The sequence below is a fragment of the Capsicum annuum genome, chromosome 5 (assembly GCF_002878395.1).
Source record: "Capsicum annuum cultivar UCD-10X-F1 chromosome 5, UCD10Xv1.1, whole genome shotgun sequence".
NCBI classification, from domain to species: Eukaryota; Viridiplantae; Streptophyta; class Magnoliopsida; order Solanales; family Solanaceae; genus Capsicum; species Capsicum annuum.
In genome coordinates, this window is record NC_061115.1 from 96616149 (window position 1) to 96688237 (window position 72089).

The window sequence follows — 72089 nt, forward strand, 5'->3', positions numbered from 1 at the left end:
AAAGTAGGGTCTGGGGAGGGTAGAATATACGCAATCCATACCGCTACATCCAAAGAAGTAGAGAGGTTGTTTCCGATAAACTCCTGGCTCAAGATAGAGAATAGTAAGCAAAAGGGTAATGCACAATTAAGCATGGTGAGTGGCATAACATAAAAGGAATAAGATATACTAAAAATAAAATAAAAATCAGAGCAATATGAAGTAAGATAAATAAGCGCAATATGAAATAAGAGATAAGAAATATGGCATCCAGAAAGTATGATCCCCACCTATGGACACGGTCCTGGGATTACTAACCCAGCAATACATGAGCCTTGTACTACTAGCTATAACCCAAGCACGCGACCTAGCCTTTTACCTGTATCCGCGACTTCCACACCTTCCTATCTAGGGTCATGTCCTCAGTAAGCTATAGCTGCTCCATATCATGTCTAATCACTTCCTTCCAGTATTTCTTTGGCCTACCTCTCCTCCTCTGAAATCCATCCAACTCTAGCCTCTCATACCTATGAACTAGGGCATCTGTGCCCCTCCTCATCACATGCCCAAACCATCTTAGCCTTCCTTCCCACATCTTGTCCTCCACCGAAGCCACTCCCACCTTCTTCCGGACTATCTCATTCTAAACTCTATCCCTACTAGTAAGTCCACACATCTAGCGCAACATTCTCATTTCCGCCACTTTTAATTTTTGAATGTGGGAGTTCTTGACTGACCAACACTCTGCTCCATATAACATAGCTGGACAGACTGCCACTTTATAGAATTCGCCTTTAAGCTTAAGTGGCACCTTCTCATCACACAACACACCCGAGGCGAGCCTCCACTTCATCCAACCTACTCCAATACGGTTAGATATATCCTCATTAATCTCGTCATTCCCTTGAATCATAGACCCAAGATACTTAAACTATCCCTCTTACAAACATCCTGGGAATCCATCCTCACCACCACATCGTCCTCCTGCCTCAAGGCGCCAAACTTCCATTCCATATACTTCGTCTTGGACCTACTCAACCTGAATCGCTCAGACTCAATGATTTTTCTCCAAAACTCTAATTTTTCATTCACACCCCCTTGCATCTCGTCAATTAACACTACATCATCTGCAAAACACATACACCATGGCACCTCCCTTTGAATACATTGCGTCAACATATCTATCACCAACGCAAATAGGAACGGGCTAAGAGTTGAACCCTGATGCAACCTTGTCTCGACTAAAAAATATTCTGAGTGCCCTCTCGCCATTGTCTCTCGAGTCTTTTCTCCAACGTACATGTCCTTAATAGCTATGATGTACACCACCGGTACCCCTCTTGCCTTTAAGCATCTCCAAAGAACCTCCCTAGGGACTTTGTTATAAGCCTTCTCCAAGTCAATGAACACCATAGGCAAATCACTCTTTCTTTCTCTATACTGTTCCTCCAATCTCCTCACCAGGTGTATTATCTCTTTCATCGAGCGATCTGGCATAAAATGAAAATGATTCTCTAAAATGGACACGATCTTCCTTAATCTCTGCTCCACTACCCTCTCTTAAATCTTCATAGTATGACTCAGTATCTTGATACCCCTATAGTGGGTGCAACTCTGAATGTCCACCTTGTTTTTGTATAAAGGAATCATCGTACTCCACCTCCAGGCTTCAGGCAACTTCGCCATCTTAAAAATTCCATTAAATAAATCAGTTAACCACCTTAACCCTTCCCTACCTGAAAACTTTCAAAAATTCACCAAAATCTCATCAGGCCCCGTCACCCTTCCCCTCCGCATCGTATGAATAGCTTTCCTGACCTCCTCAACCTTAAAGCGTCTACAATAACTTAAATCATGTCTCTCATCTGAGTGTTCTATCTCACCTAACTCAATGTCTTTTTCCCCTTCCTCGTTCAAAATCCTATGGAAATACTCCTGCCATCTCTTCTTAATATAGGCATCTTCCACCAAATCTTTACCATCCTCCCCCTTAATGCATTTCACTTGGTTGAGGTCCCGACCCTGCCGCTCCCTAGCCTTAGAAAGCCTATACAACCTTTTTTCTCCACCTTTCTCTTCTAACCCCACATACAAGCTCTCAAATATTGTTGACTTTGTTTCCGTAATTGCAAGCTTAGCCTCCTTTTCTTTTCTAATTTGTAGACCTCCTAATTCATCCTCTTCTCCTCTACATATTTACTCTCAATTAGCTTAACATATGACCTCTTCTTAATCTTCACTTTTTTCTTAATATCTTTATTCCACTACCATTCTCCCTTATGTCGTCCTGTCCAACCCTTTAAAACACCCAAAACTTCTCTAGTAGTCTTCGTGATGCAACTGGCAGCCTTATCCCACATGGCATCCACATCTCCCTTACAATCCCACACCCTCAAAACCACCACTTTCTCTTCTATCTTCAGTGCACTATCTGGAGTTAAGCCACCCCACCTAATTCTAAGTCGACCCTCCTCGACCCTTCTCTTCTCTCTCTTCTTCATAAACAAGTCCATCACCAGGAGCCTGTTCTGAGTCGAAATATGCTCCCTCGAAATGACTTTACAGTCCTTACATAAAACTTTATCCCCACTTCTTAGCAGAATAAAGTCAATCCGAGTCTTGGCTATCGCACTTCAAAAGGTATTCAGGTAATCCTCCTTCTTCAAAAAGCTCAAATTCACCACCACCAACCCAAAAGCCTTCATAAAATCCAACAAAGATGCTCCCTCCTTATTCCTATCACCAAAACCAAAACCTCTATACACATCATCATAACCTCTCAGCACAACCCCCATGTGCCCATTGAAGTCCCCCGCTATGACAATTCTCTCCAAACTAGGCAGGCCTCTCACCACCTAGTCCAAAGCCTCCCAAAACCCTACTTTTAACTCCTCTCCTAATCCCACATGTGGAGTATAAACACCACACACATGCAGCGTAAACCCTTCAATGACCAACTTGATCATCATCAACCTATCACAGACCTTTTTTACCTCCACCACCTGCGCTCTAAACTCCACACCCACTAAGATCCCCACACTATTTCGACGCCTGTCACTCCTTGAGTACCACAGCTTATACCCATCCACATCCTTAGCTTTAGACCCTACCCATTTAGTCTCCTGGACACACGCAATATTACTCTTCCTCCTCTTAAGAATCTTCACCAGCTCTATGGACTTATCCTGAAGGGTCCCTATATTCCAAGACCCTACCCTCAACCTATGTACTCTCGCCTCTCGCCTATCTCTACCACCATTCACTGCCCTACCCTAACATCTAACCTAGACTCCACACCTGCCCCTGACCTCCTCTCTTTATTCCTAAGCAAAGTTGGCCCCAACCCCAACCCCTTCAAACATGACCCTATTCCACCATCAAACGCTACAACTACAAGTTAAGGCAAAAACTAAGCCCAAACAAAGGCCTAAGCCGGTAGACAAGTAGACACCAAAAACAAAGCACCAATAGAAAAGGAGAAAAGAAAAAGGAAGAAACCAGTAAACAAATATTATTAAGTCACAAAAATACCCGATCTGGCCTAGCAACTACAACAACACACAGATATCCACCAATAAGCTACAACAAATAAATACAAACTATACTCACAATAAAACAAAATAATACAAACGAAATGGTAAAATAATAACTCGTAAAAGTATGTAAATATCAAAGATTAGTTGTCACCAGGGTACTCCTGCGTGCTGATGGTAATATCAATTTTGCTTTCTGAGTTGTTTGCTAAAAATAGCATCGCTGAAAAGTTGTCGTCGGAGCGCCGCTGACTGTCGGTTGTCGCCTGTCGCTGTCCCTAGAGCTTCAACTGGGCGTGACCGGTTTTGCATTTTAGGGATCGTCGTTAGAGTCATGCCAGCGAAAACCCTAGTCTTGCCGGCTATAACAGTGGCAGATGGCTAAGAAGGGAGGTGGGAGAGAGAAAAGTCACTCTAGAGAGCTAGGGGAGAGAGAGAGAGAGAGAGAGAAGGAGCTTGAGAGAGAGAGGTAAAGAATGTAGACTTACCTATTGCCGTCATCGGCGCTGGCTACTTGATCGGAGAAGAAGGACGTTTGGTGAAACATTTTGTAATGTTAGTGAAGAGAGAGAAACGTTAGTGTATAATAACAAATATTATTAATAAATAAAGACTTTTTTTCCTAAAGTTATCTCCAAAACTTACTTTTGCTAGTAAACTTCATAATAATAATAAATAATAATAATAATAATAATAATAATAGATAATAATAATAATAATAATAATAATAATAATAATAATAATAATAAATAATAACAAAAAACTAGACAATGTATTTGCAAAATTTGAGTGTGCACAATTACGTGAAAAATAATTTAATAAAATTACATAAAATATCGTATTTGAGTTTAAAAATTATAAAAATAATGCTAAAAGATAGTAAAATAATTTGTGCATTTTTTGTAAATTATGAATGTGACACGTTAGTATGTATTTAATGTAAGGATAATGTGTAAAAATATTACTCCCTTTGTCCCAAATATGTGTCACCATTTTTTTTTGGTCTGTCCCAAAAAGAATGTCGTCTTTCCTTATTTGATAAGTTTTTAAAGACACAATTATAATTTTACCCTTAGTGGTCCCACTTAATTTTAAATACAATTATCTTTTTTTTATTTATCTTTTCAATCAAAAGTGGTCCCACTTAATTTTAAATATTATTACTTCTTTTTTTAAGAAGGGTAATTTTATAACTTTAATAAAGTCAATACTTATTTGTTAAATATCGTATCCAGTCAAATGGTGACACATAATTTGGGACGAAGGGGGTAATAATTAAAATTAAACAATTTTGATATAATAGCAGCCTAAAAGTAATATCGGGAGGTCAAAATTGGGTGTCAACAACTTTTCCTTCATTGTTTGAGAATGATAAAAGAATTGTCAAGCAATGAAAGTTGACGTAGTAGCCAATTTTGTCCGACTGAGGTTTATTGGAGTTAAAGTGACAAGAGGTGGTTTTAAAAAAATAGTGTGGCAGAGACTTCGATTTTAAGTCACCTACAAATCTCTGGGTTTACGAGAATCAGACCATTTGTTGTTCTAGATTTAGGAATGAGCAATATTCCTAAAGAATGTCAATGAGAAAGGATGGGCATTCAACGAAGAGGTTGGGGGTCGGTCAATGAGAAAAAAATAAATGGGATTTAAAATAATGACATAAGGAGGGATTGAAAATATTGAGGTAGGTGAGTTTTAAGTTCGGGTGATAAATGAGTAGATGGGGTAATATTCTGAAAACAAAAATGAAAATTATCTCTATTTGTTACTCCTCTTCTATTACCTGCGTCTTTATATCATACTAAATAACAAAGGTTAGACATGTAAGAAATAAATAATTGATAAACATAAAGTGAATATGGAAATAAAGAAAGCATATATGTTGTACTATTGAATTAGCTATTTGACTTCTTAATGTGACGTTGGATCCACTGTTTGGCTTCTTGATATGATATTGGATCGACTGTTGAACTTCTCGATCTATTATTGGATCAGCTATTTATCTTCTCAATATGATGTTGGATCGGATGTTGAACCTCTCAATGTATCATTGGATTAGCTCTTTGGCTTCTCGATATAATGTTAGATCAGATATTGAACCTCTTGATGTATCGTTGGATCAACTATTTGGCTTCTCGATATGACCTTGGATCGGCTGTTGAACCTCTCGATATATCATTAGATCATCTATTTGGCTTCTCTTTATGACATTGGATCGGTTGTTGAACCTCTCGATGTATTATTGGATCAGTTGTTTGGCTTCTCGATATGACATTGGATCAGCTGTTGAACCTCTCGATGTATCATTGGATTAGCTGTTTTGGCTTCTCTATATGATGTTGGATCAGCTGTTGAACCCCTCGATGTATCATTGGATCAGTTGTTTGGTTTCTTGATATGACATTGGATCAGATGTTGAACCTCTCGATGTATCATTAGATCAGTTGTTTGGCTTATCATTATGACATTGGATCGGATGTTGAACCTCTTGATGTATCGTTAGATTAGTTGTTTGGCTTCTCGATATAATGTTGGATCATGGTTTGTACCTATTGGTCCTACCACTTTAAGCTCAACTGGATAAAATGGTTAGCACGGATATATATATGTATGTAGAAGAGGCTGAACGGTGAAGTGAAAATAACCATAACGATAAAGATAAGATAAGAAAGCGTATATGTTGTATTGCTGGGTCAATTGTGAGGCCTCCTTGTCATGATGTTGGACTGGCCGTTTGGGCCTCTCGTAATGGATTGATTGTTGTCATCTATACCTGTTAATCCTGTACTCAAAGAAAAATTATGAGTTAAAAAAAATGTGGATTTGTACCATGCCCGAATCGACTCCTTGGTCGTTGTTTTCTACTCTATGAACTGTTTGAATTTGTACTCCATCATGATGAAATTTTTTAGGAGTTCTCAAGAAAAATTTCCCCAGTTTAGAATGTAAAGCATCTTTCACATGTCATTGTGAATGAATGCATTGTTTACTCGTAAAATTTTGTAGGAATTCTAAAAAATTTCTGCCCCAGTTTAGAATGAGAGGTGCATTTTGCACGTCATTGTGAATGGACATATTGTTTACTTGTGAAATATTTTGAGGTTTTCTTGAAACCTAAAAAATTATGTCCCAGTTTTTGTCTTCAAAGTCTTATATTCTTATACCATGCAAAGAAAATATTAGTCCAAGATAATTAGTTGTCCTACTTCTGAATATCGTAACTTCAGTTGTAATCTACCTTTATACTTAAGAGTTGGGTCTATTAGCCTGTCGCTTTGGAATATTAAGAATTGAAAGAAAATGGGGAAAGAAAATGTTTTATTAGATGAAGACCGAACCCAGAGTAGGCTACCTACGTATCTAAATAGAAGTCAGGTCGAAGGTAGTTCAAGAGTACAAAGAAATGTATAGAAAACTTGAAAATATTGATAGCCGTACGGTGGGCAAAATAGTGACGAGAAATGGGAATGTCAATTCATGTGATGCCCTTTATGTTTATTTCGTAAACGTCTTGGATCTTGTTGGACAGAGTAGGAGTGGATCTTACAAGCCTTGTTTTGAGGACCAAAATCAGCGTGGATCTCATTATATTGATATCCTTGTGTTTGAGGTATGGAAAGTGATGAATCCTCTTTCTCTTCCTTGGGTGGAATCTTTGTTTCATATTCTAATTTCTTTCCAATCAAAATTAGACTCTCAAATTGTGATTGACCAGGAAGAACATTTTCTGAAAGTATATTCTGTCTAGTGTCTTGAGAAAAATTTGGACTGATTCCTCCTCAGGTACAGAAGGATGTATTTTGGAAGCCTCTAAACTCCATCGAGTTGTATATTCTTCAAAAGATTCATGGGTCGCTTTCTTCATCTCAAGCTTTCTCGCATTGTCGGTCTAATACTAATGTTAAACTTGTATTGCCTCACAAAATATTGAGCCAATTCTTCCCAATTATGCCATTTGTCGAAGTTTTGTTGGGCGAACCATGTGAGTTTCATTCTCGACAAACTCTAAATAAACAATCTCATTAGGAGAGGCTCATTGTGCCCTATGCTAATTAGTCTACCATAATAGTCCTTCAGATGTGTGATTGGATCTCCATGCCCATCGAATGTGTTGAACTTGGGGACTTTGTATCCTGGAGGTAAATCAATCCACGGATGTATACATAATTTCTCATACCTTAAGTCGTAGATATCTCTAGAACACAGTTCCTCATTCATCCTTCTTTCTAAGTCATAAAGCCTTCGCCAATGTTCATCTGATTTGATTCTTTCACTTTTAGAATTTTCATGTGCAAAAGAGAATTACCGAGAAGGGGTGTGGGTAAGGCGACGATAAGAAGTCATAGTATTTTTCCTTGTGCGATGAGAGGGAGGACTGACAACTTTTTGAATATTGAGCATATTTGTCATTTTGTAGATTTTTAATTGAGTCGATGTTCAAATTCTAGACAACCTTTAAGTAATAAATAGTAAACTAAACAAAATAAGTATCAGCGTACTCAATACGAAAAGAGATAGTATGTAAATATGAGTCATTTTGTCAAGGAGGACTTTAGGACGAATGGGTGGGCTAGAACTTAAGCTTGAAAATGAATTGATATCACAAGATGGAAGATAGATTCTACCAAAAACTTAGATACTAAATTCATACTTGAAACTGATTGAGTGAACAAGTGAATAATGATAAGATATTGTAGAGATGTGCCTATAATGTTTGAAGAAATTGTTTTGAATAAATGGGAGAATTGAAGATTGAAAAAGTTTTGAACATTTTGTAGTATTTAGTTTGAAATATTTGAGAGTTTGAAAGATTGTAAAAAGTCATTTAAATATAATACTTCTAAGTGGCACCCTTATGACATTATGGAAAGGTGAAAGATATGGAGAATATGATTTGATAGAAGAATTGTTGGAATGATAATGATTGTTTCACATTTTCAAATATTACGACGTTTTGTAAAACAAAGGGAAAAATAAGAAGAAGACCGCGTCCTTATAAAGGATTGCCTACGTATCTTTTTAGATCAAGAATCACGTCAGACCTAGTTCAGAATTTGTAGAGTTGTAGAAGTCGAATAGAAAGTAGGGATTAATTGGGGGCTTTTGAATAGGACCTAAGAATGTATTGTAGGGTCCTAACATGATAATAATTTGAAGAGTAAAGAGTTCTAAAGTGAGGCATACTAATGTAAGGAGTGACTAAGGCAAGAACGAAAACAACAAGATAGGCAAGATGTCAATACATACATAGAAATGTAACACATAGCAAATAATTGTGAGTCCCTTTGAGGTCGTGAACCTCTTTGGACTTTGAATAAGACTAACATTCAATGCGTCAAGGATGCCAAGGCATCCTATGTTGAATGGGACGTATATTTCTTAGTGAAATAAATAAATAGCCAAGACCTAAAGGACAAGAGTGGGTTTATGACGTAGTTCCCTCAGGTGGAAAACTCGAGAGTGGGAGAGCTTGTGACTGTCGATGCACCACTGATCAACTGATCCACAAGGCATTTCCCGAAGGGTGTTTTAGGAAAGAATGTTTGTGTATTCACGTAACCATTCGTAAAAAGAAAATAAAAGAGGTTTCCAAGAGGAGGAGAGTATGAACGGAATGTCAAATATATAAAGCAGTAACGTATAGCAAAATGTAACATGCTAAAATGTATATATATACATAAACATGATAACATATAAGCAATAAAAGAAGAAAAGGGAAAGGGATAGTGTAATACTCCGTACTTTTTCTAGATAAAATCAGTCCCTAGAATGTTAAAGAATAGCTTCCAAAATAGATGATAATTATTTTTTGTGGAATTATTTGGATTTATACTTTTCATGATGTGGGAAATTGATTAAGCTTTCCATCGATACCAAATTCCCCAATTCTGACACTTGGTGAAGGATTTATGGCACTTTTAAGTTGGCAGTGTGCCACCTGGGCCTTTAGCACATCGAAAGATGTGTAAATTCACATTTTTTAATTTCCAGTGGCCCTCCGTGATATTGGAGCGTTGCGGAGAGGGACAAATCCCCAATTTTTCATTCCAGTGAAGGTCCGTGATATTGGTGTGTCACGCCAAGTTTCCAAGTCCCACCAAAGGTGGCAACGCGATACCACCGCATCGCGCCACCATACATATTCCCAATTGGCATTTTCTAGTGGCTTGGAGCAATAGTAGCACGTCGCACCAAGGCCAAAATTCATGATTTTGGTCATTTTTCCAGTTCTGTTTATGAGTTTAAAAAGGTTATTTTGGTAAAGTACCCAGTTCCAAATCTATCCAAAAACATAAGATTTATCAAATATCAAAGCACTTTATACTTCATTCATCATTCTCTGTCAATCAAAACCCTAAGGCTCATACTTCCTCTCCAAGAAAACCCAAAATTCCTCCATTAATTCTTCAAAATTGAGGATTCCCAATACAAGAGCATTAAGAATTCATCTCCAAAGTATCAATAGAGATCCAAGATTCATGTATTAGCATCTAGTCCATCAATTAAGGTATATGGGGTTTGAACAAGGATAAATCTTTCATCCTTGGGCCCAAAACTTTATTTTTATTACAAATTTACTGCAAGTTATATGATTTCTCATGAATTTCAAGTTAGGGTTTATACCCATTATCATTATTTTCAAGATTATGAGATTTCCCATGATTTAAAAGTTGAATCACATGATTATGTTTATATTTCCATGTATATTGTTGAGGTTTCCATATTTTAAGATGATTTATAAATGTTTACATTACCAAGTATGAATTTTGAGATGTTTTAACATGAGATTGATGTTTGGGTCACTAGACCTCATTTAAAGATTGTTGTTTCAAGATTGTTTATTCTATAAGCGCTCCATGACTAGATTATTTTCAGATTTTAGATAAAGAATCCACTTTCTTTCAGGGGACCTGAGATTTAAAGAAAAGCAAAGCATAGTTGGCTTTCTATAAACCTTTATGTAAATTTTAAAGTGGATTCCTTAAGATTTTGAGCATGAGATTGGGAGTAGTATTTAGCACCGAGATGAGTAAGTCACTATGATTTCATACCCCAGAACTACATGCCACCATAGGTACAGATTATCAGATTATTCCCACTTCTACATGGATGACTCAGATTGTGATCACACGGATTAGAATATTCTATTCCAATGGCAAAGGTAGAACAACCCTACCTAACGGGGGCCATTCGTGGGACTCCATGGATGCTCACATGGTGTATGTCATTAGAAGAACCTCCCAAATAGATGTCCCCTGCTCTTAAATAGTTTAATTTATTTGAACCCTTAAGACATACAGAATATAGATTTCAGAGCTAAGTGTAATGGCTCATAAGATTTAGATTGCATGTTTTATTATTCATGATTTAACTTTCAGATTTTAGATTACTCAAGCTTAAGCGAGTCATTTACATTTAGCATGAATGATGTTTTCTATGAACTGTGATGATATTGTTTACTTACTGCATGCACCCTCATATACTCAGTACATTATCAAAGTAATGATCCACACATACGTATGTGTCCTACATTGTCTCTTAATGTAGGTTCAGGTGCTCAGTCTCAGCAGCGAGAGTGATTTTCGAGCATCTGATCTACATCCCTATAGTTGGTGAGTCCTGTTAGTTCGGAGACTTAGATATTCAGATTTCGAATTGTTAGCAAATGTTTTCATTACTCTATTCAGATAGTTTGAGTCTGCTAGGGCTTGTCCCAGTGACAAACTAGATTTAGTTAGTAGAGGCTTGTCGGACTACTAGATTCAGTCTTAGATTTCAGATGTCGTATTTAGACCTTTCAGTATTTGTTTTATCATCTTGATGTGATTAGTATTTGTAGATATACTCAGAAATTTTAGATAGTTTTCCGCATTGTTAGTATTCTATATTCATATTTCCCTATTTTGAGATTCAGAGCTAATAGAAAGCAGCTAGGGTTCGCTCAGGACTACTTATAGTTTGAAGCACCGTGTGGCATTCCGAGAATTAAATTTTGGGGCATTACAGATAGACATGGATAAATGTAAACAACACATAAAGGGAAAGGAGAAGAGACTAATATTTAAAAAATAAATTTGGATATAAACAAAAAGATTATGAAAACTAAAACCAACAAAGTGAAGGAATCTCACATAAAACACAAACTCGTAGTGGTTAGAACCTAAGATCCCCAACAGAGTCATCATTCTGTCGCACCCCATTTTCCTTACAAAAAGCAGAATTCGACGTGACAAACTCTTTTTGGGATTATTTAAAAGGAGAGTATGAAGAGTCGACACCTAACAAATTAAGGTGCGTTAGGGCACCGGTCTAGGCCAACTGCAAACCTATTTTGTTATTTAGTCTTAATTCACTAGAGATTTGGGTAATGGTTCAAATTACCTCAAAAGGAAGGTGTTAGGCACCTTCTGAGGTCCACAAAGATAGTTCCCGGCAGAATTCATATTTTACGTGGGGTTTCTATGTGATCAAATAAAGGTCTCTTATTTTAACTTAATTGTTAACTAGGTGATGAAGTAATTAATAAACCAACTCATGTTACTTTTTTTTATTTCTAATTGTTGATTATCTAAGTGATAAAATCAATAAAATATGTGAATAAGACAAGTGAGGAGAGAGAAAGAAAACATAATTGATAAACATAATTTATAACAAAAGGAGGACTGCTGATGTAATAAACTAACTACCCCAGATAAATAAGCATGTAATGTAAATAAAAGAATAAAAATAATTCATCAAAGCAAACAAAGAAATGTTTTTGATTTCAATCGGATCAGAACCGCAACTTGTTTAATCATTATCCGACCCACTGGTCGAACTCTTAGACAAGTTATATGTATTACCTTTAATGTTGGTTGGAGATCATCGCTTCTGAATGACTACCCATCCCACCCCACCTAGGTTGGATGTCAAATCTAAAGGCTTTCTAGTACAAGGATAAAATTGACGATTTTAGCAATTCCTATCGTCCCGCCTATCATCCAAGAGGCATTGGACTTTACTATTTTGGATTTGTGGTCTAGACAAAATAAGACTATGTTTCTTAAGATTCGAAGCGCGTAACACATTGGATGTCAAGTAGCAAGTAATGTCTCATGTTAGGCCCTTGGTTATTAAAGAGCTGATTAATGTCATTAACAAGCAAAGACACATAATTATTTATGTTAATATAATTAATCCAATGGCATGATAGCTAGGAATTAACAAGTTGTTAGTGTAACAACACGTAACTATGATTCATGTGTGTAATAATGTTGTCAAGTCGTTAAGAGGGGATGTCAAACTGCGGTAGATATATGAAGAAATTGTGCTCACGAATTTCAGTGTTGTAAACTAATGCAAACATAACAAAACATTGAAAGTACACTAACATGCTGAGGAACATAATTATGTACTTAATCTAGTGTTTAACATGTTGAAAATACTAAAAACCCTATATTTTAACATGCTAACAATTATGCTAATAGTGTAGAAATTTCATTTTAATATGTAGGAAATTCAGTTAAACATGTCGAAATTATATCCTAATGGAGGAAACATGCTGGAAATTGAATGATACATATGAGAACATGGTTTTAGCATGCTGGTCATTGTCTATTTTATGTGGAAACATGGTTCTAAATATGATGAACTTAATTCGTTTTATTTGGCGTGCTGAAAATATATCAATATGCAAGAAATTCACACTAGCGTGCTAAAAATATCATCACATACTTAATTTGTTGTTTAGCCTGCTGAAGATGCTTAAATGTAATGTTTGAACTATGCAGGAAATATAATAATGTGTAGAAATTTCATACCGACTTGCTGAAAATTACTATACCATATTGAACATCTACCTAACATGCTTGTAAAATATGCTGAATGTGAATTGTTTTATACGAAAATGTGATTTTGATATGTTGAAATTAATTCACGCAGAAACATAATCTTAACATGCTGAAGTTAATTGTTTTATGCTGGAAAGTGCTTAAATCTAGTGCTTAACAAACTAAATGTGTTAACATGCTTAAACTTAATGTTGACATGTTGAAAATTTATTAATCTTTCTAACAAGCTAGAAGTATGTTAATACGCTTAATGTCAGAATGAATTAACACGCTTAATGTCAAAAATAAATAGTATGTTGGTTTTAGTTAAGCCTTGAAGTTAAAATTCTAAGTGTATCAATTAACAACCGTAGATTAAGTGCCCAGACGTTAGTAAATCCAAAGATTTTGTGCCTAAATAGTTCACATAGCACGTAACAAAGATAAAGCCTAAGTCGTGCCTACCTATACTATTTATAGAGTACATGATTTCCTGCCCCCAAGCATTCCCTAAAATTATTATTACATCAATATAATGTATTTACAATAATATTAAAAATCAAATAATACAGAAATAAGAAAAGAAAAAACAACAGCTATAAGGAATAACATATTATGTTTAACCTCCCGACGACTCTTCAACTAATCCCGACCTGTAGAGCAACAACATGGTAAAGAAGGAGACAAACAAGATACTATGGCATGATTCTTAGACAAAGTGACCAAACAATGACATGAAAAACACAACAAAGAGAGGGGCCCTCTGAACCTTCTTTCTCTCACGTTAAAGCATTCCATGAACAAATAAGTAATTAAATTACATCTTTTTAGATACTTACTGATGTGCAGCAATAAAAGAAATAATGAGAATAGTGAAGACAAGAACGTGTAAGAATAATATGTGGTGATTCCAGTAAGCCTCCAAAAAACCAAAGAACTCTTCAGAATATGCAATCTCTTGTATCAAAATAGCTAGTAATTCTTTTTGTTTGTTTTAGAGAGTAGTGACTGTAACTCAAGAACTTTCTGTTAAATAAAAAGAAATGTTGTTTATTTAGTAAAGGGGGATATAGCATTAAAAGGAAAAAGAATATTCAAAAAATCAATTTCAGGAATTAAGGGGAAAGGAATATATCAAGAATCTGTTAGGGATGTAAAAAGGACAAAGTTACCATAAATGTCAATCACTACCAAAATAACCTAGTTAAGGAGCTGTCCAAATTAGAGGAAAGAAAGGAAGGGTAATCAAGGGATAGAAAAATATCCTAACACAAATCGATTAAATCAAGGAATTACCATAAATAGGCAAGTAAAATATATTAAGAGGCAAATGAGTATCATATGAATATAGACCACATTAATTCTTATCAAAATATGTAGAGTGAGCACAGGTAAAAAGAATCATATGAAAATATTCCTTAATCACAGCTACTTAATCACAGCAATTTAATTACAAATGAAAAATCTGGTCCAGACCACTAAAATTATGCAAAATCAGCCCTACAATTCCCACACTTGTAAGGAATCAAATCTACCACAAATATCTTAACATAAGGCTATCCTAATCATAATATCAGACCACCATTAAACATCATCCTAATTTCAAACACTATCTCGGTGACAATAACAATGAAATGGAGTCTGCCTTAAGATAAAACTTGCATAACCAAAATGGGTTTTGGCGTATAATAATATATAAACACATAATTAAACAAATTGAATCAAATCAAAAGTTAAATGTCATGAAATTTGAATCTAACCCAACAAAACATGCAAATTAAGGTACTAGGAAGTCAAATCAGAATATTAATTGTGGGAAAGCTCATTGAAAAACCTAGCCAGTCATCAACTCCGTCGAGGATGTGATAAATGAGAGGCGAATGAGGACGACCGGCTGAAGGAGCTAGGAGGTAGCAATTGGTTCGTAGCTAGGGCGGCGACAGTGGTCGTTGCTATCCGCTGGCGGCAGCATTGGAGGCCTTGTTTAATGGGGATAGTGGAGCTGGGTTGACTGGTGGTGGTGGATAGTGGAGATGAGTGGCGACGAGGTGAAAGGGGCTGTAGCGACACTAGTCATTGGTAGAATGGAAGATCAGGGCGATGGGGGGCTGGTCGTCGTTGTTTTTGCCATTAGTGGCGCTGGAGATGAAGAGTACATCGGTAATCACATTCGCCGAGGCTTGTTGATGGCTGGAAATGGCTCATCGATGATGAAGGGCGATGATAGGAGGGCTTTAGAGAGAACGAATAAGGTAGAAAGAGATAGAGAGAGGGGGGCGGTTGTTGGTGTGGATGAAGGGATTAGGGCTTCTTTTATTTTAAAAGGAAAGAGAGGGCCTTTTGATCTCAGCCGTCAGATCAATTTTTGATCAACAGTTGAGATCTAAAGGTTGAGAATTTTATCAAGATTTGACTAAATTTAAAAAAATTGAATCACAGATTAGCTATAATTGTAACAAATTTGCTAAAATCGTAATGACTAGAATAAAATTGGCTAAAAAATAAAATAATTTGGCAAAGTGATTTCAATTAGGTTGTTATTTAAATAATAGTAGGGACAATGATAATAATAATAATAATAATAATAATAATAATAAATAATAATAATAATAATAATAAATAATAATAATAAAAAATAGAAAATATATTTGAAAAATGTGAGTGTGCACAATTACGTGAAAAATAATTTGGTAAAATTATATAAAATGTCGTATTTGAGTTTAAAAATTATAAAATGATAATAAAAGATAATAAAATTATTTATGCATTTTTTCTAAATTATTAATGTGACACGTTGGTATGTATTTAATGTAAGAATAATGTGTAAAAATATTAATAATTAAAATTAAATAATTTTGATAAAATAGCAACCTAAAAGTAATTTCGGAGGGTCAAAATTGGGTATCAACATCCGCTCTTGGAGTTCTTTCTCCAGAATATATAAGAAGAAAATATCTGGCAAACGATATCACCATTTGAAAACACTATTAATCAGTATCCAAACACCCAAATCCATCAGCATCTCCAAAATTTTTGACCAAATTGTATTTTCCTCCATTTTGATATGGCTAGGCAGTGTTTTCTATGAATGAGCAGCCTAAAAAGGGCATCACGGTGCACCAATGCTCTCGCATGCCTAAAAATAGAGAAAAAAATTCCTGAATATCAAAAATGGATAATAACAACTGCAGCTTCTTAAAGGCAATATGCTTATAGATGCAAATATATAATCTGCATGACTAAAATTTATGAAAGTCTTATATTTTACCAAAACTCAAATATTGAGAGGCAAGCTGAAAGAGGAAAAGGGAAACAAAACGAAGAATATAAACAAACAAAATTGAGAAAAATAAATCCAATGAAATCATCATGATTAGAAGCTTCATTAGTATAGTTCGTTGAGAAAAAATCAGGAGAATCTAACCTTTAATAACAAGATAATAGTAGACAATTGCATGACCAAGAGAGCCACGCTTTTTAGGATCAATAGAAAGTGTTATCTTTTTTGGCATCTTATCGAGAGTTCTCATTAAGTGAATCCATGTATTAACTAAATCCAACTTTTGGAAAGTTGTGCTCTGTAGTAAGTGGTACATAAAAGGTCCTCCAGCTAAGTACAATTATAAGCATTATGGCTAGATGTTTATCTAGTTACCAGCTAAGTACAAATACGAGGTTCCAATAACAAAAAATGGTTACTCTCCTATATTCCACTTTTCTTCTAAATCCTTTCTAATGTCAACTTTTTTTTGTTCTAAATTTTTTTTGTACACAAATGGAGTAAATCAAACAATTTCCCAGTAATCGGGTTTTAGATCAACGATTTGCTAAACTTTACTTTATTATCTAATTAACACTCGCGTTTAGTGCTTAAATATTTTAATTAATACCCTTATGGCATATCCTTATTTCTTTTCTTTTTTATCTGTGGATGTGACAGCTAAACTTATTATGTTAGGGTGAAATTTAGATTGTATTTTTCAATTTCTCGTCTTCATTGACTGTAGTTTGATATTATGGCATAACATAACTAATCCTGGGATGTATTACCCCTTGTTAACATTCTGCGTACCATTTTCCCCCTTTTTCACACTTGTTCTGGACAAGAGTGGGTTTATTTGGCTAGATTACCCATCAAAATCTTTGACGTTACAATATACTTTTCAAATAGTACCATAAAAGTTCTTGCTCAAACACTCCAGAAGATATTTTACCTTAATACCAAAACACAGTCGCTTAACTGTACTTGAGATGTGGGAATAAATAATGAACAATCCCCTACGACGATGAACATTGAAATATTTAAACACACTAAACTTTAAGGAGAACAACTGGGAATTAGAAAATCAAATGTCCTTAGATTCAAAGGAATCCCACATAAATCATGTTTTGAAGCATCCATTTTATGTACACAAGATATAACCCAAAAGAAATACCATTAACAGTCATTTCTTTATGTTTGGGTACTGTCTAATTTTAATATTCTCATTTACCTTCTTTTTTTTGAGAAATAATATTCTTATTTACCTTAATGACATGCTCTTGCAAGAACAAGAGACATTGAGTATTACAAGAATCTAAAGGTACTTTCGTTGTGTTACATACATTTATCATATGCGTCAAAGATCTAAATGGAGAAAGTACTATTATTATTACTATTATAAAACAGAAAAGATTAATCATTAGGGAGAGGAAGAGGATGCAAGCCATCAAATATACCAATTTTTTTAGAAGGATCGTCAAATGCACAAGCTTTAAATCCACAAAGTGAATTCATAAGAATCAATCATGGAACAGTAGATATGAATAACGAAGAATTGAAAGAGGACAATCAACACTAAGATGAATAATTACCAATTCATGTTTTTTGACTAGGCACTATTTTTCAAAATCCACTTAGACACAGTATCACAATCCACGGGCCGATGAGCCTCTTTGTACACTAAAAAGAAATAAGTGTACAATATGAATGACGGTTTCATGAACTAAACAATGAAGCTAATACAAAACTAAAATAAAGTCTTACATTCCAACAAAAACTAATGGAACAACAACAAGTAACATCATAGCTTCCACTTTCAAGATCATATTCAAAGACTCTTGGAGTTTAAGAAAAGAGGAATTGAATTCTGTTGTTGATCATGTTTTTTGCAGACAGTTCAGTGTTTGAATCCATACCTGTTGAAGTTGATCTTTGAAGTTACTATATTGATTTTCAAAATATAATAACCACCAAAGCAGTGTCCTGGTTGTGATCTGATGACATAAAGTGGAATAAAATTTAAGAAAAAAGAAAAAAACAAAACCAAATAAAATAATGACTTTATACAGCGATCATAGAGTGGACACTTACTGGAGAGATAGTTAAAAGATCACGATCATGCATGGTAATGACTTGATAACCATAGAAAGGGAAAAGAATAAAAGACATGGTAAGGCTCTTTACCATATGAGAATAACATATTTGCATTAGTTTAAACTAATATAGTTCATACATATTTTTCACCTAAGATTATGATTTTAACAGCACCATAGTTGTAGATACAGAAAAGGGTGTACAACAATGAATTTTAGCAGAAGGAAATAGGAACTAACTTCTACACAAAATCCTTGGAATTGACAAGAATCACCTTTTACACTACTACCTAAGTTCATATTAGTTGAACTTCTTTTGTTGGAGAAGGCCAAAAAGGTATCAATGGGAGATATAGATGTCAAAGTAGAACACATCTAAGGAGTTTCAGTCTACGAATAAGTAAACATTCCCATATCACTATGGGACATTTTGTCAAACATATCCTACAAAAGTATTCGACTTCTTGCCATACTTGTGACAAAGCCATGTTAGTAGCTGGATCTACAGAAATGGCACGAGTAGTAGTTAGGAGAACGTAATGGTTAGTTGAAGATACATAATAAGATATTGAAACTTAAATGCAAGTGGTGCACTTTGGAAAATTTTCGATGAGACTAATAAAATTTTACTTACTAAACGAACAAGGAAATAAGCAAATCGCGAAACAAAAAATTTTGAGAACACACAAACAATTCAAGTATCTTAATCAGGTGAGTACGGTCCTCGGCTTAGACTTGCATAAGACTTTGTTGTTGTTTGTTCTTACCTATATTTCTCGGACTCTTCAAAAATATTGATTTACATCAGAGATCCATAAACTACAATCATCCATAACACTATATTCATTTGGCCATGAAAATTGAGTTTTTTTCAAAATAAAAATAATATTTTAAAATTGAAAACTTATTTAGTTTTGAATATAAATTAAAGTTAATGTAACACTTTTATGGCTACTCTACTAGAGAGAGAAAAAAATAAAATAGTTTTCATATTTTTTAAATTTTAGAATTCAATTTCCAAATCAAAGACAAAGAAAAAATATTCATAACAAAGTTAATAAAGAAGAAAGAAAAAAAGAAAAGAAAGGGGACTTGATGAAATTCTTCGGCATTTTGCAAGAATACACGAGAAGTGAAACCCATATGTGTAGCAATAAAATACTCCTAAATCCAATAAAATCACTGCACAGACTCTCCCTTTCAACTCAATCTTTAGTATGGTAAGTGAGTACGGACGGGTATCTCAACCGGGTAACATTATAACAATTACCCAAACAACCAAAAACAGAAAAATTTAACCAAATTTTTTTTAAACAAACCACGTAAGAGAATGATTAGAGATCTTGAATTTAAAAAAGAATTTTTAACTATAAAACCATGCCCAAATTTAAAAAATAATAGATGAGCAATAAATTACCTAGCCAAGATGAAAGAACATCTAAACTGATAAGAAAAATACAACTTCGGAGATTTGAAAGAAGTTAATCATCGACTTTTTTTGATGAGTCATTGTATTAAATGATGAGCCTAGTGATACAAAACTAAGTAAGATAAAAATCAGATTATATTTATGCTAAAAGGTATAATAAATTAAAATTCGAATTAAAAATAATTAATAGGAAACTTTCCATTATACCATCCACACACGTGGTAGGAGTGGGACCCAGAAAATAGTGCACAAAGGTGGAATGTGAGGATGACCAAAACTCCTCATTTCCCCTTATAATATGTAGTAATGTGGAGATTCTTAATCTCTTAGTTATATGGAACAATATTTTTATGTTACGTTTTTTATTTGAATGGTAAGAGTTGGTTTTGAGACTTGAGAGGAAATTGCTAGTTTCTAGTACTACTCTTTTTTAAGTCACTGTGAAAAGAAGTTTTCTATTTTGTAAGGTGTCTTCATCTAAGAAGGAATTGTGAAGGTCTGATACACCACCTGATAACCGCCCGATAATAGTTTATACGTTATCAAACCAACTGATATCTTATTGGTTGGTTGGTGGATTTGTACATTTTAAAACCAAAACCCGATAAGCCAAATTGTTAAGTGTAATGGTCCATTTGATCCATCTGATAAGCAACCCTAAATACATATTTGCAGTCAAAAAATAAAAGAACAAGATTTAAGGACATAATAGTGGCCCTGTAAGCACCAGATGAGGTCTCATCAGCAGTTGGAATCTCAAAAATTACCCTAATATCCAGTATCATGGACTTGGCTATGGCCAAAGCACTCAAATCAATATTAAAACTAGTGGTGATCGGTACACTCAAAGGTGTAGAACTAGTGGGAAAACTATTGCACCCCCACCACCATAAGTAACAACAACATCAATTTTTGGGGCCTCATGAACTATGAAGATCTTGGATCTACGTCGCTTCTAATGAATCATAGATAGGTGTTCCTTGGGGGTTTGCTTACTCACCTCTGTCGCTTTTTAACTATTTTTCTTCTGTCTTAGTGTTTTGCTGGGCTAGTTTCACACCATCTTCGGCACTCTTTCTTTGCCCTTATTATTTTATACATAGGCCACCTCAACATCCTCGAACTCTGCTATCACGATCATGGTCAAAATTAAAAATACTAGAAATAATCTAGATGACAAGTCCTTATTTTCAACATAAAAGAAGCAAGCTTCTCTTCGATCCCAATCAACTCTAGGGACTCAACGCCCTCAAGCTTATCATTCAACCTTTTCTCAAAACTATTAAAACAATACTACATTCCGCATATCTTAGTCTAATCTCACTTTTCACCCTTGGGTTGACTTTGCTTTTAATCTTACCAACCCTCAACTCAACAGTGGTCAACCTTTTTAGAACTTTTATTGGAACTCATTCGAGACTAGAACATACCCACTGGTATGTAAGCAACTCATGGATGAACTAGGCATAGGAGTCAGTGAAATAGGAATTAAGGACAATTGTAAAGTGCAGAAAGTAGTGGCATCAACAATAGCATGGGTATCAGGACTCAAGGCCTCAGTCTAGAACTCGATAGGTGTGGTCCTAAGGTCAACAAAATACAATCGTATCAATATCCATGCACATGGCTAGCTGAAATACCCTTTTCTAATAAAGAAAAATTTTCCTTAACCTTTGAATTGGAAATAAGGTTAGTTGGGTCTCAAATCAGCCCAAGATTAGTAGTACAACAAACCATAATAATATGGTCAATCTTAGGTAGCACGGGAACATCAGCCTCAAAATATATATAACTAACTAAGAATAGGAATGGGGTGCTTATCTCTCCCTCAACCTCTCTATCTCGAACTTCTTAGGCAATCAACCTAGTAATATCATTCTCGTACCCCTCCATAATTCCTTCTAACAAAGTAACCTGACCAGAACTTAAAATATTATCTATGGATATGGGCCTTAATTGGTGATAAATTAAAGTTCATTAAAATTTAGTGGTGAAGTTCAAGGAACCCTTTTTGATCTGCAACTCTCCATGGGCTGCCCATTCAACCTCCTCCTTTACTGTAACAACGATATTCACCATCCAAAAAGTGCAACATTTTTTCCTTGGTTTTAATCTTCTTTGACTTCATCTTTCTTATTTTATCAATTTGATGGTCTATCTCTATATTGTTAGTCAAAGTCATAACCTTAAAAGAAGCATGAAATAGAGTGATCTAAGATATTAAACTAAACACCACGAATCAAAATAATGGTGGCAGAGACTGCAACTTTTATAACATACCCTTTGGATCCAACACTTTTCGAGTGGCTTATAAGTTGCATAAAACTCACAAACAAGTACATGGTTGTATCTACCCAACTGTTAATTCATCCAACCAAATTTATATATATTGAACAATCTCTTAGACTCGAGTATCTTAGACATACCTTTAGTAATCAATCTCAGATCCTCAAAAATCACTTTTATGATCGACTGATGTTTTGGTTTATAGCAATGTATCAATCATAGATATCCTGTGTGCACTGAATACCCTATCTCTAAACTTATAGGGCTACTTGAATCTAATGTTTGGACTAACCTTTGATGGAGGACTCTGTGGAGGTCTCATCATTAGCCTTACTTGACACTTGTGTACTAGACTTTGATCCTTCTTTAGCCTTAGATAAACTACCATATACAGTCATATCTTTATTTTCAGAGTCAATTTCATATTCATCTTTCTCAAACTATGACTCCCCTCTCTCTTCAGACTAGGGAGGTATCGACGCATATAATAGGGACACCCTTGCATTCTTTATTTAGGGCCTCAAAATCCTTGTGTGAGAAAAATTACCTCATTGCCCAACTAGAATTATAAGTGGATACTCCTCTATTAAGCAGTGAATTCATCAGTACTCTAATCCACCAATTGTCGGGTAGATGTATCCTCGATTTGGTCCTTATTGGGGATAGGCTTTTCTTTTTATTTACACTTTTCTTTATTGCATTCTTCAGTTCCATGGTACATGTAGAGGGTAAATATCAATACTCATATAAAAAGCAATAAATAAATACAAGTTTTGTATTGTTGTTAGTCCCTAAGGATAAGGCAATGAATCTTAGATATTGCTTAAATTTCACCTATAAATAAAGCATAAAGTATTTGTTGATCAAATATAGTTACCAATAAGGTTGGGGTCGATCTCACAGGGAATAGGTCAAAATATTAAGCAAGATGTATGTCAAGGTAATTAATAATAATTTTTGGTAAAAGAGAGATTTTTAAATAGAAAATTCAATAGTAACCATTGTTGATTTGTTGAATTTATGATCAATAAGAAAAAAGCACTAGGGTTGTGTTCCATAATAACCTCATAACTCTATAGTTTTTTTGTACTGTGCAATCTATCCCATAATTTGGTATATAGAATCAATAGGTTATGTTTACTTAAAACGGCTTTAAGCTCTTGTCTAAGTGTCACGACCTGAGTCGAGGCCCTGACCGCGGAGGGCATCCTGAACCATCAAGGCCCGAGAGACCCCTGTAACTCCCCAACCCATTAGTGATATTATCCGCTTTTGGCCCAGGCCCGCATGGATTTAAAATGTGTCACTAGGGAGTAAGACTTTCTTACTTATATACCAAACATACCTCCTGTGTTTTACTGATTTGGGACTTCTTTCTAAGTTGGGGTGTTACATACACTCCCCCTTATGGATTCAGTGTCCTCGCTGAGGTTTGCCCCACCTAATGGGATTTGCCTATACTTAGGACTGGCGTTTTCCCTACCTTACTAGGATTTGCCTACACTCAGTTTGAACTCTGGCCCACATCGACCGTATGGGATTTGCCTACACTCAGAACTGAGGTTTGCCCTGCCTTACTAGGATTTCCCTACACTCAGTTTGAACTCTGGCCCACATCGATAGGAATGACATAAGAGTGGCTCTGATACCAAGTTTCTAATGCCCTGAATATGGTACCCAAAATGCTACAGGTGCTCATGACCCAGAAAAATCGCAAGCTAACCCCTGACTGATATCTGTACCTGAACACTGCATAATATACTATATAAATACAGAAATAAAGGTTGTAAGGCTATAAGGTTCAAAACTGTAACATAACTGATAAAACATAACATACGGGTAAGGTATGAAATACCCAAAGCAACTGAAATAAATGGTCTGAACATACTGTAGTCTAAAAAGCCTCTAACTGACTGAACTGTCTGAATAAGAAGTTGATGGGACATGTCCCCAACTAACTCCAACTAATAAATTAATTAATAAGATAATAAAGTAATGGTCATTTTCTCAAAGGATGAGGATTCACTGCTAACTTTGACTGCTGAGGCTGGAATGCTACTTATGCTCTAGAGCTCGTGCTTCTGAACCTATGGTATAAAATACCATGGTGCAAATGCATCAATACGTTTGAATGTACTGGTATGCGTGTGAGATGGGATGAATGCAAAAGGGTTCACATACATGAACTACACTAACTGACTGCATAACATGAACATTAGAATACATGCGTGACTACATAGTAACTGTAGCTAAGTTCGTGATAACATGATTACTGAGTCTGAGTACTGATGACATGAGATACTGATATCTGTATCACTAAAATAATTGATACTAAACGACTATATCTGACAGTCTAGGTTCTGATGGAACTAGCTAAGTTTCGTACTATTCTGAGTTGACTATATTTGACAGTCCTAAATTCTATAGAACTATCTGAGATCTATTACTAAGACTGAATGACTGTATCTAACAGTACTGATTCTATACTGAAACTGTGGGAAGTAGTCATCTAACTAACATACCCCTAATACGCCATTATGGCTGAGTTGGGATCTAATCTGTAACCCCAATTGGAGAGGTGTCAATACTATATCACTGGTAAGGACAATCTGTGAGTAACCCTCATATAACAGGTAATGCTAGTTAGAACGGTGGGAACCCTCATTTAATAGGTTAATCAACCTCATCTACTCTCATATAAAAGGTTATGATGTCTCAACCTACGCTAGCTATGCAGTTCTGGAATGCAAGAATCGCTTCTAAGAATCACACCCTCATATAACAGGTGGGTTCCTATTTTTAGGTTCGCTTAGTGCAAATTTCTACTCCCATCTAGATAGACACTGAACATGATTAACTGAACATACTAGACTGAGTTAACTGAGTTCCATTAACTAACGGAATACTACTAAGATTATTAAATGTCTGAGGTTTTTGAGATTATAGAGTTTACTAGATTTTCCTGAGTCACATAACTAACTAAACTTCTATGAACATGGCTCGACCGAGAGTATCTTGAAAATATGACACTGGCTCTAGGCACACAGCTAATTGTTGGGTACAAGTACCCCCAGGACTCGATAGCATGAAACTGACAAAGCATGACTTTCTTGAATACATGGCCAACATCGACAATCCATAATATAATAAGATGAGAATTTCATAAAGTACAAGTTCTAAATCACCACAATGTCCATACATTTATCCATAACTCATTGACTAAGACATTTTATCAAACACTTGACATGCATAAACTTGTAACTAAATGGGGATTTCATATTATCATACTAGTATGGCCCTTTTCCTTCCCATAGGCATTTAATCGAACACATGGGGAGCATGCTTTGGTTATACAATCATCAACACATCTAATAATCATGAATACACCAATCAACGTATAAATTTAAGGGTTTATCATGATTATGATGCAAATCATCATATCCTAGCGTCAGTCATTGGAATATGTAATTTCAAACATGAATAAAAACCCCACAACATCATGAACATAAATTTCAATTCAATATAAATCATGAACATTCATAAATACACAAATCTTGAATTTTGAAAAGAGATTCTTAAGCTTCATGGGTGAAAGGGACCCATGAATCAACATATGACATACCAGGGTTGTGAGTTTCTTAAAGTTCTTGGACTTGAAGAACTTAAAATCTCTTTGTTTCATGAAGAATGATTTGGATCTTGTTCTTGGGGATTATCTTTGAGAGAAAACCCTAATTTGATATTGTAGATAGATAATGAATTTATGAGCCTTAGTCTGATATAATTAGGGGTTAAAATAGATGGAAAAGACCCAAATACCATTTTAAAAATGACTTAAAATAATTGAATGAACTATGCGATGGTGGGTGCGATGGTCCATCGCTGGGTCAACGGTTCGTCGGTCCTGACCATCGTACCTGGACAGAATAAGGGTTCACTGTCTCTGCTGTGATGGCTTGGGCGATGGTCCGTCGCTAGCTCAATGTTTAATTGGTCTGAGCCATTGTCCTTAGGAAGAAGGTGGTCTCACTGCCTCCACTACAACGGCTTGGGCGACGGTCCGTCAACTCTCACCGTCGCACCTGGTTGGTTTTGACTGCCTTCTTTTTTTTGCCATAACTTCCTCTCTTGATGTCGAATTTGGATGAAATTGGTATTGTTGGAAAGCTAATTTAATTTCCCACATTATAAAAAGTGAAAATCTTAAAAATTCCATGTATATAAAAGTGGATTCATCTTTCAAATTAAGTTTCTAGTATACTTGAGATGATTTCAAGCTAAGTAGAAGTACAGGGTATTACAATATCTCCTCCTTGAGAACATTTATCCTCGAATGGGACTGAGTGAGAGGGAAGAAGATAAGCTGATGTATATATTAAATATAAATAACTGGAACATGATCTCATGGATGAAATGAATGATAACTGAATATATCATACCGAACATGCATATCTGATGTATGTGTAACTAATTTGTGAATGCATGAATGAGTGTTCTGATGAACCAAGGTTCTCACAATGAGAATGCATGTCTGATGCATGATTATATAACTGAACTGATACATGAATACATGACACAATATTCAATGGTATTTAATACCAAATTTATAATGGAATTCTAAGCATGAAATGGATACCAAGTTGTCACTGAAATCTAAACATGAAATTGAAAAGCTTAAGGAGAACTGTTACCTTGAGCTAGACCTAAGTTGGTAGAGAAGAGGTGAGGATACTTTGTATGCATGTCTTCTTCTGCTTCCCAAGTATCTCTCTCAATGGACTGATTTCGCCAAAGAACTTTAACTAGAGGGACTTTTTTGTTCCTCAGTCTACGAGTTTGATAGTCTAGGATTTCAACCGAAATCTCTTCATAAGAGAGGTTATTCTGAACATCTATGCTCTGAATAGGGACTACAAGTGTTGGATCACCTATACACTTCTTGATCAAAGAGAAATGAAAGACTGGATAAACTGAGGCTAGATCTGAAGGCAATTGGAGCTCATAAGCTACCTTGCCTAAAGACTGAGAATTTTAAAGGGACCGACATATCGGGGACTGAGCTTTCCTTCTTGCCGAATCTCTTCACTCCCTTCTTGGGAGAGATATTTAGATAGACAAAATCACAAATATCAAACTCGATATCCTTTCTGCACACATCTAGATAAGACTTTTGTCAGCTCTGAGTAATCTAGAGTCTTTCTCTAATCAACTGGACTTTCTCTAAGGCATCGAATACTAAGTCAGGCCCTATGAATGAGGCCTCACTAACTTTGAACCAACCGACTAGAGATCTGCACCTCCTATCATAAAGAGCTTCAGATGGAGCCATCCAAATATGGGAATGATAGTTGTTATTGTATGTAAACTCAATCAAAGGCAAGTGGTCATCCCAACTACCCTTGAAATCAATTGTACACACCCTTAGCATATCTTCTAAAGTCTGAATGGTCCTTTTTTCTTGACTATCTGTCTGAGGTTGGAAGGCTGTACTGAGATGAACTTAGGTACCAAGACCCTTTTGGAATGCTTTCCAAAAATAAGAGGTGAACTGGGTACCTCTGTCTGAGATAATAGATAATGGAACACTGTGCAATCTGACCAACTCTTTGATGCAGAGTTTGGCATAATCCTCGGATGAATAAGAGGTATGGACTGGAAAGAAATGAGCTGATTTGGTTATCCTATCTACAATGATTGAAACTAAATCATGCTAGCACTGAGTACGAGGCAAAACCATCACAAATTCTATGTTCACTTCTTCCCACTTCCAAGTAGGAATACTGAACTCTTGCATGGACCCACTAGGCTTCAGATGCTTTATATTAACCTATTAACATGTAGAGCACTTAACCCTAAACTCTGCAATATCTATATTCATCCCACTCCACCAATAGATTTCCCATAAATCATAGTACATCTTTGTGGCCCATAGATGAATAGAGCAGCACGCACCATGCACTTCTGCAAGAATTCACTACCTTAAGGCATCTACACCTGGAACACATAGATGACCCTGACAACAAAATACACCATCTCTCCCTTGGGAGAAAACCTCAACATTCTGATCCTTGACTGACTTTTTTAACTTGAAAAGGCTAGTATCTCTATCTTGCTTTTCTTTCAACTCGGAAACTAGAGATGATTCTGAACTACTCTAAACCCATATGTCACCCTCCTTTAAATCGACTAAGCTAACGCCTAGTCTGGCAAGATAATGGATTTCCTGAGCTAACTTCTTCTTACTGTCCTTAACATGAGCAACACTACCCATAGACAATCTACTGAGAACGTCGGCCATGATGTTGGCCCTGCTCGAATGATAAAGGATACTCGTGTCATAATCTTTTAAGATCTCTAATCGCCTGCTCTGATGAAGATTAAGATCTTTTTGAGAAAAGACATACTGAAGGCTCTTATGATCTGTGAACACATCTACATGAACACCGTATAGATAATGCCTCGAAATATTTAAGGCAAAAACTATGGCTGCTAACTCAACATCATGAGTCGGATAATTCATCTTATGGGGTTTAAGTTGTCTAGAGTCATAGGTTATGACCTTACTATGTTGCATGAGGACACGACCCAAACCTACTCTAGATGCATCACAATACACTACGAACCCATCTGAACCATCTGGAAGAGCTAAGATTGGAGCTGAGGTGAGTCGAGTCTTCAACTCCTGAAAACTCTTCTCGCAAGGATTTGACCATTGAAACTTCACTTTTCTCTGAGTCAATCTGGACATAGGGGATGCAATATAAGAAAATCCATCAACGAATCATCTGTAATAGCCAGTCAAACCCAAGAAACTCCAGTTATCTGATGAAGAGACAGGTGTGGCTAATTTCTTATTGCTTCAGTCTATTGAGAATCAAACCTAATGCTATCACCAAAAATAATATCACCAAGGAATGTTACTGACCTTAGCCAAAATTCAGACTTAATGAATTTGGCAAACATCTGATGATCTCTAATGGTTTGAAGTACACTTTTGAAATGGTTTGCCACGCTTATTATGGGAATAGACCAGAATATCATCTATGAAGACTATGATAAACATTTCCAAGTACTGTAGGAACACACGGTTCATCAAGTCCATGAAAGCTGCTGGAGCATTGGTAAGACCAAAGGATATCACTAAGAATTCAAAGTGACCATACCGAGTACAAAAGGCTATTTTTGGAATGTCACATTCTCTGAATCAACACTGATGATAGCCTGATCTGAGGTCTATCTTAGAGAAATAACTGGCACACTGAAGTTACTCAAGAAAGTAATCGATTCTGGGAAGTGGGTACTTGTTCTTAATCGTGAATTTGTTGAGCTGATGGTAATCAATGCACATTCTAACAGAACCATCTTTCTTGCGGACGCATAAGACTAGTGCGCCCTACGAGGACACGCTAGGTCTTATGATTCCCTTGTATAGGAGATCCTTTAACTTCTCTTTCAATTCACTAAGTTTTGTTGGTACCATTCTGTATGGTGGAATAGAGATAGACTGAGTATCTGGAAGAAGAGCAATGCCAAAGTCTATTTCCTTTTTGGGAGGAATTCTTGGAAGATCTTCAGGAAACACATCTGAATATTTATTTACAACTAGGACTGATTCAAGACTGGGAGTTTTAGAAATAGTGTCCTTAACTCAAACATGATGATAAATACATCCTTTAGATATTATTTTCCTTGCTCAAAGGAAGGAAATAACCTGACCTCTAAAAACTGAAGTACTATCCCTTCACTCCAGGATAGGTTCATTTGGAAACTAAAAATAGACTATTTTGTTTCTGCAGTCGATTGTGGCATAGCAGGAATAAAGCCAATCTATGTCGAGAATGACATCAAAATCAGTCATCTCTAATACAACAAAGTCTGCTGAAGTGACTTTCTAAGATACCATAACCGGATAATTCCTGTAAACCCACCAGGCTATGATGGTTTACCCACTGAGGTAGAGACTGAAAATGGCTTTGCCAGAATTTCAGGACTGACTCCAAAATCAACTGCTATATAGGGAGTAACAAAAGATAAAAAATCTCCTAGATCTAGCAAAGCATAAACATGCTCATGAAAGATCTATAATGTACCAGTAACCACATCAAGAGAATTTTCTTGATCTTGCCGGGACTGGAGAGCATAAAGTCGATTTGGGTGTTGCCCATTAGTAGCACTGGAGGTGGCACCCTGCTGATTTAGGCAACTGGACTGAGCTGGGGAATAGTTCTTCTAACCCTGAAGACCTGGTTGAGGATAGTCTATGACTATGTGGCCTAGCTTTTCACATCCAAAACAAATACCACTACCAGCTCTACAAATACCCTAATAGTGCTTGCCATAAGTCTGGAAAAGAGGATAGGTGTGGGCACTGCTAACACTACCCTGAGACTTAGAACCTAGCGCTCTATCTCTATTAACATCCCTAAACTTAGGAGTTGGAGCACTAGCTAAAGAAGAAGCAGGAACTGCTGACTTAGGACAAAACTGAGAATGGTTTCCTCCTTCTGATTTGGGCTGAGTAAAGTTGAAACTACCTGTCTTTGCTCTCTTATTTTGCTTCTCCCTCATCTTAATTTTTTGCTCTTCTATCTGTTGAGCATGGGTCATAAGCCTGGCTATGTTTATGTCACTATTCAACATCATGGACCTACACTCATTGACTATACTATCATTCACCCAAGAAACAAACTTACTCATCTTAGCCCTGCTATGTGCAACCACATGAGAAGCATATCTGGCTAATTAAGTAAATTTAAGAGAATACTCTTTTACTATCATGTTACCCTGCCTGAGGTTGATAAATTCTAACACTTTAGCTTTTCTCAGCTTAAGGGGAAAGAATCTATCTAAGAATGCAATAGAAAACTCCTCCTACTCAGTAGGCGCTGCATCTACAACCCTCTCTGACTTCAACTGTTTATACCAAGTTGAGCAATATCCCACAACTGATATATAGCTAGCTACGCACTCTCACTAGAAGTAACCCCTATGATATCCGTAACCTTCTGAACTTGATCAAGAAATTCCTGAGGGTCCTCATCTGACTTAAACCTGAGAAAAGATGGAGGATTCATTCGGGTGAAGTCCTGAATCCTGGCTACAGCTGAATTGGCCACTGGGTTAGTCGGAACGACACCTGGTCATTCATTCTGAGCAGAAACTAACTGAGCAAGAGTAGTGAATGAAGCTCTGAACTTTGCATGAGAAACATGTTTGCCTAAAGGATCTTCAGGCTGAGGGGCTGGTTGATTCCCGTTTCTTATTTTATAAGGCATGTTTTGTAGAAGAAAGGAGAAAATGAATTAGACCAGACTGAGAGATTGACTTGACATTATGTTCACTGGCATTACATGAATACTGAAAGAAGGGAAACTGTTCCTAAAATATCTTACTGCCTCCTGCACATAAATGTGGCATGCAACACACCCATGTACAAGACTCTACTAGATGCGGTTTTTAGACTTCCTAAGACTCTATTGAACCTTAGGCTTTGATACCATTCTGTCACAACCCGCATGATGCCCTGGCCACGATGGTCATCCCAAACCATCAAGGCCCAAGAGACCCCTGTAACTCCCCAACCCACTAGTGATATTATTCATTTTGGGCCCAGGACCTCACGACTTTAAAACGCGTCACTAGGGAGTAAGACTTTCTTACTCATATACCTAACATCTCTTCTATGTTTTGTCGATGTGGGACTCCTTCCTAAGTTGTGGTGTTACACTAAGCAATATCCTTAAGTTAGTTTTCTCTTCTCTTGAGCCTGAATTACTAACCCATATATTGGATCCTAAATAGCTATCTCAGATTATTAGTTCAAGCTATTATGTGGTAGTTTGTAGCTCTAACTCTCTATTGTTGATTTTCTTCCTCCTATTCGTACTCTTCCTTTTGTCAAAAATACATACTAGTCGAGTTCGAACGTTGTGCACTATTAGAAAGCATTTAAACATAAGGAAATAATCAATACACATATGAACATCGTTTGAAGATTACTCTTTACTACGAATCCTACTTTGTTAATTTGACATGGTTCCCACAAACCTAGTTGTGGTGTTTAGCTACTCATAATTGCAAGAACAAAAGAAGAATTCTAATATGAAAGCATAATTATGAAGGCAAAATACATAGATAGGCTCTTGAACTTTTTGAGTTTTTTCATATTGACCCCTCAATTAGGCCATGTAACTATTGAACCCCTAAATCCTTCATAAAATATGTTAATTAAACACAATTACTAACATAGCATGACATGTTCAATACACTTTCCACTAGGAGAGTGAGAAGCGATAATTAATCCAAAATTAAAAAAGAAAGAAAAAAGACAATCAATCAAAAAAGACACATAAAGGGAATTTAAAAAAAATAGAAAAAGATGAGATTGAAGTTTTATCCCTGCCGTGGCCTTCACCGTCTTCCTGTTCCATAAATTTAGCATTCATACCTTCAAATTGTATATATAACATTACAATAAAATCCAATCAAATTTCAAATTCAAAATTAGCTCAAAGTTGGATCCTTTTAAGTTTTTCAACAATGGCTTCTTCAATTAATGAAAATTCAAATTTCAAAAATAAAAATGAACTCCACCAGAAAAAAAATCCAATACCATCCACTACTATATGAAAATAATTCACCTTATTCCATTTTCAATTTTCCTCTAGTGGCTGTTGAGTGTTGTTTTAGTGGAAATATAGAGGATTGAAAGTGAGATTCTTTTTTTATTCCCACTAAAAATTGTATTTGAAAAGTGATAAAAATTAAAAGAGACAAAAAACCAATACAATGAATGTAAGAAAAAAGATGGATGATAATGCTAGAACAGGGGTAAAGAAGAAATTGAGTATATGTTATTAGCTAGTGGTGCTTCAATAGTCGAAATAGAATAAGTTTAGAGGAAGAAGACACAAAAAATAATTTACTTTTCTTTTTCCTTTATTTTTTAATCTTTTCTTCTTTGATGACATGAAATTTTATGATTGGTTATAGTTTTCACGTCACAACAAGTGCATTTCACATGCCCAACACTTAAAAATGCAGGCATTAAAAAGTGTCACATCGGACATTTGTGCTTAATTGAAATCATTTGTGAATGAATAAAAGGTTCAAAAGGTACATGGTCTAGTTAAGGTTCCAATATGGAAAAAAGTCAAAAAGTTTAGGGGTTTCACTATGTATTTTGCCTAATTATGAACTTACAACAAGAAATGAAAAACTCTAGGATCTCACTTTGACTTAAACCCCTAAAAATTGATGTTTATACTTGCAAAAGTGATGATAGAATGTAAACTAAAACTATAGACCCACATTGGGTATTTATAGAGAAAAAGGAAACCTATCTTAAGCAAATTTAGAATACAAGTTTGGTAGTGCTTACACCTATAACAATAAGTCATCTAGCATGATAATGAATCATAGTCAATCTTCTCTCCATCTATTTCCTACTTCTCTCTCATATTAATATGACTTATTTAGTCACTCTATGAGTCGTAGAGGTGACTCGCTTCCATTGAGACCCTTGTACATTCCTTTAGGACTTTTCATATTTGCTCAGGATAAATTCTTGGGATGAGTCCTCATGTGACCCTATGGGTCATAGCCTTCTATTATAATTTTCTTGTACTTAATCTTGCCATGGCCTTGAAATTAACTAGAGTACAAATGGTTTCATTCTATGACTCGTCATGAGCCCCAATGATGTGTAGCTTGATCTCATCACTACTAGCACTAACTTGTACATCTGTAGGACTTTGGCTTCTCCTCTCAGGATGATTACTCCCTACAGTTTGTAATGTAACCCAATGAGTTATATGTTTCACTCATGGTTAAAGAGAATTCCAATTCTCTAGGTCCAAATGATTTCTAAATTAATAATGACTGAGGTTGTAATACCCGTGCTTTTACTTAGCTTGAAAATCATCTCAAAAATGTTAGAACTTTCTTTGAAATAAGAATTAATTATTATACACATTTTATTTTTATAATTTTAACTTCCTATCATGTGGTAAATTGAATAAGCTTTCCATCGATATATAATTCACCCAAATCCAACACCCGAGCAAAGAGTTAGAGCCTTTTTAGTGGGACAGTATTTGACCTGAGCCTTCAGCGCGTCGCGGAGATAGCTCGAATGACAATTGTCAATTTACAGTGTTGCTCCACGATACTAGAGCATCGCGTCAAATTTCTAGGTCATATACAAGGTGTCAACATGATAGCTCCGCATCACACCAATGTGCAGTTTCTCAATTGTCAATTTCCAGTGACACGATGCGATAACGCCGCATCGTGCCAAGGGCTTAATTTGGGAAATTTTACTGAAACATTAATGACGTGTCCAAGGTTAAAATGGTCAACTTCCTACCCCTATTTAAGCCCTTTAACACATGATTCAGCCACTTTTTACCCAAACCATAGTAGTTTCTCTCAAGTTTATCTCAAGAACAAGCTAGGGTTTCTATTGGGGATTCAAATTCAGGAAGATTTCACCGTCAATCTTTACAAAATCACGATCTAAGGTATGCATAGTGTTCATTCATGGGATCTTTTCATCCATGAAGTCCAAGAATCCCTTTTCAACTACAAGTTATGGATTGTCTTTATGTGTTCATGTCTTGTATGTTCTCTTTCATGTTGATATATAAGGAATTAATTTCTATTCCATGATTTGATGATAAATTCCTTATGGGTTGATTAGTATAGATAAAGATTTATGAAATATCATGACTAAAACCTTGTATGATGAAATTGGAAGTGAACCATGATGTTTAATTGTTATACCATGATGTTTACATGTACTATGCCTGCCATATGTTTTATAAAATGCCTAGATGAAGAAAATTTGCATAACTAGTGTGATATCATGAAAATCCCCATAAATGTACAAGATTAGCCTATTAGAGGTTTGATGAAATTCTTCAATAAACATATTGTTGTGATTATCATGTATTCAAGAATATCAAGTCATGTCAGTTTCCTTCCATCAAGTCCTGGGGGTACTTGTACCCAAAATATTAGTTGTGTGCCTAGATCTATGTAATGTTTTCACAATACTCTCAGTCAAGCTATGAAATCTTAGACTTCAGATAGTCTTATGACTCAAGAAAAATCTCCGTGATCTCATGACTTAGTCAATTTTCAGATATCAATAGTATTCCATCCGCCATGGAAATTCAGTAACTTAGTTCATGCTCAGTTCTGTTCAGTAAATCATGTTTAGTGTCCATTCAGATGGGAGTAGAAATTAGCACCGAGTGAACCCAAGGATGGGGACTCACCTGTTATACAAGTGCGTGATTCCTAGAAGCCATCCTTGTGTTCCAGAACTATGTAGCCAGCATAGGTTGAGACATCATAGCCTGCTATATAAGGGTAGATAAGGTGGCTTAACCTGTTATGTGAAGGTTCCTACCATTCTCGCTAGAGTTACCTGTTATATGAGGGTTACTCATATGTTGTCCTTACCATTGGCGCGGTATTGACACCCTTCCAATTAGGGCATAGCTTGGACCCCAGTTCAGCTATTATAGAACTTTTGGGGCATGTCGGTTAATACTACTTCCCATAATTTCATGTTACTAAATCAGGACTGTCATATACAATCAATCAGTCTCAGTAATAGAACTCAGATAGTTCTTCAAATTTCAGGACTTCAGATACAGTTAACTCAGATACAGTACAGAACTCAGATAGTTCCATCAGATTCAGGACTATCAGCTACAGTCACCCATGTTATTAGTTATACTCAGATACAATTATTCATGTTATCAGTCATGTCATGTTATCGGTATAATGATTCAGTAATCACGATATCACATTGTTAGTTACAGTTACGTAATTATGTATGCATTCTCAGGTTCATGTTAGATAGTCAGTTAGCATTAGCATGCATGTAAACCCTTGTATTTAGCCTACCTCACATGTATACTTGGTACATATGTACTGACGCATTCGCGCTATGGTGATTTCTTTTTATGTTACACCTTAGGTTTAGAGACACGAGTTCCAAATCAACCGTAGATTCCTGATTCAGCAGTCAGAGTAGAAATGAGTCCTCATCCTTTGAGGTCATAATGAATTCAGTGTTGTTTTGGGTATTTTATTACCCCACATAGATGCTATGTTATTTAGTTAGGTTCATGATCGAACCTTATGGATTTTCAGTGTATGTTTCCATATTATTATGTTATCTTATGCAGTATACAGGTACAGATATCAGTCATGGGTTAGCTTGTGGTCCTTCGAGATCATGAGCACCGTGTAGCATTCCGGTTCAGCAAATCAAGTCATTACAAAGGCTATGAGTCATATTATGACCCAACATTTCCTAGCTCAGTGTATTTTTTATATACTTGTGCAAATTCTTCTTCTTTTTCTTTAATTCACTTCCGAAGCCTGTTAAGCTACAAAACTATAATAACTGCATCATATCTACATAAGAAAGCCTTTAAAATAACATATTTTACTTATTTTAAGAATGTAGACTATCATAAGCTCATGGCACATTAGTTATTGCCAGTGTCTATGGCACATCGGGTGACTCGTTGGGTCCATCTTCTGAAGTTAGTAAACTTTTATTCTTAGTATAGGTCCACACTATGAGTCGTTGTTTCTCCTTATGCCTCATCGTGATACTCGAACTGAGTAGTTGTCCCAAATTTCAAAAACCTTGTGAATTTGAACCATTGTTCCAGTGGTCTTGACTCACCCAATGACTCATTGCTTTTGGGTACTAATCATTGGGAGAGTTGTAAGGACTGCACTAAGGTGGTTTTCAAACACACGTATTTTCATCTCTTGAATTCACCAAATTAAGACTAAAATTAAATTCATGATCATAGGAAAATGCAAGAATAGGAATTCCTCAAGTTTAATAATTTACACCAAATACTGAGGATACTCAGACTTCACCTCAGATCACAATCACCATAGGTGTTAGCACATATAAAATTATAAGTAAGTTTTCCACCTACTACATCTCATATTCCAAGTTTTGACAAACGAACCAAGCCAGCCAAGTTTTTGTTTAAATAATTTACCTTTCCTTACTTAAGTCACGTTCATCTAGATTTCAAAAAAATTGAATCAAATTGAACACCCATGAAAGATTCTCACTATTAATAACCAAAGTACTTAATAATCAATTCACTTACTTTGATTATTTATATAGATGCTTGAAGGAACAAAGTTTAACTGCAATGGATAGATTTGGGACTTTTTTTAGCAAAGAATGGTGCAATAATGATTCTCACAATGATTAGGGGTGAAATTGTGAAGGATTTTAGCGATTTGAAACATTTTGGAGTAATGGAGGGAGTTTTGGCTTTGAAACATTTGGAAAAAGAGTGGATTCGGGTGCAATTGAGGGGTTTAAACCTTTAAATTGGGTAGGTGGGTCAAGTTATATAAGTTATTGACTGGTTTTTACACATTGGCCATGATTGACTCGACGAATCATCATCCAAGGAGATGACCTATTGTCAACACAATCGCATAAGAGTTTAGAAAAATTACCTAATCTTTTAACTTAACCCTCTACAATCCCTACAACTGAAGGTAATGAATCATCATGAGACCCTATAGTTCCCTTAGACTCATTTTGAGAGTCATAGGATGGAGATTCTAAAAACATGCAATTTTCATATTTTCTCCTAGTGGCAACGGATCATCCTACGAGTCATTTCTAAGGGTTACAACTCTTGCCAAGGACTATGACTCGTCGTGTGGTCGATTAGATTTGTGCACCAAAATTTTTTCTATTTTTAGCTATAGTCTGCAATCGCATTCATACATCAACACCCATCAGTCCTATACTAAAAACTAAAAACTAATGAAAACAAAAACAAAATCCTTGGGTTGCCTCCCAAGCAGCGCTTGATTTAACATTGCAACATGACGTGGTTAATTTGGCTACTAAAATTTCACCAAACTAATCCATGGGTTGTATCCCATGCAGTGCCTGATTTAATGTCGTGGAATGAATTAGTTATCTTGACTACTTAGACTTCATCAAGAATCACATCACACCATCTTGACCTCTTCAACATTTCTAAAGTATTGTTTCTTCACCCTTTGTCCATTCACTTTAAATTTTTTTCCATTGTTATTCTCAAGCTCAATCACAGCATAAGGAAAAACCTTTACCACTTGTTACAGTGCCATCCATCAACTTTCCAGGAAGTAAGGGAAGCTTAGAATCAAACAACAAAACCATATCTCAAGCAATGAACTCTCTTTTCTCGATCTTCTGGTCATACTATGGCTTCATCTTTTCCTTGTACACATTGAACTTTTGTATCCTTTAAGATGGAACTTATCCATCTTATACAATTTCTTAAGTCTCTACTTCTGCATCATTCCATGTTAGATTTAACCTCTAGAGTGTACACAGTGCCTTATGTCCAAGTTTGACAAGCAAGTGACATTATTTGCCACACATAAGCTTATATGGAAAAGTGTCAATAGGAGTCTTAATTGTTGTCTAGTAAGCTCATAATGTATCATCCAACTCCAAATTATTGCCATTCACAATCTTCAACAAAATAGACTTGATCTCTCTATTGGAGAGTTCTACTTGACCATTTGATTGAGGATGGTAAGGCGTTGCCACCCTATGGTTCACACCATATTTTTTAAGCTGGGCTCTGAATAGAGAACTACAGAAGTGAGGAGCCCCATCTCTGATGATGGCCCTTGGCTTTTCGGACCTAAAAAATATATTTCTCTTTAGAAATGTTGGAAAACTATTTCCCTCATTATTTGGAAGCCCAATTGCCACCACCCACTTCGAGTTAAAATCAATAGCAAACAAAATGTACTTCATTCCATATAAGATCATAAATAGACCCATAAAATTAATACCCCACATATCAAACAGCTCAATCTCTAGAATTAAGGTCAATGGTAGATCATGCCATCATGATATGTTCTCTTGTCTTTGTCATTACTCACAAGATCTTGCATAGTCATGAGCATATTAATGAGTGAGTCAATAATACCCACATTGCCAAATCTTATGAGTCATATACACACCTCTATGATGACTGCAAATTGGGGATAAGTGACATGCCTCTAAAATACTCATCATTTCAACCTTTGAGACACATTTATGAACCATTCCATGTGCATAAATATAGATAAATATGGATCATACCAAAAAAACTTTTGTATGTCAAACATAAACTTTTTCTATTACTAAAGGATAAGTCCTCAGACAACACATCAATTGCCATATAATTGGAAAAATATGCAAACCATAGAATCAAGTCTTATAAAGCATCCAATACCAATCATCTATAAAAACATCATCAATATCAATCTCATAGTCAACTTCAGTATTGTCTTTTCTACATGTCATGAAAAGTGGTCAACCACTTGATTTTGGGTCACTTTTCAGTCTTTCACCTTGATGTCAAATTCTTGCAATAGAAGTGCCCAACTTATAAATCTAAGATTTGCATCCTTCTATGCATAAGTTACCTAAGGCTAGCATGGTTAGTATGCATAATAACTTTCCTTCCAAGCAACTAAGATCAAAATTTCTAAAATGCAAAAACCACAACAAGCAACTTTTGTTCCATCATACAATTTTTCTGAGCTGGGTTAAGTGTTTTGATATCATAATATATTGGATAAAATATCTTCTCATGCTTTATCTAGGATTTCTCCTAGTACTACTCTAATAGAATCATATATAACCCCAAATGGCATGGAATAATCAGGTGACACAATGATAGGGATTGATGTCAATTTCTCCCTGAGGCACTCAAATACCTTCAGATATGCATCCTTAAACACAAACTTCACCTCCTTCTCCAATAATTTACATAAAAGGTGTACAATTTTAGAGAAGTCCTTGATGAACCTATGATAAAATCCACCATGCCCCAAAAACAATTGAATACCCTTCATAGAAATTGGTGGAGGCAATTTTTCAATCACCTTAATCTTTACCTTATCAACCTCGATCCCCTTTTTAAAATTTTTATGGCTGAGCACTATCCCTTCTTTGACCATAAAGTGATACTTCACCTGAGCATCTTCTCAAAAAACTAGCTATATGGGCTAAGCTATCTTCAAAAGAGTCACGAACTACTGAAAAATCATCCATTAATACTTTGATAGTGTCTTCCACCATATTTGAGAAGAAAGACATCATGCAACACTGAAAGGTTGTTGGCTTATTACATAATTCAAAAAAAGAAAGAAAACATCCTATATAGATAAATGAAAGTGGTATTCTCTTATTCTTTAAGAGAAATTAAAACTTGATTGTATCTTGAATAACCATCAAGAAAATAATACCATCCTCTAACATCTAATTTATAAAATGCAACAAAAAATAATCTTTTTTGATCCATGCATTCATCTTTCTATAATCCATGCACACTCGCAAACTAGTGACCAATCTCATGGAAATAAGCTCATTCTCTTCATTTGGAACCACATTGATTCCACCCTTCTTAGGCACACATTGAGTCAAGCTCACCAATTTGTTATCTGCAATAGGGTAAACCTCACTTGCATCGAACCACTTGATGATTTTCTTCTTGATTACCTCTTGCATAGTTGGATTAAGACTACATTGATGCTCAGTACTAGGAATACAATCTAACTCGAATTGGATCTTATGAGTGTAATTTCCAGGCAGAATACCAATAATATCAATAATAGACTATCCAATAACCCTCTTGAATTTTTGCAAGATCAATACTAGAGCTTCAACTTGCCATTCAATCAAATTTGTTGCTAGAATGACCAAAAAAGTATTATTGGCTCCCAAGAAACCATAGAAAAGGTTGGATGGGAGAGCTTTGAGTTCCAAGATAAGAGGCTCCTCAATAGAAGGCTTGTCTGGTGCAGTTACCCTATTCTTCAAATCCAAATCTAACTTTTTGGTACAAAAGTGTCCCCTTACCACCAAGTGGGATCACCATCTCATTATAATCATTAATATCATCACCTTTAAAGTTCATAATCACTAATGCTAGTGCCTCGACACCAATTTTCTCCTTAATTTCAACTATCAAGGAATCCTTACCAATTATATCACTAACTAAGACCACATCCGAGTTGTTTGGTTGTTTAATATATTTGTAAATATTAAAAGATATATCTTTATTATCCAACCTAAACTCTAATTAACCAGTTTCCATATCAAACAATGCTTGTGCGATCACGAGAAATAGACTCCCCAAGATAATGGGAACTTTAAAACCTACTTCACAATTGAGGATGACAAAAACAATTGGAAAGATAAATAACTCAACCTTCATAAAATCATCATACAACACACCCGTATGCTTCTTCACAGAGCAATCTATCATAAAGTCTCAACAAAGTTGATTTGGGTGACCCTAACTCTAACTATTTGAGTACTGCTAGCGGAATTAGATTATTGCTAGCACCCAAGTTACACAACAAAGTTAAAAGCCCTCATGGTACATAAAATTTTGAGTGCTCTAGGATCTTTCTTTTTCTCCAGAAGAGACCGAGAAAGTATTGCACTATAACAGTGCAAATTATCAGTAGGCTTAAAAATCACAGTCCTCTTTTTCATCACAAGATCATTTATAAACTGTAATACCCCGTAATTCTACTTAGCTTAAAATCGCCCCTACTATGTTAGAAACTTACTTTGAAAGATTAATACACTTTTATATATGTGAAATTTTTAAGATTTTCACTTTTTTTAATGTGGGAAATTGAATTAGCTTTTCAAAGATACCAATTTTGTCCAAATCCAGTAGTGGGGTAGAAAGTTATGGACGTTTTATAGAAAGTAGTCAAAACTGCGCAGGTGCGATGATGAGGGCCGATGGACCGTCGAGCTGGCGATGAACCATTGCCCAAATCATCACATCGGAGGTAGTGAGACCACAATCTACCTAAGGGAGACGGTTCATGCTGATGGACCATCGAGCTAGCGATGGACCATTGTCGAAGCTGTAGCAGCAGAGGCAGTGAACCCCTATTCTACCCAGGTGCGACAGTTAGGACCGAAGGACCGTCTACCCAGCAATGGACTGTCACACCCACCATCGCATAGTTTGTTCAGTTATTTTAAATTCATTTTTAAAAGGTTATTTGGGTTTTTTCCACCCGTTTTAACCCCTAATAATATCAGATCAAAGCTCATAAGTTCATTATCTATCTACAACATCAAATTAGGATTTTATCTCAAAGATAATCCCCAAGAACAAGATCCAAATCATTCTTCAAGAAACTAAGAGATTCCAAGTTCTTCAAGTCCAAGAACTTCATGAAACTCACAACCCAGGTATGTTATGTATTGATTCATGGGTCCCTTTCACCCATGAAACTGAAGAATCTCTTTTCAAAATACAAGATTTGTGTATTTATGAATGTTCATAATTTAAAAATAATTGAAATTTCATGTTCATGATGTTGTGGGGTTTCGATTCATGTTTTAAATTACATTCTTCCAATGATTGACCCTAGTATATGAAGATTTCCGTAATAACCATGATAAACCCCTTCAATTTACAAGTTAATTGATGTATCCATAATTATTAGATAGAAATGTTGATGATTGTATAACCAAAGCATGCCCCTCATGTTTTTGATTAAATTTCTATGAGAATGAAAAGTGGCATACTAGTATAATAATATGAAATCCCTATTAATGTACAGGTTCATGCATGTCAAATGTTTGATGAAATGTCTTAGTCAATGAGTTATGGATTATTGATGTGGTCATGTATTCAAGAAAGTCATGCTTTGTCATTTTCATTCTATCGATTCTTGGGGGTACTTATACCCGATAATTAGCTGTGTGCCTAGAGCAAGTGTCATGTTTTCAAGATACTTTCAGTCGAGCCATATTCATAGAAATTCAATCAGTCATGTGACTCAGGAAAACTCAGTGCTCTCAATAGTATTCCGTTAGTCAACAAAACTCAAATAATTCAGTCCAGTTTAGTTCAGTAATTCATGTTCAGTGTCTATTCAGATAGGAGTAGGAATTAGCACCGAGTGAACCCAAAGATGGAAACATACACTATCAGATGAGGGTGTGATTCTTAGAAGTCATCCTTTCATTCTAGAACTATATAGCCAGCATAGGTTGAGATATCAACACTGTCAGATGAGGGTTGATGAGGTGGATAAGCACTGCCAGATAAGGTCCCTACCATTCTCTTTTAGGGACACTGTCAGATGAGGGTTACCCACAGCTCGTCCTTACTAATGGCACGGTATTGACACCCTTCTAATTGGGGTTATAGATTGGACCCCAACTCATCTATAATGCATTATTTGGGGCATATCTGTTAGATGACTACTTCCCATAGTTTTAATTACAGAATTAGGACTATCATATATAGTCATTAGTCTCAGTAAAAACTCAGATAGTTTTTTAGATTTCAGAACTGTTAGATATAGTTAACTCAGAATAGTATAGAACTCAGCTAGTTCCATCAGAATGTAAACTGTCAGATACAATCGCTCAGTATTAGCTATTTTAGTTATACAACTATCAGTAACTCATGTTATCAGTACTCAAACTCAGTAATATGTTATCACAAACTCAGTTACAGTTACTATGTATTTATCTATGTATTCTCACGTTTATGTTATCTAGTCAGTTAGTATAGTTCATGCATATGAACCCTTTGCATTTAGCCTACCTCACATGCATACCAGTATATTTAATCATACTAACGCATTTGTGCTATGGTGTTTTACTTTAGCCTATAGGTTCAGAAGCACGAGCTTCAGAGCATCAGTAGCATTCCAGTCAGTCCTCATCCTTCGAGGACATGACCATTACTTTATTATCTTATTAATTAATTTATTTTAGTAGTTGGAGTTAGTTGGGGACATGTCCCATCAACTCCTTATTCAGACAGTTTAGAGGCTTTCAGACTATAGCATGTTCAAGCAGTTATTTCAGTTATTTTGGTATTGATATACCATATCTTCAGATGTTATATTTTATCAGATCTTTGAACCTTATGGCATTTCAGTTATTATTTTCAAAATTATACAGTATATTATGCAGTGTACAGGTATATATATCAGTCATGGGTTAGCTTATAGTCCTTCTAGGTCAGTAGCATCGTGTAGTGTTCCGGGTACCAGATTCGGGGCGTTACATAAACTTTGCATAATTAGGCATTTGTTAAAGTGCCTCAACTAAAGGATGTTCACATATAATTGCTTCAATATTGAAAATAACTTATGATACTTCCCTTCTTCAGTTCTCTTCTTTAGTCTTTGTAGAAAGGGTAAAGGAGGTCATAAAAAAAGAGCCAAAGCTTGTGGGATTTTTTTTCTTTCCTTTTTCTAGGCTTACTCTTCTTTCAGTAACAACTGGAGATGACTTTTGAGATGCCTTTTCATCAACAACTTGACTCTCTAAATCAACTACTTTTTCATCATCAATCATCATAGGCTTAATCTTATTATCAACAACTACAGTTATAAGTGGATCGCTATTCATCTTCCAACTTTTTACTGATATATCTATGTAATGACAGTCACTTTTTGGATTCTAGACTATGTTGCTTGGAAGTGTACTTTTTTGTTGTTGATTCATTAGTACAAACATCTGGCCAAACTGCTGCTCAAGTTTCTTAATTACGGTAGAAGGTGAATCCACCTTATGATTTATCCAAAAAATAACTACTACTGAAGTCTCCATAATGCTTTTATCAATTTACTCTACATCTTTCAACACTTTAGATAGTAGCTCTTCTACCCTAGAATAAATCAAATTGGCATCTCGATTCCCAAAAGAAATTTATAACCCACTTTTTTCATTCTTGTAATTATCCTTTCTGTTTCAGTCACCACCTCTACCTCTACTCATATCTCTATACCTAAATTATTTGTCCTTGTAATAGTTTTACTTGATTTCCTTTACTAAAGTGCCAATTACCTTGACTAGACCCTAGGCTATTGGCTCTAAAACCTGCCACCTAATCATCTAGATATACTTCCTCTTCATCAAAATCAGAATCATCATGTCTCACTGTGTTACCTTAGAACCAACGACATTAACCTTTTTTGTCCCATGATACAACAAATTATTTTTAAATAAGTTAAAATCAATCCTCAATGGTGATACTTCTTGAATAACTGTCTCATCTATTATTCAATTCTCTGCAGATGATCCTATCAAAGAAGTGTCTGCGAGAATGTCGAACTCCTATGTGTGTTAATCTTTGTTGATTTTTGTGATTCTCTAGTATTACTAAAGCCTACTCCCAAGTTAGACTCACAAATACACCTCCATCACAATGTCACTACAACCTTATTGTTAGCATTCAAAAATCTGTAGAAGATTTCAAGCAAGCTGTCATTAGGAATTTTATGATTTGGGACTTGTTACAGCTTCTTCTTAAACCTCAACCATGTCTAATACAGTGCCTTAAATGTAGTTTACTAAAGTTGTAAATTTCAACTTTCAATTGCAATATTCGAGATGGTTCGAAAAATCTCTCCAAGAATTATCTTTATCTTTCGCCAAGTTGTTATTGATTCTCTTGCCAACCCTGTCAACTATAGAGTAGCTTTCCTAGCAAATAAGAAAAGAGAAAAACACAATCTGATAGCATCTTGATTCACCCCAGGTAACTTGTAGGATTTTCAAATCCCTACAAAGTTTGTTATGTGCAAGTTTCCATTAGTACTAGAAAGACTAGTAAATATTCCTTTCAAGTTCAATAATTCTATCATAGTGTTGGTAATGTCGAACTTAGTTCCAGCTAGAAATACGGGTGGAACAATAACATCTGTTTCATCAAAATCATCTAAATCAACATCATCTTCTTCTTCATCATATTGTGGCACATAATGATGGGGGTATTGATGACCTATGTTCCTTCTTTGCCTTTGTTGTTCATCAAATGCAGCTCGAAGAGCTTCCTCATGTTGTCTAGTTTCTTCTTGTCTTAGCTCTTCCTATCTATCCCCTTGCTTATATAACATCCAATCTGTGGCTTGCTCTAGAGTCCTATGCTCTCCTTGATTGTGAACTCCTGGATTAAGTACTCCTTATTCATTTATTCTCATCAAATTTCTCAGTGTCCCTTCAAGTTCAAGCGAAATCAAGGGATTGCTTTGACTTCTTGTATTGGGCATGCGCTGGTGTGCACCCTAAAAATAATTGGAAAAGTAAAGCTAGGAAATTGTATTCATCGACAAAAATAACAATAATATACCTAGCGTATTCCTACATAGTGGGGTTTATGGAGGGTAAAGTGTACACAGTTCATACCACTACCTTCGAAGAAGTAGAAAGATTGTTTCTAATAGTCCTCCATCTCAGAAAAAAAATAGTAAATAATGTCGTGATAAAATATAAAACAAGATAGGAATAAGACTTTATGGTCTTTCGTAGAGATTTGAAGACTATGAAGACTTCAATAAGTCACTATGAGCGACCATCCAACATTGGAAGTTTCCCAAAGAAATACAAAGGAATTGGATGTGTATGGGCTAGAGGTTGAAATCATTTTTGATTTGAGTAAAGACATCATTCCCCCCAGAACTTGTCCACTCAACTTACTTTAGCACTTAAACTAAACTTCCATTTATTTACCCCCCTTAACATCTTTAAAGTTTATTAATTTCACCCCTCAAGACTGAATACCACTCTTACAACGAAGAGTGCATCACACACGCTGACACATCAACGCCACATCACTGCCACATCGAAACCACGTAAGAAAAATATTTTTTAAATATTTTTATACATATATATATTAAATTAAAAAACCTCCTACCCCTATTTTCTTTTTCTTTAAACCATCCCTTACCCCCCTTCCCCCCTTTACCCAACTCTTCTCCTCCATCAAACCCACCATACCTCTATTTTTTCTATTTTCTTTCATTAAAAACCTCCTACCCCACCTTCAATTTCTATTTTCTTTCACCCCCACCCCTCATTTTCCATTTTCTTCAAACCACCCGCCCCCGCCCCTACCCGTACCCCTCTCTTTCTTTCTCCTCATAACCCCTATCCCGACCTCTAATTTTTTTTTCATTTTCCTTAATTAACACCATTACGGAACAATCATAAATACATCAAATTAAATTTTCTCATCCATTAAACACCATCTCAACCTTCATTCCAACTCTCTCAATGCTTCCAACCACCAAATTCACCCTTGAAAACGTAAATAATTATCATTTTCAAAAATAAAATGCAAAATTTTTTTTATTAGAAGTGACATAAATAAAGAATATAAAAGGAACAATGGACTTTAAAAATAAAAGTTACAATTTTTTTCCAATTTTGTTGTTCTTTAAACTGAATTAATGAAGCAATTTGGTGTCTTCAATTTCTTCATTGGAGAATGTATTAATGGAGAACAATGAAAAAAAATTGGAGGAGAGTGTTGTTGGAGAATATGTTTGAGATTGTTAATTGAAGAATTAATGGTTGTAGAAAATGGTTGTTGTTGTTTGTTGATATATTGGTCTTCGGGGTATGGGGTGTAGTTGTGCGGTGCGGGATGGGGCTGAGAGATAAGGGGGTAGGGGTCATTGAAAAAGAAAGGGTATTTTTTTTAATATATATATATATATATATATATATATACTAAAAAAGTGGGATCATCTTAGTTTTTAAATAAAAAACACGTTTATTATTTCTTTTTTTTTAAATTCCATGTCAGCTTGAGTGGTGAAATTACTACACTTTAAAGATGTTAAGAGGTGTAAATATATAGAAGTAAGCAGACAAATTCAGGGGGGAAATGATGTCCTTACTCTTTTGATTTTATATGTTCCTTCGATGGGCACTAGACTTGGTTCAATAGAAATTTAGTAATTTTTAAACCTTCTTCTGTTCAATTATTCTTTCTTTTAAAACAAGGTGTATTATGCTTCTAGTTGTAGTCTTGGGGGAACCCAAGGGTGTGATCTTGTGGTCAGTGAAGTCGGTTGGTAACCATAAGTAAAAGCAAAAAACACTAGGTGAATTCTTTTCATCTATTCAAGTCCTTGTGCCGAGGGTCAATCGAAAACAACTTCTCTACCTCACTAGGTAATGTCGGCATACTTTATACCTTCCCAGGATTGCATTGGGTATGCTGTTGTATCCAAGTTTTTGTGGACAAAATTGCCTAACACATATGTTGCTGGAAGGTATCAGGTAGCCAAGTACCTTATGGAATAGGACGAAGTGCCCGCAAGTTGTCATGGACACCATGATTATAAAAAATGTTGTAATCCTGGAACACTGTCATTCAAAATCCTAAATTGACATGACTTAATGAAACAAAAAATTCCCCCTAGCTTCACCTGATAAAAGGTATGGCCAGGGACATTTGTGAAAAAGACCTTTTTTACCATCCTTGTCAAATTAAAATTGAATAATAGTAACTTGGATTAATTAGTAATCCTCAAATTTGTGGTATTATGGAATAAACCCCTTATACTTTATGGCTAAGCTTTGTTGGATTTGTATTTAGAAACATTTCAATCACAACACATCCGAGACAACAAACATCAGAGGCCATGAATGTTCGGGAAAGAATACTCCATATTTTATAGTAAGTTTTTTGAATGACTTTAGTGTCAGATTAAACTAGTAAAAGATTGCATGTATAAGTAAGCTCTTAATACGAATTTATTCCTGCTCTGCTATTTTAAACTTCTTTCTTTTAAAGGGTGATGTGTAAGGTGGCTTATGCAGTAAACATTAAATTCTAAATGCTTGAAGCATTACTCTTTCTTAGATAATGTCTTTCTTTAACTTGGGAAATTTGTTTTAGAATTATGTTTTGTAAAGATGGCATTACAATGTGCAAATATGGGGAAGATTCTCTTAGGCATGAATCCTAGGATAGAGTTCAAAAACTTTTTTAGGCTAGGTTACTCAAACTCGGTTGCAGCCTTGCGGATATCCAATACATGTGCGGATCCAGAGGCCGGATCCTCATGTTCTATATTTTAAGATTTGGGGATACAGATTCAGGTTTGAATACAGAAGTGGGAATTCTTCTAAAAATAATTCAAATATCTAAACACAGTTAAAAACATAAATTATGAGATGTTATGTGGAAACCTTGAGGAGATGGAACTTTTAGAACTTAGAATGGTTCGAATGGGTAGAAAGAAGTCGTAAAATGACAAGGAGATTGTCCATGAGCAGCAAAACAATGAAATGAATATGTATCAACATGAGAGATGACTCCAGCAACTAAAAGAATACAATACAATCACAAGATAAAAGATGACAGAGTGAGAAGCTGATCATTTCTGCACAAGGAAATACATTGAGCATGAGATATTTATAAGCATCCTAACTATTAACAATTGGGGGGGATCGGTCCTTATCATACTAGAGTTAGCCAAGAGTGCTAGATGGCTTGGCATTGTATTTAAGATAGAGAATTTTATTAAATGCCCTAAAATATTAGAAGAGATAGGCCCTCCAAGATGCACTAATACCAACTGCCCATATGCCAGAGCCGTACGGGAGAGTAAATTGCATTTCAACAAACTCCATGATGTAGAGATTAAATACAAGGAGGGTAACATAAAAAGTGTGAATTAGGATGATAGCAGAGATAATGGGCTATTAAGAAGCTGACAACTGGAAGGAGAGAAAAAAGAAAAATCATCTTTGATAGAGATACGAGATGGTTATCTCTGCTCTGGAAAAAGGCCTTTGGGGTAAATATTTACAAGATGTATGATGATAAGTTACTATTTGAATTTCTCAATAGGCATATGGCTGAGGAAACATTACAAGGGAAATGGAATTGGAGAAATTAGAAGTTCATCCTGGAGTGGTGGAATCCAATAGTGGGATGTGTACCAAATAATGCTAGATCTGTTGGAACTTGGATCAGAGTCATCAGAGTTTCCCTTTACTTATGGTCACAAAAACTTTTCCAAGAAATTAGAAATCTTTGTGGGGGTTTGGGTAGCCATAAAAGAATAAATAGAGTTGAAAAACTACATGAAGTGGGACAAAATATTGGTTTAAGATAGAATACTGCAAAAGTGTATATATTATTCATAGAATTGTACAGTATATTTATAAGAGAAAAGTAAAATCATAATGAACTAATCAATCCCTGATTCTTGGGAGGTTCTTGAATCAAGGGACTTCCCCTAATCTATTTCCTAAAATAAAAAATAATATATTTTCCTAAGATACATGCTATCCCATATTTATAGGAGCTGATTACAGTCAATCTCTTAGTTGATTTGTGGAGAAGATTTGATTGAAATCTGCCAGTTATTGTGGAGCAGATTCTGCCTCAATCTGCCAGCTCATTCGACACTCCCTCTCAAGTTGGCATGTAAATATTGAACATTCCTAACTTGCTAACAAATGACTCAAAGGTAGTTCTGAAGAGGCATTTTGAGAAAATATCTGCTACTTTTTCAATTGTTAGAGCGAAAGAGATGCACACACTTCCATCTTCAATCTCTTCTTTAATGAAGTGTCTGTCCACTTCAACATGTTTCGTTCTGTCATTTTGAACTGGATTATGAGCAATGCTTATGGCAGCTTTATTGTCATAGTACAACTTCATTGGCAAACTCATAGGTCTTCTTAGTTTTTTCAAAAATCTCTTGAGCCACAACATTTCACAAATTTCATGTGCCATGGATCGACACTAAGCCTCAACACTACTTTGAGCTACTATATTTTGCTTCTTACTCCTCTATGTTACTAAATTTCCCTAAACAAATGTACAGTATCCGGACGTAGACCTTCTATCAATAGAAGAGCCAGCCTAGTCATCATCTATATAAGCTTCAACACTTCTTTACTCATTCTTTGTAAAAAGACAACCCTTTTCCAGGAGAGCTCTTTAGATACCTTAGGATTCGATACACAACTTTTTGGTGTTCTTCTCATGAAGAATGCATAAACTGACTAACTAGGCTCACAGCAAAGGCAATATCAGGCCTAGTATGTGATAGGTAAATCAACTTCCCTACCAATGTCTTGTATCGGCCCCTATTAATTGATTTCCCATCCATTGTAAACTTTGGATTCGAGTAAATAGGAGTTTCAGCTGGTCTATGACCACTCATTCCTATTTCTTTTAACAGATCAAGAACATACTTCCTTTGTGACACTATAATTCCTTGTTTCAATTGTGCAACATCCATGCTGAGAAAATACTTTAGCGAGCCTAAGTTTTTTATCTCAAATTCTGAGGCCAGAGTCTCCTATAGGTTTTTAATTTCAACCACATCATCTCCTGTGAGGATGATATCATCAACATAGTTTTTACATCAGTATTTATTGTAAAATTTAGCTCATCATTTGCCTTATATCTAGTTTCTTCAATATCCCAAAAAGTCAAATCTTAACCTATGTGGTATTCCTCTTGAAGATGAGCAGTAAAATAAAGTTGGGATTCAAATAAAGTTAGATCTATTGTGACAATTATCCTCCATGACTGAGTATCATAAAACTTATATCCCTTTTGATTTGGAGCATATCCTACAAAAACACACTTCTTAGCCCTTGGTTCAAGTTTACTGCATTTATGAACATGAACAAATATTGTACACCCAAAAACTTTTAATGGCAGATTTGTAGTTAACCTAGAACTAGGAAAACTCTCTCTAAAAATGTTAAAAGATGTTTTAAATTTGAGAGGACGAGATGAAATCCTATTAATAAGTACCAGTCAAGAGAGCCTCTCCCAAAAGGTACTGTGCAACCTTATTGGTAAACATTAAGGCCCTAGTTACCTCTAAAAGGTGCCTATTCTTTCTTTATGCTATGCCATTTTGTTGAGGTGTATTCGGACAAGAGCTTTGGTTTACTACCCCAGTTTTACTGAAAAAACTTCCTAATTGTTCATTAAAAAATTCTCGACCATTGTCACTTAGAAAAATCTTTATTTTCTCATTAAGTTGTGTTTCCACCATTACATAGGAAGTCTCAAACACATTTTAACCTCAGATTTGTCCTTCAATAAAAATACCCAACTCAGTCTAGTATGATCGTCTATAAAAGTTACAAACCACCATTTTCTAGACATTGTTAAAATTCTAGACGGTCCCCAAATATCACTATGAATCATCATAAATGGTTTAGAAGCCTGATATTTTTGAGAGGGATTAAACGATCGGTGATGCTTAGGCAATTAATAAAATTCACACTGGAAAAAGGACGGTTTTTTATTTTTAAATAACTAAGGTAATAAATGTCTTAAATAATAAAAACTTAGATGTCCAAGCCTATAGTGTCAAAGAATGACTTTATTCAAAATAGAAGTAGAGTTCAAACAAGTAGGATTTAGTTGAAGAGTTGTCCTCATTGTCAAGAAAATAAAGACCTCAACATTCTCTAGCACTGCCAATCGTCTTCCCTGAGACCTTCTCCTGAAATTCACATAAATCAGAGTAAAAAATAGCACAACAATTAAGAGAACGGGTTAATTTACTGACAGAAACCAAATTACAAAATAGTTTTAGAACATGAAGAATATCATGAAGTATGGGGGATGGTGATAGTTTAACAGTTCATTTTCCAGCGATTACGGAGAAAGAACTATCAGCTATCTTGATTTTATTATTCCCTACACAAGGAGTATAAGTAGAGAAAGCACGGGAACTTCCAGTTATGTGATAAGTAGCTCCTGAATCTATGTTCCAAGAATTATTTTGGTTGGAGTTAGAACTAAGAAAAGCAAATGGTATAGTAGTTGTTTCAGTAAAACAACAAGAAGAATTAGAAGGATTTGGTGCATTTGTATGGAACTGGGGAGATTGAAGGAGTTTGTGTAGAATCTCTAGTTGTTCCCTTATAAATGGAGATGAATCTGGAAGAGGTTATTGCTCTTGCTCAAAATGAGTTGTTTGGAGACATTACTACGTATAGGGTTAAAGACACATTCTTTTTATGAGATTTGCTTTTATTTCTACCCCTTATACATTACTACATAACCTTATACATTACTATGTAATATATATTTTTTGACCCATTAAGTTCTTATACATTAAGGGTTTTGTATAAGGTATGTCAGTGGTATGCAATGTACATGGTTCGACCCATTCTGAATTTTTTCTGCAGATATGCTTATCTTATACATAAGCATGTTATGTATAAGACTATGGTCAACTGTAGTTATGTTACACCTTGTGCATTTTTTAAGTTATCTTTATGTATAAGATTATGTTTTTTCTGCAGTTCTGTTTACCTTATACATAAGCTTGTTATGACTAAGGCTATGGTTAATTGTAGTTATGTTTTAGCTTTGTACATTTCATGTTTTGTATATTGTAGTAAAATTTATAAACATTTATGTCTTTTTTCTTGTCAATATAAGGTGAAGTTTTGGTATTAGATTTTAATAATATTGGAATTCAATGTTATTATTTCAGGGGATGAATATCGTATTGAAAAAATCCCAACTCATGCTTTGCATATCGTAGAGTATGTAATCGAAATTTTGGAGAAGATATAAAGGGTTATTTGGGCGAAGAAATACTTGAGTTATTTTGAAATATACTCTTCAGTGTATTCCTCAACATTGCCTCAATGCACTTTTCAAGGACAAATATCCAAATGTCTTTTGATGCTTGAGAATATAGTAGGAAAAATAGAATGAGATCCATGTTTATGTACAGGGTACTATTCTGAAATTTACACTTTGAGTTTGCTCTAATTACTGGCCTGAAATGTACCTCTAATATCAATGATTACTGGTATACTACCTTGTCAATATCTACCCTAATATTGAAGTATTTTCCCAATGTAAAATCTGAAATATATAAGTTTGCATTGATTCAATCTATCAAGATGGGAAATTTTGACAACAATCAGGATGCATTGAACGTAGAGATATTGTACTCCATTCATATATTTTCATAATCACCTGATTCTTTGGTTAGTATAACTCACTTCCATATAGTGGAGTATGGGTGTTATGAACAATTTTTGTGGGGGAACAGTTCATTTAAGAAGTTGATGACTACGTGAAGACAAGATTCTTTTATTGAAAAATAGCTATACTCTTTGGGAGGAATGCCACACATGTTGAATGTGTTGATGCATGAGTGCTGTTGTAAATTTAATAAAAGGATTATTGTCCGTCAGAGAAACATCATTATAAGGATTTTTAACTGGTCGGTAATGGGAGTGAGGCCATAATATAAGAAGTTTATGGCTGGGATGTTTAGTAAGGTAAATATTCTACACTATCTGATCTTTAGTTTTTTCTCCGACACATATGGTTTGACTGTTGTTATGTGTTCTTATACTGTTACAGATTATTTACAACAACTTACAATCCACACTTGAAGAAGTTCATAGGCTTAATTTTTCATTTAGGGAGGGTATTGAGATATGTTATCCAGATTCACTATCTGCTGATCGTAAGTTGAAAAGGATCATCGATGAAAAATAGCCATCCACTCATTTAGTATCTGAAGAGTTTGATGATTTCAATACAAAACCACCACCAGAAATACTGATCATGGCAGGTTATTGTTCATATTTTTCAGCTACACAAAATTCAAAAAGAAGAAAGATAGTGATGCTTGACAAAATACAGCTGAGGTGCAAGATAATGAGAAAGCTATACTAGACTGGTCAAGAGGGAATGTATTGGGGGTATTTCAAAGAGACCCAATGAATCAACAAAATAAGGACCATTTCAGTTTCGATATGGCCAACAAAGATCAACAACTGTATTTCCGCAGTGCGAGGCAACTAAGACATTTCATGCATCTTCCAACATGCCTCAAGGAAATTTTATGTTGAAATCCCACATAGACGAGATAAGTCATACTTCCAGTCTTATGTAAGTACGATTTTATTTGTGTCTTTCGTGTGCATTAGATAATATTGAAACTCATATAATTGTGTTTATGTCTTAAGGTTGATATAAAGATTGAAGACCTTCAAACATTACTATCAAATCAACATGCTAAAGTAATGCAGGCTTTGAAATAGAAGGAAAATAAAGAACAAACGGCACACAAATTGTCAGTTTGAACTTTAAGACTAATTAAACTATGAATTTGCTGCTAATATGTTCATATATATTGAGGAAAGGTTTGATAATACATTCCAATATGAATTTAAGAAGTAATAAGATGGCACAGTCAATTCGGGAAAAAAGAACAATTCAAGGCTACAAGAGTTTTAGTATTTTAAATGACATTGTTTAATGACGTATTTTTTATACCATATTTATATTTCTCTTTGGTGAGTATCAGGATGATGATGGGGGTAGGGGCCCATTAGGAGATCTCCCAACAGGTGAACATATTGATGTTCAACCTATCGAAATAGATTACCAAGAATGTGTCAAGATAAATCCTAAACATACAGAAGCAAGTGAATTCCACTGCGAACACAGAAGGTAAATGCAAATAGTTATGTATCATTAAATATGATAGTAAATATGTGTGCATAAAGTAAAGCATGTTGATAGGTGGTTAAGTATATTTCTAATGATACTTATGATATATTTTATGCATTACGTAAAACAAGCTCATGTGGAGTTCGCTTGCAGAATCACACTTTCTAATGATACCAATGATACTGGTATTGCATTTTTATGCTTTGGGTTCAAAATCACGCAAAAATCCCATGTAGAGTTCGCATGCAGAATCACACTTTCAAAACCGTCAATGCATCCCTCTATGCTCAAGGAACATTTACCCTCAAGAATAGGTAAATTTCAAGCTCAAATGGTGCTAAAATTAACCCACTAATTATCTAGCGATTTTAAGAAATAATTTAGAAATTCACCATGAAATTTATGAAAACTTAAATGACTTAGGGAAGCTATAGGAAATCTATAAACAACAAAAATATGTGGAAATGAAGAAAATAAACCAGAGGATCATTACAATATCCACTACTAAATGAACTTTTATCTATGAAAGTAAAGGATTAGGATGTACCTGAAGCTTTGAATAGGTTAGGATACTGGGTTCGTATCTCACTCTTGATCACCAGTTAGCCTCCTCTACTGGGTGGTGTCTCCACTAAATCTTAATTACTGAAATTTCTCTAGAGTGCAATCTCCTAACATCCCTGGTCAATATGAACATTGGGTCCTCCACGAAGGTCAATCGCTCATCCAACTAAATCGAGTGCCACCAAATAATATGAGTCTCATCAAGAATGTACCGCTGTAACATAGAGACAAGGAAAATTGGATGAATAGGAGCAAAATCTATGGCTAACTCATACGCCACCTCTCCAACTGTGCAAAGAAACTCAAAAGGTCTGATATATTTGGGGCTAGCTTTTCTTTCCTCCTGACCCTAATCACTCCCTTCATGGGCGATACTCAAAGAAATACCTAGTCACTATCTCCAAATCTCAAGGCATGAAGCCTACAATATTCAAAAGCCTTTTGCGTACTCTAAGATGCCCTCTACCGATCCGGAATCATCCTAACTCTATCCAATGACTCCTGAATCAATTCAGTGCCACATGGCCTAATATCAGAAGTCTCAAAGCATTCAATCATAGAATGACATTACCTACTATACTAAACCTCAAAGGGTGCCATCTTAATACTTGAATGGTAGCTACAATTATACACGAACTCCACAAAAGCTACATATTGCTCCTACTGACCTCCAAAACTCATAGCACAGTCTTAGATCATATCCTCAAGAATCTTAATAGTCTACTCTAACTCCCCATAAATATGAGGGTGGAAAGCTATGGTAAGATCCACATAATTGTCCAACTCATCCTCAAAAGCTCTTTAAAAGCTGGAAGTGAACTCTAAGCTCCAGTCTGAAATGATAGATATAGGCACTCCACGCAAATAAACTACCTCACGAACATAGATATAGGTTGAAATCTTGGCATTGAAGGACATCTAAATAGGAATGAAGTATACCAATTTAGTCAATTCATCCACAGTGAACCAAATACCATTGGAACCGTGGAAATAAAACCACTAACAAATTCCATGGTAATCTGCTCCTATTTCCTCTTAGGAATAGACAACCTCTGAATTAAGCCACCAGGTCTTTGATGCTCTTCCTTCACCTGTTGAAAACATAGGCAACGTCGCTACAAAGTCTGCCACATCTCTCTTCATGCCAGTCCACCAATAATGTTGCCTCAAATCTTTGTACATCTTTCCTGTATCCGAGTGAATATAATAGTTGGAGATATAATACTCATGCCAAATTGACTGAATCAAGTCACCCACCCTCGGAACACAAATGCAACTATCAAATCCTTTGACACCCTCAGAATCTATGGTGTCCCTCTTTGACTCACCACTTAACACTTGATCACGGTTGATGCAAAGCCTCTTATCCTTAAATTGACGACTCCAAATCTGCTCAAATAGGAAAAACCGCACCTCAACACTAGCAACAATCCTCCTAGGGTCTGAAATACCAAGTCTCACCATCAAGTTGGCTAAGGACTGAATGTCCCATGCAACGTTCTTTGTGAATATAAAATGCAAGCCAAGCTACCCATACTCACTGCCTTCTGACTTAGGGCATCTGCTACCAAGTTTGCCTAGCTCGGATTATACAAGATAGAGATGTCATAATCCTTAAGCAACTCTATCCATCCATATTTCCTAGAAATAAGATCTCTCCGGGTCATAAGCTGCTGAAGACTCTAATGATCCATACAGATCTCATAATGCATGCCATAAATATAATTACTCCAAATATTAAGCATGAAAACTACTGCCTCCAACTCTAAATCATGAGTAGGGTAGTTGCGATCGCGTACCTTGAATTGCCTTAATGTAGAAGCAATAACTCTACTGTCATGACCTGAACTAAGGACTGGCCGTGATGGGTATATCAAGTCCCAAGTGGACTAGAGATCACCCCTGTACCTAACCAAACCAAACACATCATCCCCAAAGATTGCATGATTTCCAAACATATATCAAGATAGTATGCAACAACTTAAGGAAATTCAAAACATATCTATAATCGATGGTTGGTGACCGACCAAACAACAGAATAACACTGCTCAATATCCACAGTAATCCAAACAAAGACTTCTAAACAAAGAACAAAAATTGAATATCAATGAAGTGTCGGACATATCCCCGACTATAGCCAAAAATAAATCTTAACAGTCTGAGACACAAGAGACCAAAACATGAAATGTATACTTTTTATGTATGGAAGCTCACCACTTCGATGTCAACTCAAGAGATGATCTCAAATCCTAATCACTGAGCAGGAAGAGTAAAAGTATGACCAATTCCTACATCGCGTGGGGATACAACATTTGAAGAAGGTTAATGGTTGGAACGCTAGCATGAAACTTAGGGATAAGGTTAAAATAATGGCATGGTCAACAATTCAAAATCATTCAAAACCAATGCACATAGTCAAATGCTTATACATATACATATATATTACATGTCGGGAGAGGGAACAAGGCTTAAAATATGGTTTAAAACTTTAACCTAAATTATGTTGCTCAACTGTCATAACATGTACACATGGGCTATATGGGCCCCAGCTCTCACCCCCTGGTTGTGCCCCAGTATGTGTAGCTGCATGAACCAGAGAATAATCTCATATATATGCATGGGGGTTCGAACCTCCGAATCATATACTAAGGTGACTTAACCACCCGATCATGTGATGAATTATAGAGGACTCGAACCTCCCTAGTCATGTAATAATAATGAGGGGGACTCAAACCTCCCTGGTCATTTTTATCCCTGCATCGGTAAATGCAATTTCTAGTATCGGTCACTCGGATCTTCGCTTTCATGACTCAGCTACACAACCCCTATTAAAGCCTAATTAAAATATTTATCACACAATCTTATTCATTAAACCACAATACACATTTAGGCATACATTCTTGGTGTCGTCATACCAACTACACTTTCAAGGTAACAACAACGTTCCAAAACAATTACGTCACTTAGGAAAATTCACAATTCCCTTGGTTCAATTTTACAAATTCTCATATTTCTCATAATTAACAACTAATTTCACGTTATGGGGTTGGGGTCATAACCACTTAGAAAGTCACAAGTTTGGGAAAATCAGAATTCCCTAGTTCATTCACCATACCCATGCACCACAAGTTCAAAACCATAATTCAAACATGAAAATCATACGTAAACCAGGGGAAAACATTGTTCAACAACAAACATTCAAAACCCTTAACCCTTGTTATAAAACCAACATGAATATCTCATGAACAATACTTTAAAACATGTGTTTTTAACAAATTAACAATGAGGGAAGAGTAACACACCTTAAATAACAATAAATTTGAAGAGAAATCAACCCTTGATCCCTTAGAAAACCAACTTGATGAAACCCTAGCTTGAATTTCTTGAGGGAATTTAGAGAGCCTTTGAGAGTGTTTGAGAAGTTACTTAGATTTTTTTTTAGTTTTAATGACACCCTAAAGAGGTTATAAGACGTGCATTTCAATTTGGGCAAGATGGAAAATATTCAGAATTTTCTTAACTTAATAGTTAAAAAAGTGTTGCCATTGACTACGGGTCAACCGTTGACTCGTACCCACTCCTTATGACTCATCACCATGAGTTATAACCAAGATAGTATCTAGGACCCCCCACACATTATTGACCCCACGACTCAACTGGAACCACTCATAATGAGACCCTATGACTCGAAGGGTCCAGTCGTAGTCAAGACAGAACCCGATTGGGTAAACACTGGACATTCTATGATTTTACCCAACGACTCGTAACAAGTCCTTACAGCTCATAGTAAGCCACTCATACTCAGAGAAGATTTTAGCCACTTAATTTTTGATTTGGTTACAATTGGGTCCATACGACCCATCAAGACCCCCTACGGCTAGTATACCCAAGTCGTATTTAGGACAATAACTCAAGCACCATTCATTGGTAACCTTAAGACTAGGGTCACCAGGCCCGTCAAAACACATTACGACTTGTCAGGTGATTCCTTGCTGGCAGAAAGTTTAGAACTCGTAAAATATTTAAGAACCAAAAACCTAGGAGTTACATACTCCCCCAGGACAAGGCATTTATTTGCATAATTTGACTCTACATAACACTACTCTTTCCTTTAACAAAGAAGGAAAAAAATGCCAAGGAAATCACCATTTCCTTTAACAAAGTCAAAAAACAAAGATGTCAAGGAACACATACCTTAAGCATGATTTTTCAGAATAGGAAACAAGAACAAGTACTTGGACTTTATGTCCTTCTCGGATTCCCACGTTACTTTCTCAACCCTTTGTTCCTCCAAAGAACCTTTATCGATGCCACATTCTTGGTCCACAACCAACGGGCTTGCCGATCCAAAATATCAACTGGTACTTCCTCAGAAGACAAGGAATCCAAAACACCCACCTCCTCCAAAGGAACAACCGTTGAAGGATCACCCACATACTTTCACAATATTGAAACGTGAAACACCGGATGAATGGAGCTCAAACTTTACGAAAACTCTAATTCATATGCGACACTACCAACCCTCTTCAAAACCACGTACTAACCAACATAACGGGGATTGAGCTTCCCCTTCCTACTGAACTGCATCACTCCCTTTATGGGGGATACCTTAAGAATACCCAATCACCAACACTCAACTCTAACTCCCTTCGCCTCATATCAACATAGGACTTTTGGCGACTTTAGGGGGCCTTAAGTCTATCCCGAATCACCTTCACCTTCTCCATGGCTCGATGAATGAAATTTGGGCCAAACAACTTATTTTCATCAACCTCAAATCACCCAATAGGATACCTGCACCTCCTTTCATACAAGACCTCAAATGGAGCCATACCAATGCTAGAGTGATAACTGTTGTTGTAGGTAAATTCTATGAGAGATAGGTGGTAAACCTAACCACCCCTAAATTAAAATACACAAGCTCGAAGTATTCCTCCAAGACCTAAATCATTCTTTTTGCTTGTCCATCCTTCTGTAGGTGAAAAGCGGTACTAAGGGCAACCTTAGTCCCCAAACCTCGCTGGAATAACCTCCAAAAGTGATGATAACTGAGTACCCCGATCAGATATGATGGAAACTAGAGTACCACACAACTTCACTATCTCCTTAATGAATAACTTGGTATAATCCTCAAAAGAGAAATTAACCCTCATTGGCAAGAAGTAAGCTGACTTAGTCATCCTATCCATGATGACCCAAATCAAATCAAATTGCTAGCGAGACCACGGAAGACCGGTAACAAAATCCATACTAATTATCTTCTATTTTCACACCAGAAGTTCAATCTCTTGAGTCAACCCATCAAGCCTCAAGTGCTCTACCTTCACTTGTTGACACGTCATCCACTTAGCCACAAAATTAACCATATCCCGCTTCATATTATTCCACCAATAAATTTTCTTGAGATCATGATACATTTTCATTGAACTAGGATGAATAGTATAATGCGACTCATGAGCTTCGGCCAAAATCCTTTCTCATAATTCATCAACATCGAGAACACTAAATCTTATTTGGTACCTCAAGATACCATCACCACCAATCTCAAAAACCATCACTTTCTGGCTACCTATATTATTCTTGATTTGTATTAGAATAGGATCCAACACTTATTTCTCCTTCACTTCAGCACCAAAAGATGACCTCACCACCTTTTGAACAATCACTCTACCATCCTCAAAATCCAAGAGAAGGACTCCTAGATTAGCCAAATAGTGAATATCCTTCACCAAATACCGCTTCTTGTCATCCACATAAGATAAGCTTCCCATGGACAACCTTCTATAATTATCAGCAACCACATTAGCTTTACCTGGATGATAGCGAAGACTCATGTCATAGAACTTTAGCAACTCAAGCCACCTTGTTTTCCTGAGATTCAATTATTTCTGGGTGAACACATATTGCAGGCTCTTCTGATTAGAATAAATATCAACATGGACCACATACAAATAATCCCGCTAGATCTTTAATGCAAACACCACGACTAATAATTCCAAATCATGGGTCGAATAATTCTTCTCATGAACTTTCAACTTTCTAGAAACATATGCAACAACCTTGCCATATTGCATTAACGCATAACCTAGCCCTATCCGGGATGCATCATAATAGACAACAAAACCATCAGTGCCTTCAGGTAGAGTCAAGACCAGACCGAAGTAATCTTATACTTTAGTTTTTAGAAACTACTCTTAGAAGCATTAGACCACAAGCATTTTACCTTCTTCTAAGTTAACCTAGTTAATGGGGCAGTGATAGAAGAGAAACTTTCCACAAACCTTCTATAGTAGTTGGCTAAACCTAAAAAGCTCTGAATATCACATGGAGTCGTGGCTATAGGCCTCTTCTTAACCACTACAACCTTCTGTGGATCCACTGTGATCTATTTACTATAAACAACATGACCATATAAGTCACAACATTCAACCAGAACTCATACTTAGAAAACTTTGCAAACAAATACTGATCCTTTAGGGTCTGCAACACAAGGCCAAAGGTGATTGGCACGATCCACCTTACTCTTGAAATACACCAAAATATCATCAATAAAGACAATGATAAATAAGTCCATGAACTAATGCAAAAACCCAATTTATAAGATCCATAAACCCAACTAGGGCATTGGTCAAAACAAAGGACATCACCAAAGTCTCAAAATGATCATACCGAGTTTGGAAAGAAGTCTAGGGAAATTTGCCTCCCTAATCTTCAACTGATGGTACTCAGACCGAAGATCAATCTTGGAAATAAACGTAACACTCTGAAGTTGATCAAAGATATCATCAATCCTCATAAGTGGATACTTATTCTTCTCGGTTATTTTATTCAATTAACGATAATAAATACACATCCCAAGGGAACCAACCTTCTTATGAATGAAGAGCACCCCACAAATACACACTAGGGTGGATAAAACCCTTGTCAAGAAGATCTTTCAACTTCTCCTTGAGTTTCTTCAACTCAGTCAAAGTCATCCTATAAGGAGGTATAGAAATAGGTTGAGTGTTCGAAAGAAGATAAATCCCAAAATTGATTTCCCTATCAGGAGGTACACTAGGAAGATCATCAGGGAACACCTAAAAAAATTCACAAACCACAGAGGCAGTCTGCAAAGAAGGACCTTCAGATCTAGAATTCTTAACATGCACTAAGCAATAGAGGCACCCTTTGGAAACTAATTTTTGGGCTCTAAGATACAAAATGAACCTTCCCTTAGGCACTATCAAACTACTTTCTATTCGATTTCTGGCTCATTTGGAAAATGGAAACTGACCCTTCGGGTTCAACAATCATGAGATGCATAGTATGAAGGCAACCAATTCATTTCCAAAATCACATCAAAGTCCAACTCTATTAGATCCACCAAGGTCTCCCTAGCATGAACTGACATCACACAGCCCCTATAGACTCTTCTAGCCACAATAGAGTCACCCACCAGGGGACACTAAAAAAGGGTCCAAAATACACTCAGGATCAAAACCAAAATGGATTGCCACATAAGGGGTCACATAAGAGAGAGTAGACCCAATATCAAGTAGAAAATATACATCACAAGAAAGTAGTTTAAGCATACTAGTAACAACATCGGAGGATGCCTCAGAATCCTAGCTAGTGGCAAGAGCATACAGACGGTTTTGACCCATGTTAGATCCAGAAATAGAAGTAGCACCCTTTGGTGCAGGAGCAGATAAAGTGGCAACAAAAATCTTATTCGCCCCAAAGCAACTTTAGATAGACAATCCCTCTGCAGATGACCGTCTAACCATATTTAAAGCACTTATTCCTTTTTTCCTCATAAAAACCACGATGTACCTGACCATACAATCTACAAGGAGGATATGACAAAACTCAATGATCCCCACTACCCTTCAACTAGGCTCCTAGTGCTCTAAACCTACTACCATATTGAGAATGATGGTAACCCGACGAATTCAGATGAGGAGCACCAGCCGTAGAGTAGGAACCAAAATTTCCCCTCTTCTTCTTAGACCACTTTACACCATCTCTACCACTCTGTTGTTGACCTCCACCCTGATCTGAATAGCAAAAATACTTACTATGACTTTCACTTATCTCTGCTAGCTTCTTCTTTTTCCCTCCACTTTTTTCATATATAACCCAAGTCTAGAGATGTCTATATCCTTGTTCAACAAGGCAACCTTGCTCTCCAAGATCAACTCATAGGATAACCCCGAAGTAAACTTTCTTATTCTAGCCCTCATACTAGACACTGATTCAGGAACATAATGCGCCAACTGATGAAACTTCAAGGCATACTCCTTTACTAACGTCCCGCCTTACTTCAGATTCACAAATTCCTTGGCCTTTACCTCCCACATCTCCCGAGGAAAGAAGAGGTTAAGGAAAGCACTAGAAAAATTATCCTACAAAGCGGACTCAATATTATCACCCCTAGACTGGTCAAACTCCTCATACCATTGGTATGCTACATCCATCAACTGATAAGCAACAAACTCTCTACCCTCCACATCAGTAGCATCATCACACAAAAAATCTTTTACATATCATCAATAAAGTTTTGAAGATCTTCCTTAACTTTAGAACCAGTAAAAGTAAGTGGAATCAACCTCATAAAATGGCCAACCCTAGTGGTCTCAGATAATGGAATAATAGAAGCAACACGCTCTATCTGGGAGGCCACTAATTGGGTAAGCAAATGAATTAACTAACAAAACTCAAAATTAGACACATTAACTCGATGTGCCTGAGGAGGGATAGGGGGAACCGGTGGAGCTCCCTCAGGGCCATTAGAAGCAGCGACCTTCTAAAGTTGGATGAGCTCTGTCACATTATCCTTACATGGGATAGATGAGTTACCATGAGCATCAAATCTTCTGGGAGCATGATCTAAAAAGTGATCATACAGGAATTAGAGGAGATTCAAGACCTTAGACTATATAGCCTTAAATAGAACAATAAGAAAGAGAAATATTCCTAAATGTCTTGTAGCCTCTCCCTTATAAGTGAGGTGCGCTACACACTCATAAATAAGACTCTACTTGACACGACTTTGATGGATACCCAATAAAACCAAACCTGGGCTTTGATACTATCTTTGTCAGGACCGGAACCAGGGCCTAGTCGTGACAAGTATCTCAAGCCTCATGTGCACCGAAGATCACCCATGCACCTAACCAAACCAATCACATCATCCCCTAAGGTTTGATAAATTTTAAACATATAACAAGATTGTATGGAATAACTTTAGGAAATTAAAAATATATCTATAATCGACGATCGATGACCGGCCAAACAACTGACCAACATTGCCTAATATACACAAATCTCTAAACAAAGCCTTCGAAATAAAGAATCAAAACTAACTACCAATGAAGTGTCGGGACATGCCCTCGACTATACGCAAAATCATGTCTAAACAGTCTGAGACACAAGACACCAAAACAAGAAATGTAGACTTTCAATGTATGGAAGCTCACCACTTCGATGTCAACTCATGAACTATCCCAAATCCTAATCACTGAGCAGGAGGAGTAGAAGTATGTCCAATTCTGCATCGCATGGTGATACAACATCTGAAGACGGTTAGTAGTTTGAGTGCTAGCATAAAACTCAAGGATAAGGTTAACAAAATAAGACGATCAATAGTTCAAAATCTTTCAAAACCAATGCACATAGTCAAATGTATATACATTGACTCGACCCGACTGGGAGCCTTGTAATAATAGGCATTGTAAGTCCGACCGAGACCGAAGATCACCCCTGTTACACAACCCAACCTCCATCCGCATGCCTTGAGGTTGTTGAATTTCGAGCATATAACAAGATAGTGTAAAAACTCACATGAAGACTCTAGGATAGGATCACAACCATGATTGGCCCAACTGAGTCCAGCCACCCCACACCAACCACCCAACTATACCAAACCATACTAAAGGCCATAAACCAGGCCATAACCAATTAAGTTCCTAAACATAATATAATTAATATCAAAATAAAATACGATGGAACAGTGAGAAATTATGTCCAATGATGTCAGCTCACCAGCTTATTCTAATGCCAAGGATAACACTAATACCAATCCCGCCCATTCCAACCTATAGTAGTACCATAAATCCTCTAAGCGAAAGAGTAATAAAATTCAGTTGGGACATACCCCCAACCATGGCCAAAACCAATATCCAAAATAGGATCAAAGTGTATGGAAATAACCATAACATTAAATAGAGTCTTCCAAAAGTATGGAAGCTCATTATTTCAATCCAAATGTTGATCCCTGAGTCAATCACTATGTAGGAGGAGTAGAACGATCGATTCCTACATACGATGGGTATACAACCGCCAGTAGATGGGTTAGCGGGTGAACACTACCATGATCTCAGGATAAGGATAAAATAAGGCCATTTATAAAGCCAAGTAAAACCATCCATATGCACACAACTATACAAACACACACACATATATATAACCATGCTGGGAAAGGGGACCGGGTTTATAATGCTATTAAAACCTTTATCTAGGTAGTGTAGCTTTTTCCTCCTAATCCACGAATGGGCTATATGGGTTCAGCTCCCCTTGTTGAAAGGGCCCTCAGTGCGTGTAACCGCCCTACCAAGGAAGAAAACCTGGGATGACTAGTACATCCCCCAAAATATAGTGTGACATCATGCACACGGTCACAAAGACCAACCTCACATCGACAAGTATGAGTTTTCAATTTTGCCCCTTTCCCCTAGGACCTCCACCTTCTATGGCTTTTCTACACATCCCACCATTATTTCCCAATTAAAACCATTACCAAACAACCAATCAATCCATTAACCATTTATTAACCAAGGCCATTTAGTAGTGGTATCTTCATACTGACCATACTTGTAAGTACTATCCATAGCCAACCATATATAGGTTTAAGGGGACTTCCCAGTGCCCTTTCATTTACCATATTAAACAACTTGGGAGATTCTATGTACCTCACAAGCATAACCATTTAGCCATTTACCTTTCTAAGATATTTAAACCATGAATAATTCCTTTATCAAGTTTTAAAACAAGCAAGAGTTCCATAAAAAGGACTCAATACAATAAAAACATTATTATAGGCATTTTGTCAAACATATTGGGAGGCATAATATAACCAAAACCAATTCCAATTACCATTAAATGATTCCCATGCAATCCAATTATCCAAAATCACCATTAATGCACATAAAACATAATCAAAACCATGGAAAACCCATAACCAACCATTTAATATCAAAACCCTCAATTTTTATTTAAAAACCAAAATCATACAATCTATGAAGTCATAAAAGACATTCATAAAACCCATGCTTTTAGATAGAATTAATAATGAAGAAAGAGAACATGCCTTAAACCAAGATGATGATGGAAAGCGATCACCAAGACAAGCCGCAAATTAATCCTCTAGTTGAAACCCTAGTTTCTCCTGCCCTAAAGCTTTTGAGAGAATTATAGAGTGTTTTAGAAGAGTTTATGAAGAGTTTATAAGTGTTAATGAATGGAATAATAGGGTAAATAACGTCCAAAGTAGGTTAGGAGTCATGGGACCTTATTAGGGTAAGTGGGGAAATATCCAAAATACCCCCACTTAAGTTGCACAAAATCTTGTCCCAGGGGTACAACTGACCCTCACGAGTCGTACCCTCCAATACGATTGGTATCCTTCACTCGTATCCTTGCCTCAACCATTGGATCCAACACTATCCAGAGTACAACTCATCCAACCAAGCCATATCCAAAGCATATGATCCATACCCTTCATCTGTACCCCTTGCAGATTATACCCAAGAAAGATTTAAATATTGTAAACCATATGATTCCATGGTATGACTCATACCCTAGCTTACGGCTCATAGTGAGCCACTCGTACTTAGATCCAACCTATGTAACCACGTCTAAGATTAATTCAAGGATCCAAACAATCCTTACCCGCTGATACGACTAGTACCCCTAAGTCGTATCCATCCTATTTACCAAAATCCATCCCACCAGCCAACACTGGTCAACATACGATAGGACCATACCATTCATACTCCATTATACGGCTCGTACCCATGAGTTGTATTGGATCCAGAGACCAGAATTCTAGTAAATTTTCTAAGGGTCAAAAGCCAGGGTGTTATAGTCTTCTTCACTAGGAACATTCATCGTCGAATAACGGAAAAGGTAGAGGTAACCACACGTATGACTCATTTGAATTATCAAATATACTCCCAATCTTTAACAAAGTTTGAAAACAAAGAGGCAAAAATATTAATCTCTTATTTAACAACTCAGAAAATAAAGATGTGTTGAAGACACATACCTTCCGTATGAATCCCAATAGTAGAAAATAGATGCAAATACTTGGATTTCATGTCCTCCTCCGCTTTCCATGTAGCTTCTTCCACCTTATGGTTCCACCATAGAACCTTAACCGAAGTCATATCCTTGGTCCACAACTGACGAACCTGCCTATCCAAGATCACAACCGAGATTTCCTCATAAGACAGAGAATCCGTGATACCTAATCCTTATAAAGGAACAATCGAAGAAGAATCACTAATGCACTTCCTCAACATGGAAACATGGAAGACTGGATGAATCAAGCTCAAGCTAGAAGGCAACTCCAGCTCATAAGTATTATTACCAACTCTTCACAGCTTCTCATAAGGACTAACATACTGGGGACTGAGCTTCCCCTTCTTGCCAAACTGCATTACTCCTTTCATGGGAGATATCTTGAGGAAAACCTTATTCCCAACCTCAAACTCCAAGTACTTACACCTAATTTTTGCATAGGACTTTTGGCGACCTTGGACAGCCTTAAGCATATCCCAAATCACCTTTACCTGCTCCATATCCTGGTAAACCAAGTCTGTACTAAATATGTTAGCCTCGCCAAGCTCGAATAACCCAATAGTAGATCTATACCTCCTACCATACAATGCCTCAAAAGAGGTTATATCAATACTAGAATGATAGCTATTGTTGTAAGAAAACTCTACCAAAGGTAGATGCTCAACCCAACTGCCACCATAATCAATCACACAAGCCTGAAGCATATCCTTCAATGTTTGAATAGTTCTCTTCACTATCCCATCCGTCTACGGGTTAAAAGAAGTACTCAGACTTGCTATAGTCCCCAACCCTTTCTGAAAAGATCGCCAGAAGTGTGAGGTAAATTGTGTACCACAATAAGAAATAATCAAAGCAGGCACCCTATGCAGTTTCACAATCTCCTGAAGATACAATTTTTCAAAATCCTCCGTCGAGAAGGTAGTCCTTCCTAGCAAAAAATGGGCAGACTTAGTCATCCTATCCATGATTACCCAAATCAAATCATATCAATTTCGAGACCGAGGAAGACCGATAATAAAGTCCATCAGGAACACACAAGATCCCCTGGTACCGTAAGTACCATCACCACTGATCTCAAACACTATTACTTTTGCCCACCAACGTCACTCTTGATTTTTATCAAGATAGGATCTAGCACTTGCTTCTACTTAATATATGCACCAAGAGACGATCAAACCACTTCTTGCACCACCACGCCATCATTCTTAGAGTTCAAGAGGTGAACTCCAAGATTAGCCAAGCAGTGAATATCCTTCACTAATTCCTGCTTTTCTTTCTCCATATGAGCCAAACTCCTCAAGTCCTTGAGAAGCTCAAGCCATCTCCTTTGCCTAAGACTAAGCTCTTTCTGAGTGGACACATACTATAGACTCTTATGATAAAAAAAGATATCCAAGTGAACACCATACAAATAATGCCGCCATATTTTCAAAGCAAACACAACTTCCAACAGCTCCAAATCACGAGTAGAATAGTTCCTCTCATGTACTTTTAACTGCCTAGAGGCATAGGCAATTACCTTCCCATGCTGCATCAACACACAACCAAGCCCTACCCTAGATATATCACAATAAACCACGAGCCCATTATTGCCTTCCGAAAAAGTCAAAATTAGAGACAAAGTTAGCTTATCCTTCAACTTCTCAAAACTTCCTTCACAATCATCTGACTAAGAAAACATGACCTTCTTCTGAGTCAACTTAGTCAAAGGAGTAGCTATCGACAAAAATCTTTTCACAAACTGACTATAATACCCAGCTAAACCCAAGAAGCTCCAAATGTTGGATGGAGTTGCAGGTCTAGGATACCTCTTTACCAAAGCAACCTTTTACAGATCCAGCATGATCTCCGCAATAGAAATAATATGACCCAAGAAAGTTGTATCATTCAACCAAAACACATATTTAGAGAACTTAGCATATACTGTTGTTCCTATAAAGTTTGCAACACCACATGGAGGTTATTAGCATGGTCTACCTCTCTCTTCGAATAAACCAAAATGTCATCAATAAACATAATAAAAAAGAGGTCCAAATATTGACGAAAAACCCTATTTATTAGATCCATAAATTCTGCCGGAGCATTAGTCTACCAAAATGACATTACCAAAAACTCAAAGTACCTATACCGAGTACAAAAAGCCATCTTAGGGGTATCTACCTCCCTAATATTTAGTTGATGGTACCCAGACTGAATATCTATCTTAGAAAAGAACTTGGCACCTTGCAAATGGTCAAACAGATCATTTATCCTTGGAAAAGGATATGTGCTCTTGACCGCCACCCTATTCAACTACCTATAGTCAATACACATCTGAAGGGAACCATCCTTCTTGCGCATAAACAACACCGATTCACCCCACGGAGATACACTAGGGCGAATAAACCCTATATCAAGAAGATCCTTAAGTTTCTCCTTGAGTTTTCTCAACTCATCCAGAGCCATTCTATACGGAGGAATATAAGTTGGACAAGTGTCTGGAACTAGATCAATACCAAACTCTATTTCCCTATCCAGAGAAACACTAGGGAGATCATCTAGAAAGGCCTCTGGAAACTCATTAACCACTAGAACAGACCAGAAAGAAGGACCTTCTAAGTTAGAATCTTTAACCAGGACCATGTGATAAAAACAACCTTTGGAGATTAACCTCCGATCTCTAAGATAAGAAATAAATCTCCCCCTAGGAGCTAACTAACCACCCTCTCATTCCATAATCGGTTCCCAGGGAACCTAAAGATAACCCTATGGGTTCGACAATCCAAGGATACATAATAAGAGTTCAACCAATCTATACCCAAAACGATATCAAAATCTACCATATCCATTTCAAACAGATCCACCAATGTCTGCTTTCCACCAACAAATACCATACCCCTTATAGACTCTCTTAGCAATAACTCAGTCACCTACTAGGGTAGAAACAGAAAAAGATCATAAATAACTTTTAAATCAAAACCAAAAGATACAGCCACATTAAGAGTCTCATAGAAGAGAGTGGACCCCAGATCAAGCAAATAATATATGTCATGAGAGAAAAGCTATAATGTACTGGTAATGATATCAGATTATGCCTTGGATTCCTATCGGGATGCCAAAGTATACAACTTATTTCAACTAACGCTAGAACTAGGAGCAGTAACAGAAGTAGATGCCACACCACTAGGTGTAGGAGTCGAAGATGAAGCCACAAGAATTTTATTCTCCCCTGCAGTAACCTTATTAATTGGAAAATCCGTGAGTTGATGGCCTAACTGGCGACACTTGAAGACTTTGTCCCTTCCTTCATCATAATAATCCCGATGAGGATGACTACAAAACCGACAAGGTTGGCATGAAGAAACTAGCTGACCTCTATTTTCCTGAGATTGGGTACCTTGTGCCCGGAAATTGTCACCACCTTGATGACGTCTGTCGCTCAACTGGTAAGGAGCACTAGTAGAAGAGAAGGAACCAAAATTCTTTCACT